Below are 72,089 nucleotides of genomic sequence, written 5' to 3'. Positions count from 1 at the left end.
TTCGCGTCGGCGTGCGCAGCGGCAACGGCGCGCGAGGATGGGCTTCTTCCTGTGGAGGCTGGCGGATGGGCTTCTTCCGCCGCTTGGAAGGAAGACGCAGCGCGCGCTAGGGAAATGGGCTAGCGGATGTGGCTCGCGGCGCTGGAGCGGTTGCACGATGGACTACAGCAGCGGCGGCGGCGAACAGCGGCAGTTTGGGCGGCGGCGTGCGAAGGAGAGTCGCGGTCTGGCGTGCGGCGATGGGGTCTCGCGCGACGTGAGCAGATCTGGTGGTGGGGTCGCCAAGCTCGATGCGGGCGGCAAGTGAGTACGGGCGGCGGACAGAGCAAAACAGAGGAGAAGAAAGAAAGAAAAGAAAAGGAAAGAAAGAAAGAAAGAAGAAAGAAAGAAAGAAAGAAAAGAAAGAAAAAAGAAAAGGAATTTTTTTTTTCTCTTTTTTTTTCTATTTTGGAAAAGAAATTGCTACGGCTTTAGGGGAAAGATTTTTCTTCTTCTTGTTTTTTGTTATTTATTTTATTTTATTTTTTATTTTATTTTTTTTTTATTATTTTTTTTAATTTTTATTTTTTTTATTATTTTTTTTATTCGAATAAATGAAATAATAACAATTTTTCTACATTTTTTCATTTTATTTCTTTCTCTTTATTTGAATCCTTACCTTTCCCGCGAACGTGACGCGGGCACGTCATGAGGCCAAGAGAGCTCCCAGAAGTTCAGAAATTCCTGATCGTGAGCGTCCTGCACATCACCACGCGGGCACGTCATGAAGGCAGGAGAGCTCCCAGAAGTTCAGAAATTCCTGATCGTGAGCGTCCTGCACATCACCACGCGGGCACGTCATGAGGGCAGGAGAGCTCCCAGAAGTTTCAGAATTTCCTGATCGTGAGCGTCCTGCACATCACCACGCGGGCACGCCATGACTGAAGGTCACCTACAAATCAGCAAAAACGAAAACTAACACCCAAAATCAGTCAAATTCAGGGAAAGCAGATTTAAACAATGACACGAAACCAACAAACAATTTAAAAGAAACAATTGGGTTGCCTCCCAGTGAGCGCCTTTCTTTAATGTCTTTGGCTAGACATTGTCCAAAAATTTGCTCAAACTAAGCAAGTCGGATCCTCCAAGTGCATCACCTCCACCCGTTCAGTTGGAACCCCTTCATAATACGGCTTGAAACGATGACCATTCACTACAAATTTCTTCTCAGCTTTCAAACTTTGGATCTCGACTGCACCATAATGGAAGACATTAGTCACAACAAAAGGGCCAATCCAACGAGAACGTAGTTTACCTGGAAATAACTGCAATTTGGAGTGGTACAGCAGAACTTTTTGCCCACACTCGAATGTCTTCCTTGAGATCTGTTGGTCATGAAAAATTTTATTTTTCTCCTTATAAATTACCGCATTCTCATAAGCTTCATTGCGGATCTCCTCCAACTCCTGTAATTGTAACTTCCTTTGGACTCCGCCCTCCTCAATATCCATATTGCATTGCTTAACCGCCCAAAATGCTCTATGCTCGAACTCTACTGGAAGATGACACGGCTTACCAAATACCAACCTATAGGGAGACATCCCTATAGGTGTCTTGTATGCCGTCCGATAGGCCCAGAGTGCATCTTCCAACCGTTGACTCCAATCTTTTCTATCGGGGCGCACCATTTTCTCCAAGATGGACTTTATCTCCCGATTCGACACCTCCGCTTGCCCATTGGTCTGGGGGTGATATGACGTTGAGACCCTGTGGAGTACACCATACTTGCGAAACAACGCCACTATGGTTTTGTTGCAAAAGTGCGTTCCCCTATCACTGACAATAGCTCTTGGCATTCCAAATCGCACGAAAATATTAGATCTGATAAAATCTGCAACCACTTTCGAGTCATTAGTTCGAGTGGCCTTAGCTTCCACCCATTTAGACACATAATCAACTGCCAGCAAAATATACAGAAAACCATATGAAGTAGGAAAAGGCCCCATGAAATCTATACCCCATACATCAAAAATTTCTACAAAAATCATCGGGACTTGGGGCATATGATCTCTACGGGCTATATTACCTACCCTTTGACAGCGATCACATGACTTACAAAACACATAGGCATCCTTAAACAATGAAGGCCAATAAAATCCACTTTCTAAAACCTTATGAGCAGTTCTCTTGGGTCCAAAATGACCTCCACAGGCAAAAGTATGACAAAAAGCTAAAATTGATTGAAATTCCACTTCACTTACACATCTCCGCATCACCTGATCTGCACATCTCTTCCATAAGTACGGGTCATCCCAGATAAAATACTTAGCGTCGCTCTTCAATTTATCCCTCTTCGATTTTTGCCAACCTGCAGGAAAATTACCAGTTACCAAATAATTGACTAAATCAGCATACCAAGGCAACTGAGAATTTAAAGAAAATAAGTGCTCTTCAGGGAATGCATCCCTCAATGGTTCATTATCCTCTCCAACGGGTATACGACTCAGATGGTCAGCTACCAAATTCTCTGAGCCTCTTTTATCCCTTATTTCCAGGTCAAATTCCTGTAGTAGCAATATCCACCTGATGAGCCTCGGCTTTGCATCTTTCTTGGTCATCAGGTACCTTAATGCTGCATGATCAGAAAATACAATCACTTTAGCACCTAACAGATATGACCTAAATTTTTCCAAAGTAAAAATAACTGCAAGAAGCTCCTTCTCAGTGGTGGAATAATTCAACTGGGCTCCATTCAAGGCCCGGGATGCGTAATAGATGACATGAGCCGCCTTTCCTACTCTTTGCCCCAGTACAGCCCCAACAGCATGATCACTGGCATCGCACATAATCTCAAATGGTAGACTCCAGTCAGGGGGTTGGATGATTGGGGGTGAAGTCAGCAATTCCTTCAGCTTGTTAAAGGCTCTCTCACAATTATCATCAAACTCGAAAGCTACATCTTTTTGTAGGAGTTGGAACAACGGGGCTCCAATTTTTGAAAAATCCTTGATGAACCTTCGATAAAAACCTGCATGTCCAAGAAAAGAGCGCACCTCCCGCACACTTGCGGGGTAAGGTAATGCAGAAATAATGTCTATTTTAGCCTTGTCTACTTCTATGCCCTTAGACGATACAATATGACCCAAAACTATCCCGTGCTCAACCATAAAATGACATTTTTCCCAATTAAGCACAAGATTAGTCTCTATACACCTTATCAGGATCAATTTCAGGTTATCTAGACACGTATCAAAGCTATCACCATACACACTGAAATCATCCATGAAAACTTCTATTATTTTCTCAACATACTCAGAAAAGATGCTTACCATACATCTTTGGAAAGTCGCAGGTGCATTGCACAACCCAAATGGCATTCGTCTGTAGGCAAAGGTCCCGAACGGGCACGTGAAGGTTGTCTTCTCTTGATCCTCCGGGGCAATTGCTATCTGAAAGTATCCTGAAAATCCATCCAAAAAGCAATAATAAGCCCTACAAGCTAAACGTTCAACCATTTGGTCAATGAAAGGGAGAGGGAAATGGTCCTTTTTGGTGACGGCGTTCAGCCTACGGTAGTCTATACATTGCCTCCATCCAGTGGGTTTGCGCACTGGCACGAGCTCACCCGTTTGGTTGGCTTCCACCGTCACTCCTGCCTTCTTTGGGACTACCTGGACCGGACTCACCCAAGCGCTATCAGATATTGCAAAGATGATCCCCACATCTAGCAATTTTAGGATCTCTTTCTTTACAACTTCCATCATGAGGGGATTGAGCCTTCTTTGAGCCTGCCTAACAGGTTTGGCATCGTCTTCTAGCCTAATCCGGTGCATACAAATGGTCGGGCTGATCCCCTTAATGTCTGCGATTGTCCACCCTATTGCCTCTTTATGCTCTCTAAGGACCCGAATCAATTTCTCCTCCTGGATTTTTGACAGTGCCGATGAGATAATCACCGGGAGTGTCTCATTATCACCTAGATATGCATATTTCAGGTGCTCTGGTAGAGGTTTCAACTCCATTACAGGTGCCTGCACCACAGATGGCAATACCCTCTGGTGAGGCTCGGGAGTAAAAATAGGTAAAACTTCATACCTTTTCGTGGTGGTCTGCAACGAGTGTAATGCCCCTATTGTGCATTTTAAATCCTCACTCCACTCCACCTGAGGAGTTATCTCCAACTCGAGATGCTTGGTTAAAGCCACCTCCAGCTCATCCCTGCCATCAGTTTCAAACACTTCCTGCACTACAGGGTCAATAGCACTCACAGAAAAAACTGAGCTAAAGTTGGAGTTCGAGGGGTACTTCATAGTATCAAAAATATTAAAATGCACAATTTCCCCATCAAACTCCATGGACAGAATACCCTTATTAACATCAATTTTCGTCTGTGCTGTGCTCATAAAAGGTCTACCCAATAACAGAGGTGAGGGATCAGGGGAGTAATCATCATCCATATCAAGTACATAAAAATCAGCTGGAAACACCAAATCATTAACTTTTACCAACACATCTTCAACCAACCCATCAGGATATGCATTAGTTCGGTCAGCTAATTGAATGATTATTCCAGTTTCTTTTAATGGACCTAATTTTAGAGAAGCATAGATAGACTTAGACATGACATTTATTGATGCTCCCAGATCCAACATGGCCCTTCTGATCACAGTATTACCTATCTTACAAGGAATAGTAAACATACCTGGGTCCCCGCACTTTGGTGGAAACTTTCTCTGCAGGACCGCTGACACATTCTCCCCAACAATGACCCGTTCATCTCCCCTCAATCGCCTTCGGTTGACACACAAGTCCCTTAGGAACTTGGCATATTTTGGTACTTGTTTGATGGCGTCTAAGAGGGGGATATTTATCTCAACCTTGCGAAAAACCTCCAAAATCTCCTTTTCCTTATCCTGCTTCTTTGATTTTTCCAACCTGTTAGGAAAAGGAGGCGGGTTAGTTTTAACTGTAATTATTGGGTCAGGAAGTACCTTTGGATCTGCACCATTGCTGTCCTCCCTTTCGAGCTCATTTTCGATCTTCTCTTCATCCTTGTCCTTAGGAATCCCAGGTTCAGGCCCCTGAATTTCTTTCCCACTCCTTAGGATCATTGCGCTCACGTTCTTCGGATTCAACTCCGGTTGAGATGGCAGCTTCCCTTGGTTCTGGGACTCCCAACGGTTCATTCTGGTGGCCAATTGACCTATCTGATTCCTTATGTCCTGCATTTCGGAGTCCGTCTTTTGCTGATTTTGCATAATAGCTGCCTCCGTCCTTTGCTGATTCTGCGCCATGGTTGTCATCATTTGTTTCAGCATCTCATCCGTAGATGAACCAGGTTGAGGGGGCGGAGGTGGTCGGGGTTGGTATTGCTGCTGGTACCCCGGTGGCTTATTCGGCACAAAGTTAGACTGCCTGTTCGGCGTGAAGTTGGATTGCCTATTCCCTCCATAACTGAGGTTGGGATGATCTCTCCACCCGGGATTGTAGGTGCTTGAGTAAGGGTCGTACTGCTTCCTTGGCGCGGGCGCGTGGTCAGCCATGTTCACCTGTTCCCCAGTTTCTTTCTGAATCATTGGGCACATGTCTGCAGAGTGACCCATACCAGTGCAAATCCCGCATACCCTGGCTTGTGATGCATTTCTCACAGCCTGTTGCCTAACAAACGCAGTCAACTCATTTAGCTGCTGCTGCACAGAGGGTGTCTCTATCTCATTCACCCTACGTATTGGGACATCCTCTCTTATACTGAATTGCTGTGAATTCTCTGCCATCCCCTCTATTAGCTCCCGTGCTTCCTGAGGGGTTTTGTTCACCAGTGCCCCTCCACTTGCAGCATCTATGATGCTCCTGTCTCTAAAAATGAGCCCCTCATAGAAATATTGTATGATCAACTGCTCACTTATTTGGTGATGGGGGCACCTGCGCAACAAGCTCTTATACCGTTCCCAATACTCGTAAAGTGACTCTCCGGGATGCTGCTTGATCCCACAAATTTCTTTCCTTAGGCTTGCAGCCCTGGACGCCGGAAAATATTTATCCAGAAATTTTTTCATCAATTGGCCCCACGTGGTGATGCTACCTGGTGACAGGTAGTACAGCCAGTCCTTTGCAGAATCTTTCAAGGAGAAGGGGAATGCTCTCATTTTTATCTGCTCTTCTGTGATTCCCGGGGGTTTCATACTGTTGCAAACGACATCAAACTCCTGCAGATGCTTATACGGCTCTTCACCTGGTAAACCATGAAAAGAGGGTAAATGCTGAATCAGACCAGATTTTAGTTCAAATGGAATGTTGTCATTTAAAGCGGGGAAAGTAATGCACAAAGGCTGCTGAGTTAAATCAGGAGCAGCCAACTCCCTTAATGTTTGTGCATTAGCCATGCTGAACTCCTCCTGGTCAGCGTCACTCGAAGTGTTACCAAACGAATCTGTTGGTTCAACTTCTGACTCGGGTCTTTGAGATGTAGCACTAGAGTGCTCTTCTCTGAGCTGTCTGGTTTCCTTTCTCGTTCTACGCGCGGTCTTCTCTACCTCAAGATCAAAAACCAAATCACCTGTGCGACAAGATCGAGGCATACACTAGAAGAAAACCAGAAAATTAGGACAAAATTGAATTTAGAAAGAAACAAATAATAACGCCAGTCCCCGGCAACGGCGCCAAAAATTGACAGGTCGTCAGCCTGTGCAATAATAGTAATAAATATAAAACCTAACTACCACTAAAAGCAGTCAATAATTAATCCTAGGTACTGGAGCAGGGACTCTAGGTGTGCAATGGGTTACTTGATTCACCCTGTTCCCGAAAAGTTTGCTTAATCCGATATACCAGTATTAATTAATTGACAAAAATTACTGAATAGTAGACAGTGGCAAGTAGGGTCGTCTCCTCAGGGACTGGAGATATTTGTCTCTTTTTAAAGTCCAATTGATAAGGGGGGGGATTTTACCGGAATGAAACTAAAAATAATTAGACAATTTAATTAAAAATGAATAAATCACTAGCACAAATATAGCAGGAATTTAGTCAGGAATAAATAAATTCTAGCCAAGGATGCAACTACTCAGGCACAGTCCACTTATCCGATCATTGATGCAGGAGAGGTTCACTTAATTTATTAATAGGCTAGTTATAGTCTGATGACCAATTTTTCCTTAAATTATTGATAACCAAGGTACGACCGTTGATTACCCCTAATCAGCAAATACTCCTAGGTACGACCATAGGAATTAATTTTCCAATTGCATTAATATTAGAAAAACCTAGCCCTAACCAATAACACGCTACGAGGGTTATTTAAATTAGATTGCACGTTCCCCTAATGTGCAAACACACCAGTTGCCACTAATATTAATCAATCAAACAATTACGGATTTAATTGACTAAATTGGCACGAGATTAATAAATCACATTGAACATCGGGCCCTTGACATCCAATTAATAAAATAATCCCATGAAAATACAAGCAGGCAATGTGCAAATATGAATAAATTAAGGAACGCGTGAAAACTAATTAGATCTCACAGATTTTCGGGACTGCGCCGTCGAGTTGACCCTTGACTAGATGGAAGATTTAGCCACGCCACATAATTAAATCACCACATGAATTAATAAATTGCGAAGACATTGTTTTGTACTAAAAAGTAAGGAATGAAGGATGTTTTCCCCGTTGGGGAATATTGTCAAACACCTGGCGTGTGTCAGAGGCCAGTCCTAGGAAAAGAAAGGAAAACTAAAAACTGAACTAAAGCAAAAGAACTAAAAGCTGGCCCCCTCATCTTCGTACGTTAGCTCCCTATTTAAAGCCAAAGGAAAGATATCCAGTGGTCCCCACCAATTGGCCAAAAGCTGCCCCATTTCTTCTTAGTTCCCTTAGGCTTTTTACGTTGCTTTGTTTCTTCTTTTAGAACCAAAGGACCAAAGCCCTTTTCCTTTCCTCCGTGGTCCCCACCGAAGTCAAAGGCCCAAGCCTTCTAGTTCTCTAAGTCTCCGGGTGTAATCCTCTTGGTCAACAAGAATAAAGGCATGGGAGTCCAGTTCTTTTCAGCACTGTGGCCCTGGCCTGTGACTCGCTTGAAGACTCAATTTTCTCCAGAACATCCCTCATGTTTGGTAATTTTTTGTTCTACCCCTGAAATAAAGGCCACAAACCAAATATAAGTAGATATGTGCAATTAACACAATATTTATCAGGGATGAAAGGGGAAATTAATAATAAAATTACTAACAAATTATACCCTATCACAACATAAAAAAGAGAAAAAACTAAAAATTATAACATAAAAAACAAACCCTTCTTTTTTAAAAAAAATTTAAATTTTTTTGAGAAAATGGCATTAAAACAATATAAAACAGGGAAAAATTGGGAACAGATTAAACAGAACTCAACCAAGTCAACCGACAGATTCTAGCATATCAAGATTCTTGGGATTTGTGTTAATTGGGAAGATCAAGTACTCCACACAAATGAAGGCTTCCTGTTAATCATCATCTCTGGTAGATGATCACATTAATCCCAGCTTTGAAAAGTATTAGTCATGGTCGATACGCGTAAATTGCAAGTTGGTGGAAGCTTACGGACCATTTCTCTATTAAGTTCTGACAACGAGGTTTAGCTCATTTTCCGCAGAAATATACCAAGAAAATTAGTTCCAATTGTGTGGGCTATACACAAGATTCTATAACAGCTCAAACATTATTGTTCCCATTCCGCAGAAACTTTTATCATTCAATCATCAGTTTGTAGCCAATCCCAACAAAGACCATGTGGGGACTTCGCTCATCGACATTTGCAACCATTTTTCTCCTACTCTCAGTTGCCGTGACCTTTTCAGTAAGCCATGTTTCAGCTTCCAAAAAATTTCAAAATGAGACTGATCGCCTGGCTCTGCTTGAATTCAAGAATCAGATATATGATGACCCGTTTGGAGTCCTGAATTCCTGGAACCATTCACAACACCATTGTCAGTGGGAAGGAGTCACCTGCAGTACTCGACATCAAAGGGTGACGGCCTTGACTCTAAGGGATAAGCAGTTGTCTGGAACCATATCTCCTCATGTCGGAAATCTCAGCTTCATGAGGTTCATGGAACTTGGGGAGAATCAATTCCATGGTGGGATTCCCCAAGAATTCGGTCCCCTCTTCAGGCTGAGAGCCTTGAACCTGTCAAGTAACGCAATCAGTGGAAAAATCCCAGCAAACCTGAGCTACTGCTCAGAGTTGATAACACTTAGCCTAAGGGAGAATAAGCTAGAAGGCAAGATTCCTATTGATCAGCTGAGCAATTTGAAGAAGCTTGAAAAGTTAAATCTTTTATCAAACAATTTGACGGGACAGATTCCCTCTTCCATTGGGAACTTATCATCATTGATCCGAATCGGTCTCGACTTGAACAATCTGGAGGGAAATTTGCCCATGGAGATGGGGCTCTTAAGGTTGGTTCTGTTAGCAGCTGCTGAAAATAAACTATCTGGTATAATCCCTGCCTCCATCTTTAATAGTTCAGCCATTACTGTCATTTCAGTGACCGGCAATTCCTTTCATGGCAATCTCCCAACCAACATAGGTCTCACCCTACCAAATCTACAAATGTTGTATGTTGGGGGGAACAACATGTACGGAAACTTTCCATCTTCAATCACTAATGCTTCTGGGCTTGAGGTACTCGATCTTGCTAGAAATAATTTTAAAGGCCAAATCCCAACTAATTTAGGAGATCTTACAAATCTTCAATTATTAAATCTTGCTCTTAATTTCTTTGGGAATAATTCTACCGGAGACTTGGACTTTATTGCATCAGTGACCAACTGCAGTAATCTCAGAAATCTTTCCTTGAGTGGCAATAAATTTGGAGGTAATATACGTAGAGTCATGGCCAATCTCTCAAATCAACTCACAGAACTACTCCTGGGGGGAAATCAACTGTCAGGAACCATTCCAGAAGGGTTTGGAAATTTTGTCAACCTATATCTCCTTGGCCTTGAATTAAACTCTCTTTCAGGGGTCATTCCAAGAGATTTTGACAAATTACAAAATTTGCAATTTCTAAGTCTAGACCAAAATGAGTTGTCAGGACAGATAGTCTCTACCCTATGCAATGCCACAGGTCTATACCGTCTGGACTTATCATTTAACCAGTTTGAAGGGGGCAATATATTTGACAATGTTCTTATGAACTGTCAAAATTTGCAATATCTGGATATGTCTCAAAACAACTTCACTGGAATTATATCACCTCATTTTTTGCAGACGCACTCATCACTGATGTACATGAAAATAGGTGAAAATTCGTTTAGTGGTTCTCTGCCTCCAGAAGTTGGAAAGCTTATACATTTGGTGGATTTCAATGTTTCCCACAACCAACTTGCTGGAGGTATACCCATATCACTTGCTGACTGTTCAAATCTGCAGAATCTTTATATGCAATCCAAGTTTTTCCAAGGAACAATTCCACCAAATTTGGCTTCTTTGAAGAGCATCCAGCAAGTAGACCTTTCAAGTAATAACTTGACTGGTCCAATACCCAGAGAACTTGAGAAGCTTCAGTTTTTGAGCTACTTAAATCTTTCCTACAACGACATTGAGGGCGAGATACCAAACACTGGAATTTTCAGTAATGCAAGTCAAATATCATTGACTGGCAACAACAAACTCTGTGGAGGCATTCCAGAATTGGAGTTCCCACCTTGCCCAGTGATTAAGGGGAAAAACAGAGGAAAGCTGAAGGTTGTCATATTGCTGTCCATTGTTTTACCAGCAACGCTTCTGGTTCTCGGTGCATTGTTGTTGTATTTCTTCGTTTGTCAAAAAGGAGAAAGAAGAATGGTGGCAGGATTCTCTACCATGGCTACAAGAGTTGATAAGCTCTTACAAATTTCTTACCATGAACTTCTTCGTGCAACTTCTGGATTTTCTCCAGAAAACTTAATTGGTTCAGGAAATTTTGGATCTGTCTACGAAGGAAGGCTAGAAAAACATGGCAATATGCTTGTAGCAGTCAAAGTTCTTGATCTTCAAAAGAACGGAGCTTCGAAAAGTTTTAAGGCCGAGTGCAAAGCATTGAGAAATATTCGCCATGGAAACCTCGTTTCTATCGTGAGTTATTGCTCCAGTATTGATTCCAAGGGTGATGAATTCAAAGCTCTAGTCTATGAGTTGATGGAAAATGGAAATCTGGACCTGTGGCTGCATCCTTCAGAGACAACTGATCAGGCAACAAGCTCAAGAAGTCTTAATCTTCTTCAGAAGCTAAATATTGCAATTGATGTGGCTTCTGCATTGCAGTGTCTTCAGAACCACTGCGAAGCTGAGATTGTTCACTGTGATCTAAAACCAAGTAACATTCTTCTTGACAATGATCTTGTTGCTCATGTGGGTGATTTTGGATTGGCAAGGCTTCTCCCGAAACCCGTCAACAGATCTTCCGAGCAAGAAGGCAGCAGTACTATTGCTATAAAAGGAACAATCGGCTACGCAGCCCCAGGTAACACAAATTTTTATGGTCAAGAATTTACTTAATTGTGCGCAGAAATATAGAACTTTGGGACATTTAATTCTTTTTAATTTTTTTTATTATAATTACGATGAGATCTCTAATCACTGATGCATAGGAGCTAATTTCTCTAATCACTGATGCATAGTAGCTAATTTTAGTTAAGTCACTTTGTGTTATAAAAGAAGGTCCATTATGCCCCAATCTAACATTTGATTAATTTTAATCACTTAGTTTTTTTTATAGTTTTTATTTTACTACCCAATAATAACATGTCTAGAAACAAAATCTCAGAGTATGGAATGGGTCTTGCGGCATCCACTCAGGGGGATGTCTACAGCTACGGCATTCTTTTGCTAGAGATGATTACAGGAAGGAGGCCAACAGATGATATATTCGTGGGCGACCTTGATCTACATAACTATGTTAATGGGGCTTTGCATGAACGAGTTCCTGAGATCGTGGACCCGTTGCTTCTTCTTGAAGGAGTGACTCCTGGAGGGAAAACTATTAATGTTGGAAGAGAGATTGATTGCATTATTTCCCTATTGAAAATTGGACTCAAGTGCTCTGCACGATTACCAAATGACAGGATGCATATGAATGAAGTTGTCAGAAAATTACATCTCATTAAAGATGTTTTCCTTGGTGTCAGGGTGTATCAAGAAAATTTTGAAGCTTAATATCTACAGGTATACTCAAGAATTTAATACAACCCACAAGTTGAAGTCCATTGGCGGCAGTCAATTGGCTCAATTCTGCTTGAGTGGCTCAATTCTGCTTGAACATCTTAATGCTTCCATATTATGCTTGGATAGTATGCAATACATTATACTTACAATGCGTAGTCTTGCTCCCACTTTCTTTGAATTTTGATTTTGCTACTATATGAAATTTCAGTTACTATCAGAACAACATAAGGGGATAAAAGGTGAGGATCAATTGTACAATAAATTCATATGTTCCCTTATTACCATATCCATGTATTGCTCAATTAAGTCATCTTGCCTCTTAAAGCTGTGGATCTTTCCATGGTGCGGTTCATACTTTTATGCCATATCTTGATGATTTTGAACGTAAAATGTTAGTCGGGTTGAAAGAACAGTTAAAGAAGGAAGTGAAGGGGAAGGAGAAATGAAAAGAAAAGATAAAATGTTAAATAATTGGAGGAATTGTCAAGAAAAAAAAAATCAGAAGGGAAAAGGATTTTTGAGTGAACAATTTATCCATGAGCAAGTCGCGTCCTCTGGCTCTGGCAGCCCAACTTAGGGTCAAAATTCGCGAGAAGCACAAATTGGGTAAGGTGTCAATTGGGAAATGGGAACATTCTACCATCGTGGTAAAAAAAGACTCCATTAGCGGGGAGAAAAGGAAATCAAAAAAGTGTATAGGGGGCAAACAGCAATGTTTTGACAAAACTTTCCTTTTTTTTTTTTTAGAGACTGTTTTGACAAAATTAGTTTATGAAGCAATGTGAAATACCAACTTATATGAAGGTAGACTTTGTTGCTTTGATAATATCATTAAGTATTAATCTTTTTTACACTGTTAACTATTAATATATGTATTTACGAATTTAGATGTATGTCACATTTATTTCAGTTTGAATTTAAATATCAAACTTTGCAAGTATCTAAAACCTGCTAGCCTATATACCAACAATGATTTGTTCGTTAAACAATCCCATTTTTAGCTTGTCAGTTTGAATTAAAATATGGGTTAATTACATATACCTCCCTTTAGGTTTGGACAAATTACCAACTGAATCCTGAGGTTTGACGAAATAACAATCCACCCTTGCAATAAACAGATGTTTATCAAAAACCTCCCTAACGTCCTAAGGTGTTAGAGAATCCGCTGATGTCAGCACAAAGCTATTGTGTTAACCCAAATTTATCCTTCTGGTGCCCATTTATCAAGACAAACTCTTAACTTCTTTATTTTCGAAGTAATAAAAGAATGTTTTCTTTTTCCATTTCTCTATGGTATACTAACAGAATTGCTGCACCTGAAAGGGAGAGGAAAAAAAAAAAAGACTTTATTGTAATGCTGTATTTTGAAACCGCAATTGTTAAAAGAAAATGGGCAAATTAACAAAAAAATTGTCAAAAAGAAGGAACGAAAAGAAAAAATGGCAAGGAAAAAAGAAAGGAGTAAAACAAAATCTAGAAAAAAGAATCCTCTGAAAAAATTTGCCAATACAAAGCTCCGTCTTCCTAACCCGGCCTGCAAAATGGCCTTTGAACGCATATTCTACTCAAACAAAGCATCTAGCTATTTGGAGATTGCCTGGTGATGGGTTTGTGACTGTGAGGTTTCCAGGAAAATAGATGGGGAGATAAGATCCTATCCCATGCCTCTATTGTTCTGTTGCAATAGTGGTGTACAGGATGACAAGTTTTGCTTCGAATCAAGGTCCAAATTCTAGTTTAGAGTCATTTTTTTATGTTATACGCTCTATGACAATTCTAGTTTAGGAATGTGTGGTTTGAAAGGAAAATGGGCTTTCAATTTTCAGGGATTTTTCGAAGTGAGTTTTGAGGTTTTTGGTATTTGGCTCTTGATTAGAGAATTGTTGACGTCTCCTTCTATATCTATAGGCTGGTTTGTTTTTCGTGGGCATTATTTCTTGTGAAGTTCATGAATTCTGGTTTGGGTGCGAGTGGAGAAGAAGGCCACGACTGGTTACTCTTATTTGGTAACTTTTCAATCAATTTTTGCGAAACTTGAGGTTCAAATCATGATCCACTCTAAAAATTGAACACATCCTATAACTTTGGCAAGATTTCGCTATTCAGTGGTGATAGCCTGGGGTGGAGGTGGCCAGGAACTGCCGCTTCCATGGCAGCTACTTTAAAATATTTTAAAATTTAGTGAGGAAGAAGATTAATATAAAATTAAAAAGCATTAAATGGATTTCTTAAAAGTAGAAAACAGTAATTAGGTATTGTCAAATTCTTTCCTCATGGAATTGAAAAAAAAAAAAAAAATTAGTCCAGTTGATACCAGTTGGACATTTGGTCTTTACACTAGTTCCATCCAAAATATTTAACAGACGTTACTTAAAAGGGGGTATCTGTTATTTGGCCAAACCTCAAGGTTTGTTTGGTAGTTTGGCCAAAACTCAGGGAGGTAAATGTAATTAACCCTTAAAATATCAAACTTTGCAAGTATTTAAAACCTTCTATCCTATATACTAACAATGATTTGTTCGTTAAACAATCCCATTTTCAGTTTGTTTGAAATGACATTTGCTATTTAAGCTCTTAGTTGTGTTAATTCCACTTTGCACTCTTTACTCCAACTATCATTTGTGTCCTTAAACTACGCTTTGCTCTCTAAATTATAAATTCTGTCCAACTTAAATACAATTCTTCTCGAAAATGCTCAAAATTAACAGAATAATTCCCATGTTCCGTTAACTTATCATTTTAACTAAAAGGGTTAATCACATTTTATCCCCTCAAAAAATACCTCATTTCTCAGTTTACCCCCTAACCTTTAATTTTACTCACTTAACCCCCTTTAGGACAAAATTTGCCCTTGCATTATTTTGACTGTTCATTTAAAAGAAATAAAAAGAGATAAAAGAAAGGAAGGAAAACAAGGTAAATGAAAAGTTAAAATAATGCAAGGGCAATTTTATCCTAAAGGGGGTTAAGTGAGCACAATTAAAGGTTAGGGGATAAACTGAGAAATAGAGTATTCTTTAAGGGGATAAAATGTAATTAACCCTAACTAAAATTAACCTGATGTATTGGTACATAAATGTCAATTCAGAAACCCTTAAAACCTCTTAAAAATCAAACAAATTTTCTTTTTCTTCCTTCATTCTTACATTTTTTTTCATTTCCTTTTCTATTACCAGACAGAAGGTACCACCATCGCCAACAGCATACAATCAAAGGTTTAGCCAAGTCCAACACCATAATCGATAACATGCATATCTCTCCATCATTGAAAATGAATATCCACATAGTCATCCGCTGCAAAACAAATCCAAAGGAAATTAAAGACCATCCATGCTCCCAAAAATGCTTCGATCTCACACTCAACATTACCCACAATTAATACAACCCTACCTTCAAATCTAGCGGCACCTCTGCTTCCAATTTCCACTTTCAATTTACAGCAAAAAATCCAAATTTTCTGGAAACCCACAAAACCATGTTCAGACTGTAGACAATCCTTTCATCACCCCATATTTAAACCCCTATATCCAAAAAAAAATCCCAACTAAAAGAATTATTCTCAACCAAAACAACAATGATGCTACTAATGTTGAAGAACAAGAGACATTTGCGGTCAATGTCAAAATTGATTAAAAAAGGGTGTGATATGAAAACAATCAATTTTTCGTAACTGCATCTGACTTTTAGAATTCCTCGACTAATTTTTTTTGGTTTAACCAATTTCATGGATAACCTAGGTTTGAAAATTCTAGCACAGTTAGATTGGTTTCATGGTTGTTATTTGAGATCCTCAGTACTCTTGAACCTTAGTGACAGCAACTTTTCAGCTCTGTAAATCAGTAAAAGGTATTCTCAATTTATTCTCAATTTATAAGATGAATAAGAATAAGTAGACGAAGGTACAACAAAAGAATCGTCATTGGATTGAGAGGGTTTTTTTTTGTTTTTTTGGGTCTCATGAATTTACATTTTTGTCCCCAAAAAATTTTGTTTCATTTCAGTTACACTCATAAGTTAATGGAATGTGATAATTATTATTCTAGTACAGTATCAGTTTTCTTTCGCGTTCCATCTAAGAATTGCATTGAAGTGGGACGAAATTTATAATTTAGGGAGTAGAGCGTTTCATTTCTAAAATTGAAGTATAAAGGGTGCAAAATGAAATTAACCCTTCTTGCTCCCCTTCGTTCTTGCTTTCCTGCATCCCCAGCTTAACTCATCTTGCTTTCCATAATAATCCCAGCATCCAACTCTCCCCCTCATATTTCTTCAACTATCTATTAACCGATCTCAACTCCGCTCCGGCGGTCCTTTTTGGACGGAAACCTAGACGTTTACCGAAGCTGTATGTATGCATCAATACCGGTTAATCTCTCCATAGATTATCCATGGAAGACAAAGAAACAGAGTTCCTCTGTAAACTCACAGCAAACCATCTCTTTTTAGCCCAATTCGGGTGCCTATGAATGAGATAGCAAGAAAATTAGATCTACTCAAAGATCTGGCATTTAATTCAAATCAGATCTCGGGGTCGGATCCTGTTCTGAGAAGTAAGGAAATTTTTCCAAGGACCGAACTCACTTTTGAGAACTGAGAAGTTTCTTTTGATTTGATCCGACTTTGGAGTTTGGACTTACGGTCAGATCCTTGTTAACGGTTAAAATTCATTAAAATTTTACCACCAAATGATGCCTCAACTCTAGACAATGTTTCCGATCACTTGCGCTTCTTATGTAAATACCGATTCACATGAAGCAAAACTTTGAAAATTTATTCGATCATTGACTATAAGATACAATTCTTGAATCATAACAATTCTAGCTGTGCAAGATCATGTAAATGGATTGATTTACTGCAGAAAATCATTCTTCACATTTTAAAATATTTTAAAACTACGCTCTGCTTTTCTAATCGGTCTGTTATATTAGTGTATATCATAGACAAACAAAATTGTCTTATCTGAAAGATATTTATCCTTTGCCATAGATATTAATAGTGAAGAAGTATAGCTTAAAGAAAAGTAGTTACTGTAATTTATGAATTTTTTTTTGAGAACAGTAATTTCTGATTTGAAACCTTTTCTATCTGTTTCCATCTCCCTAGTGTTTATACCAAGAGACTAAAGTCTTCTGGTCCTTGCATAGAAATGCAAGCTCAAATTATAGACTTAAAAAGTAAGTCAACAGCAACTGTTTGGTCCTTCCTAACAAGTAGTTGAGTGAAGTGGACAAGTCATTTAGCAGACTCGCTGTCGTAGACATGAAAGAATAATAAATTGTGGGCCACGAATATAGAAATTGTGAGAGCATTCAGATTGGTTGATATTGACGAAGTAAATGAGGGTTAGAAAAACTTTGAGAAAAGTCTAATTGAATATTTTCTGTATGCCAAAAAATTGTGGATAGAGAAATTTGTTTTGTCACTTGAGATTCTTAACTAAAGTAGAAAGAAAGGTGAAAGACCAAAACAAAGCAAAATGGACAATAATGTCATCCCAAAGTATTTGTTAGAGTGTATTTTATTTCAACAAAATCCAGTGCCTTGTTGAAATAATGCTCAGGGCACGCAAGGAACAAAAAAAATAAAGTAAAATGAAACAATAAAAATATCAACTCTGTGGCAATAGAGTCCACCTACCAAAAAGTCACTTCAAATTACGATATTTTTAAACGATAAATACAAATATGAAAATTTTTAAAATTAAGAAAGTGGGTATATTATCCATTAGTTTGTTTCTATTCGAAACCTTTTCTTTCTTTGTTCATCTTCGTGGTATTTACACCAACAGACTCAAGTCTTCTAATCCTTGCAGAAAAGACATGCAATGTACTAAAATACAAGCTTAAAATTATAGACATAAAAAGTCAGTCAACAGCAACTATTTGATCCTTTCTAACAAGTTTTTTGAGTGAAGTGGAGCCTATTTTTTGAGTAACTTGTTTTTTAGACATTATTTGTTTTGAGTGGAACAAAATATTAGAATTGACTAATGATTTTAGGGACAAGTAGACAAATTAACAAAAAGATGATATTAGAGGGTGAAGTTCAAAATAACTATACCTTAAGGGGATTTACTGCAATTAACTCTTAAGGGTATCAATATTTTTTTGACATTTTTGTTACGCAATGTTAGAATTGACCAACAATTTACTAATAAAATGAGAAACAAATAACGTTAGAGCGTAAAGTGCAAAACTGGTTAAATCTTGAGGGAAGTTTTTGACCCTTTATTATATGATCGAAAATTTCGGATGTTAGTCAAGAATATCATTCTTCACATTTTAAAATATTTTAAAACTACGCTCTGTTGTTCTAATCAGTCCGTTATATTAGTGTATATTATAGACAAACAAACTTTATCTTATCCCGAAAGATATTTATTATTTGCAATAGATATTAATAGTGAACAAGTAATTTATGATTTGAAACCTTTTCTATCTTTGTCCATCTCCCTAGTATTTATACGAGGAGACTAAAGTCTACCGGTCCTTGCAGAGTAGACATGATGCAGGGTACTAAAATGCAAGCTTAAAATTATAGACTTAAAGAGTAAGTCAACTGCAATTGTTTGGTCCTTCCTAACAAGTCGTTGAGTGAAGTGGACAAGTCATAGACATGAAAGAATAAATTGTGGGCCACGAATATAGAAATTGCGAGAGCATTCAGATTGGTTAATATTGACGAAGTAAATAAGGGGTTAGAAAAACTTTGAGAAAAGTCTAAGAGGGTCACTCTAATTGAATATTTTCTGTATGTTCAAAAATTGTCGATAGAGAAATTTCTTTGTTGCTTCTCCCATACATACACATTGAGATTCTTACCTCCTGTAGAAAGAAAGGCGAAAGACCAAAACAAAGCAAAACGGACAATAATTTATTACGGAGGGGGGGGGGGGGGGGGGCTGGTTCTCACGCTACGCGTGATGCTGCCCAGGTTGTTTAACTCGTGAAATGTACAAGGATTGGTGGAAAGTCGCTCAAAGTATAGTTTGCTTTACACTTTATTTTCTAACATCATTTTTTTTACCGATTTGTTTGTTTATTACTAAAATCATTAGTGAACTCTAATATTTGATAGCACTTAGGACAATTAATATCTAAAAAATCTATATTCCTAGTATAATAATAAAAAATAATATTTTATAGATATGGTCCTAGTTAAATTTTATTCTACAATTGCACTTTTTTTTTAAGACTAAGGAAAATATCTCGCTAATATGACTTAATAACGGGAAAAAACAAAAATGTTATTAAAAATTAAAATATGAAAATATTTTTAAAAGTCTAAAAATGACTGGAATATTACCAATTTCTCTTTGAAAATATGCATGCAGCTAAGTTTTTCTTTTAGCAGCTAGATTTTTTTATATGGTGTTTTACATTTTTTTATTAGTAAAACTAAGAAAAGTGATCAAAATTTTTAGAGTTGTTCTTTTAATATACCTTGCTTAGATGCAATTAAAATTTACGATAAATTATATATAATCGCCCTATGATTTCATCTATTGCCACATGACCCTCTAATATTTCAAAATATCCATTTCACCCCTATAATTTTATATAAAGTGGAAACTTGACGGAAAATAGCCTATGTAATGTTGTTAACTAAAATACCAGTAGTGCTCTCATTAAATGCTAAATCAATCGATCGCTTAACTACCTTGTATAAAAGCATATGAAACCATGTGGATAAATACAAAAATCATAGGGGATAAAGTGAATATCTATACAAAATATAAGGGTGTTATATGGAGATTAAGATTTTATCACACGCACTTTTAGAGCGCGTTTGGTATAAATGCCAGAACTGATTGTATATTCTATCCATTTTTCAATTTACATAAAATCATGGGAAAGTTATGTGACTATTTTGAAACCTTATGGGGGTCACCTGGCATTGTGTAAAATTACAAGAGGGTTATAAGTAATTTACCCTAAAATTTATTTGGATTGCTAAATTTTTCTAAAAGTTTTTCTTTTTTTTTTTTTTTTTGCATTTGAACTCCTTTTTCTAATCACTTTAATTTTCAACCACCTTTTTATCTCACAAATTTCAAATTGCAAAAATGATTTTATTCTAAAAAATTTTCCAAATAATCTCCAATCCAAGCAAACCCATCTATAGATCGTTAATAATGTTTTTATAATTTAGTTTTGTACTAATATGTTTTTCCTTATCATGTGAGACGAACGAGATTTTTTTTTTTCTAAAATATATGTAATTACGGGGATAAAATTTAACAAGATCTATATCCATAAATATATAATAATTTTTATTATTATATTAGGGATATTAATTTTTTTTAGACATTATTTGTTTTGAGTGGTACAAAATATTAGAATTGACTAATGATTTAGGGACAAGTAGACAAATTAAGAGAAAAGTAGTCAGTTAACGGATTCTGGAAATTATATGGATGCAAAATGGTTAACCAAAAAAATATCGACCTGAGTGCATGAATTACGATGAATATATCTAATCTGAACAGCTGAGTGACTTTTAACTCATGAGCACTTTGTCGTTAATAGGAGAATAGAAGTTCCCGTGGCAAAGGATCTTCTGTACCTGAAAATGATTCATCAACAGTACAAATGAAGGCTTCCTGTTAATCATCATCTCTGGTAGATGATCACATTAATCCCAGCTTTCACGGTTTGAAAAGTATTAGTCATGGTCGATATGCGTAAATTGTAAGTTTGTGGAAGCTTACTGAACATTTCAAAACATTGTTCCCATTCGGCAGAAACTTTTATCATTCAATCATCAATTTGTTGCAAATTATTCCATCTTCGCATCCAACAGCTCATGGAAGTTCCCAATACCATGTGGGGATTTTGCTCATCATCAACATTAGCGAACATATTTCTCCTTCTCTTAGTTGCCATGATCTTTTCAGTAAGCCATGTTTCAGCTTCTAAACAATTTAAAAATGAAACTGATCGTCTTGCTCTGCTTGAATTCAAGAAGCAGATATACAATGACCCGCTGGGAGTGCTGAACTCCTGGAACCATTCACAGCACCATTGCCAGTGGGAAGGAGTCACATGTGGTACTCGACATCAGAGGGTGATAGCCTTGACTCTACGGCATAAGCAGTTGTCTGGAACCATATCTCCTCATGTCGGAAATCTAAGCTTCATGAGGTTCATCCAACTTGGGGAGAATCAATTCCATGGTGAGATTCCCCAAGAATTCGGTCGCCTCTTCAGGCTGAGAGTCCTGAACCTCTCAAGTAACGCGATCGGTGGAAAAATCCCAGCAAACCTGAGCTACTGCTCAGAGTTGGTAACTATTAGCCTAATCGAGAACAAGCTAGAAGGGAAAATTCCGATTGATCAGCTGAGCAACCTGAAGAAGCTTGAAAGTCTTGTTCTTTTTATAAACAATCTGACAGGAGAGATTCCCTCCTCCATTGGTAACTTATCATCGCTGTCTCAACTCGCTTTCGACTTTAACAATCTGGAGGGAAATCTGCCCATGGAGATGGGGCTCTTAAAAAGGTTTGCTGGATTAGGAGCAGCAGAAAATAATCTATCTGGTATAATCCCTGCCTCCATCTTTAATAGTTCAGCCATTACTGTTATTTCAGTGGCCGGCAATTCCTTTCATGGCAATCTCCCAACCAACATCGGTCTCACCCTACCAAATCTACAAGTGTTGTATGTCGGGGTGAACAATTTCTCTGGAAACTTTCCCACTTCAATCACCAATGCTTCTGGGCTTGAGGAACTTGATCTTTCCAGCAATAAGTTCGCAGGCCAAGTTCCAGCTAATTTAGGAGATCTGACAAATCTTCAATTTTTAAATCTTGAAGTAAACCTCTTCGGCGGTAATTCAACTGGAGACTTAGATTTTATTGCATCATTGACCAACTGCAGTGATCTAAGCGCTTTTTCATTGAGTTACAATAATTTTGGAGGTAATATACCTAAAGTCATGGGCAATCTATCAAATCAACTCACTAAATTGTACCTGGGAACAAATCAACTGTCAGGAACCATTCCACAAGGATTTGGAAACTTTGTCAACCTAATTCGACTTGGCCTTGAAGAAAACTATCTTTCAGGGGTCATTCCAAGAGATTTTGGCAAATTACAAAATTTGCAAATTCTAAGTCTAAGCCTAAATGAGTTGTCAGGACAGATGCTCTCTACTCTATGCAACGCCACCGGTCTATCCGAGCTGTATTTGTCGACCAACCAGTTTGAAGGGGGCAATATATTTGACAATGTTCTTATGAACTGTCAAAATTTGCAAATTCTGGATATATCTCAAAACAACTTCACTGGATTTATATCACCACATTTTCCGGAGGCGCACTCATCACTGATTGCTATGGGATTAAGTGAAAATTCTTTTACCGGTTCTCTGCCTCCTGAAGTTGGAAAGCTTGTACATTTGGTGAATTTCTCGGTTTCCCACAACCAACTTGCTGGAGCTATACCCATCTCACTTGCTGACTGTTCAGATCTGGAGAATCTTTATATGGATGCCAATTTTTTCCAAGGAACAATTCCACCAAATTTGGCTTCTTTGAAGAGCATCCAGCAATTAGACCTTTCAAGTAATAACTTGACTGGTCCAATACCCAAAGAACTTGAGAAGCTTCAATTTTTGAGGTACTTAAACCTTTCTTATAACGACATCGAGGGTGAGATACCGAACACTGGAGTCTTCAGTATTGCAAGTCAAATATCATTGACTGGCAACAACAAACTCTGTGGAGGCATTCCAGAATTGGAGTTCCCACCTTGCCCAGTGATCAAGGGGAAAAACAGAGGAAAGCTGAAGGTTGTCATATTGCTGTCCATTGTTTTATCAGCAACGCTTCTGGTTCTCGGTGCATTGTTGTTATATTTCTTGGTACATCGAAAAAGAGAAAGAAGAATGGTGACAGGATTCTCTAGCATGCCTACAAGAGTCAATAAGCTCTTGCGAATTTCTTACCATGAACTTCTTCGTGCAACTTCTGGATTTTCTCCAGAAAACTTAATTGGTTCAGGAAATTTTGGAGCTGTCTACAAAGGAAGGCTAGAAAAACATGGCAACAAGCTTGTAGCAGTTAAAGTTCTTGATCTTCAAAAGAACGGAGCTTCGAAAAGTTTTAAGGCGGAGTGCAAAGCATTGAGAAATATTCGCCATAGAAACCTCGTTTCTGTCGTGAGTTATTGCTCCAGTATTGATTCCAAAGGTGATGAATTCAAAGCTCTAGTCTATGAGTTCATGGAAAATGGAAATCTGGACTTGTGGCTGCATCCTTCAGAGACAACTGATCAGGCAACAAGCTCAAGAAGTCTTAATCTTTCTCAGAAGCTGAACATTGCAATTGATGTGGCTTCTGCATTGCAGTATCTTCAGAACCACTGCGAAGCTAAGATTGTTCACTGTGATCTAAAACCAAGTAACATTCTTCTTGACAATGATCTTGTTGCTCATGTGGGTGATTTTGGATTGGCAAGGCTTCTCCCGAAACCCATCAACAGATCTTCCGAGCAAGAAGGCAGCAGTACTATTGCTATAAAAGGAACAATCGGCTACGCAGCCCCAGGTAACACAAATTTTTATGGTCAAGAATTTACTTAATTGTGCGCAGAAATATAGAACTTTGGGTCATTTAATTCTTTTTAATTTTTTTATTATAATTACTATGAGAGCGCTAATTTTAATTAAAGTCATCTTGTTCTAAAAGGAGGTCCATTATGCCCCAATCTAACATTTGATTAATTTTAATCACTTATTTCTTTTATATAGTTTTTCTTTTACTACCCAATAATAATATGTCTCGAAACAAAATCTCAGAGTATGGAATGGGTCTTGCGGCATCAACTCAGGGGGATGTCTACAGCTACGGTATTCTTTTGTTAGAGATGATTACAGGAAGAAGGCCAACAGATGATACATTCGTGGGTGATCTTGATCTACATAACTATGTTAATGGGGCTTTGCATGAACGAGTTTCTGAGATAGTGGACCCGTTGCTTTTTCTTGAAGGAGATGAAAACAGAAATATGACTCCTGAAGGGAAAAATAGCAATGGTGGGAAAGAGATGGAGTGCATTATTTCCCTGCTGAAAATTGGACTTATGTGCTCTGCAAGATTACCAAATGATAGGATGCATATGAATGAAGTTGTCAGAAAATTACATCTCATTAAGGATGTTTTCCTTGGTGTTAGGGTGCATCAAGAAAATCTTGAAGCTTAATATCTACAGGTATACACAAGAATTTAACACAGCCCCCAAGTTGAAGTCCATTTTTTCTATATTAGGTAAAGAATTTTATTCTTGACCTAGGCTTGCAAGCTAGCTCGTTCTATCAGTCAAAATCTATTCCAATCCAAACCCAAAAAAAAAAAAAAAGGCAAAATCTATTTGTTGTGCTTACAAGCATGGAAAAAGATGGCTTCTCATACTAATGCATGAATTCTTGATTTGCAGCTGGTTACAGGTCCGAATCTCCAAGCTGAAGTTGTTAATGGGGTGAGCTAATGAAGAAGACACCTTTGGCTTTTTATTTGAAAATAAAAATAAATGGATGATTCAAACATATTCCTATAGTCTTTCTTTATAAGAATTAGATGTTCTTGGTTCAATTCTGCTTGAACATCTTAATGCTTCCATATTGTGCTTGGATCTTGTGCTTGCATAAAATAGAATACATTATACTGACAATGCATAGTCTTGCTCCCATTTTCTTTGAATTTTGATTTTGCTACTATATGAAATTTCAGTTACCATGAGAACAACATAAGGGGATAAAAGGTGAGGATCAATTGTACTTATCACTTTAACAGAATGCTCAAAATTTTAACATACTTCATGGAATGCTCAAAATTAACAGAATAATTCCGTTAACTAAAATTAACCAGATGTATTGGGACATAAATGTCAATTCAGAAACCCTTAAAAACCATTAAAAATCAAACAAATTTTCTTTTTCTTCCTTCGTTCTTACATTTTTGGAGATTAAAAATTGAGTTGGAAAGGTGAGAGAGTTAGATTACCGGGTGGGCTGGTGAGGAGTAGAACAAGGAGAAGGGACCATTAAATTAAGACGAACAAGAATGAGTAGACGAAGGTACAACAAAAGAATCGTCCTTGGATTGAGAGGATTTTTTTTTTTTTGGTTTTTTGGGTCTCATGAATTTACATTTTTGTCCCCAAATAATTTTGTTTCATTTCAGTTACGCTCATAAGTGAACGGAATGTGATAATTATTATTCTAGTAGTATCAGTTTTCTTTCGCGTTCCGTCTAAGAATTGCATTGAAGTGAGACGAAATTTATAATTTAGGGAGTAGAGTGTTTCATTTTTAAAATTGAAGTTTAAATGGCGCAAAATGAAATTAACCCTTCTTGCTTTCCCGCACCCCCCGCTTAACTCAGCTTTGCTAGTATAATAATCCCCAGCATCCAACTCTCCCTCTCATATTTCTTCAACCATATATTAACCGATCTCAACTCCGCTCCGGCGGTCCTTTTTGGACGGAAACCTAGACGTTTACCGAAGCTGTATGTATGCATCAATACCTGTTAATCTCTCCATAGATTATCCATGGAAGAAAAAGAAACAGAGTTCCTCTGTAAACTCACAGCAAACCATCTCTTTTTAGCCCAATTCGAGCCACTTCGGGCGACTTTACGTAGTCTCAGAGTCCAAAGCCCGGAGCTTGCCGGATCAATTTGGCAAACAATTGTAGCCAAAGGTGGCCGCTTCGACTCAGTGCTCTGGTCTCACCAAAATTTTGCAAACAATTTTGGAAAATGCAGAGGTTTTTGATGTGTTGTGAGGGAATATTGAGAAACAGCTGGGTATGATTCAGAAGGATGATTCAGGGATGGCAATTACATTGAGGACGGAAGGGAAACGAATGGAGGTGGAGGATAGGGTGTTTAGGTTGGTGCAAACAGATGGGGTGGTTTCTCATTTATTTGGATTTTGGTGTGGAGGACATGGACTACCGGTATGTGCAGTTGTGATTTTACCAATATGGTTGATGTTGTGTTTTTAAATAATGCTGTAATCTTTATTTTCCTTTAATGTTTCATCGAGATTAATTGGAGTTTATGCTGGTGATTTTTGGTTGAATATGATTTTGATTGAAATTCAGAAGTAGAAAGTGGAATTTTGTTGGCTCTTTCATCTGTATCCTGACCTTGTCCAATGAACCAGAATTGGCATGCATGGAAAAAACTCACTCACCAAAAAGGCTTATGTTTGCCTTCATTGCAGGGTTATTACCATCATCATCATCATCATGGGGGAAAAGGGTCATAACCTTTTTTAAAAATACATCAAAATTCTGAAAAAAAAACCTGTCTAGTAGTGATACATTACTTGGAAAATTTTCTGCTTTGAGTTTACTGCAGAATGCGGAGTTGTTTGCTAAATGAGAATGAGCTTATGATTTAGCAGATAATTAATGCATGTTTCAAGATTTAAAACAGTAGGATTTTGACTACAAACTGACCCTCTATTTATTGAAGAACACCAAATTGTCTCTCATGTTTTGGAAAAAAAAAAAAAACTTTCTTGTCTGTCACACATTCTAAAATGAAGCAAATTAGCTTCAGGATGACAATCTGATACAGATTTTAGGGATAACATTGGAACATTACTTTAATTTTTTTCTAAATCTAGAAGACACCAAAAACTAAAAATTTGTCTCTCATATGCGCATGACATTAAGTCAACATAAATAGAGAAAAAACTAAAAATTATAACATCAAAAACAAACCCTTCTTTTTAAAAAAAAAAAATTAAAAATTTTTGAGAAAATGGCATTAAAACAACATAAAAAAAGGGAAAATTTGGGAACAGATTAAACAGAACTCACCTAAGCCAACCGACAGATTCTAGCATATCAACATTCTTGTGATTTGTGTTAATTGGGAAGATCATGTACTCCACACAAATGAAGGCTTCCCGCTAATCATCATCTCTGGTAGATGATCACATTAATCCCAGCTTTCATGGCTTGAAAAGTAGTAGTCCAAGAAAATTAAGTTCCATTAGTTCCAATTGTGTGGGCTATATACAAGATTCTATAACAGCCCAAAACATTGTTCCCATTCCGCAGAAACTTTTATCTTTCTATGATCAATTTGTTGCAAATTAATCCATTTTTGCCTTCTCCGCTCTTCGAAATTCCAAATACCATGTGGGCATTTCTCTCATCAACATTAGCGAACATTTTTCTCCTACTCTTAGCTGCCATGAACTTTCAAAATGAACCTTGCTTCAGCTGCAAAACAATTTCAGAATGAAACCGATAGCCTTGCTCTGCTTGAATTGAAGAAGCAGATACATGATGACCCGTTTGGAGTCCTGAACTCCTGGAACCATTCACAACACCATTGTCAGTGGGAAGGACTCACATGTGGTACTCGACATCAAAGGGTCATAGCACTTAGGATTATTATTATTATTATTACACAGGCTCGACACTTGTAACTGGGCTTGAGGTACTTGATCTTTCCAAGAATAAAGTTGCAGGCCAAGTTCCAGCTAATTTAGGAGATCTGACAAATCTTCAATTATTAAATCTTGGTGTTAATTTCTTCGGCAATAATTCTTCCCGAGACTTGGACTTTATTGCTGACAAATCTTCAATTATTAAATCTTGGTGTTAATTTCTTCGGCAATAATTCTACCCGAGACTTGGACTTTATTGCATCATTGACCAACTGCAGTGATCTAAGAATTCTTTCCTTGAATGGCAATAAATTTGGAGGTAATATACCTAGAGTCATGGCCAATCTCTCAAATCAACTCACAAAACTATTCCTGGCCTGGGGGGAAATCAACTGTCAGGAACCATTCCAGAAGGGTTTGGAAATTTTGTCAACCTATATCTCCTTGGCCTTGAAGAAAACTCTCTTTCTGGGGTCATTCCAAGAGATTTTGGCAAATTACAAAATTTGCAACATCTGCGTTTTGACACCAATCAATTTTCAGGACAGATAGTCTCCACCCTATGTAATGCCACCACTCTATACTATCTGGACTTATCATTTAACCAGTTTGAAGGAGGCAATATACTTGACAATGTTCTTATGAACTGTCAATATTTGCAATATCTGGATACCCATATCACTTGCTGACTGTTCAGATCTGGAGAATCTTTCTATGCAATCCAATTTTTTCCAAGGAACAATTCCACCAAATTTGGCTTCTTTGAAGAGCATCCAGCAATTAGACCTTTCAAGTAATAAGTTAACTGGTCCAATACCAAAAGAACTTGAGAAGCTTCGCTATTTGAGATTCTTAAACCTTTCCTATAACGACATCGAGGGTGAGATACCAAACACGGGGATTTTCAGCAATGCAAGTCAAATATCATTGATTGGCAACAACAAACTCTGTGGAGGCATTCCAGAATTGGAGTTCCCACCTTGTCCAGTGATTAAGGGGAAAAACAGAGGAAAGCTGAAGGTTATCATATTGCTGTCCATTGTTTTACCGGCAACGCTTCTGGTTCTTGGTACAGTGTTGTTATATTTCTTGGTATATCGAAAAAGAGAAAGAAGACTGGTGGCCGGATTCTCTAGCATGCCTACAAGATTCAATAAGCTCTTACGAATTTCTTACATGAACTTCATCGGGCAACTTCAGGATTTTCTCCAGAAAACCTAATTGGTTCAGGAAATTTTGGATCTGTCTACAAAGGAAGGCTAGAAAAACATGGCAATATGCTTGTAGCAGTCAAAGTTCTTGATCTTCAAAAGAATGGGGCTTCCAAAAGTTTTAAGGCCGAGTGCAACACATTGAGAAACATTCGCCATAGAAACCTTGTCTCTATCGTGAGTTATTGCTCCAGCATTGATTCCAAGGGTGATGAATTCAAAGCTTTAGTCTACGAGTTCATGGAAAATGGAAATCTGGACTTGTGGCTGCATCCTGCGGAGACAACTGATCAGGCAACAAACTCAAGAAGTCTCAATCTTTCTCAGAAGCTGAACATTGCAATTGATGTAGCTTCAGCATTGCAGTATCTTCACAACCACTGCGAAGCTGAGATTGTTCACTGTGATCTAAAACCAAGTAACATTCTTCTTGAAAATGATCTTGTTGCACATGTGGGTGATTTTGGATTGGCAAGGCTTCTCCCAAAACCCATCAACAGATCTTCCTTGCAAGGAACCAGCAGTATAATAGCTATAAAAGGAACAATCGGCCGCGCAGCCCCAGGTAATATAAATTTTACTCAATTGTGCGCAGACTAATTAAACTCTCAAATTCAAACCCAAAATCTCTCACTTCCACCCAATCCACTCCTCCCCAAATTAGCTGTACTGGTACATTCCGTTTTGTAAGATTCCTCTTCATAAATTTAAGAAAAAAAATTTTGAAACTCTTTCATCCAAGTTCTATGATTTGTTTGATATCATTTTTCTATGGGATAACACTGAAAATATACACAGAGCTTTTATGTTAAAGCATAATTTGAAATAACATACCACAATTTTCAGTCACCTACTTTAATATGCAAATTGAGACTAATATTAAATAATAACAAGAAAAAATATACATAATTACATATCATTGAAACAAATGGCAAAGAAAAGGTGGCATGTCCATAAGGAGAAGAAAATTTTTTTAAAAAAGCAAGCAAAAAACAAAAAGAAGATGAGAAATAGCAAATAAATTTGTGCACTTAAAGTAAAAAAATTGCAAATGATTTTTGTCATATTCTTGGATGATATATTATGTATTGGAGTTACTTATTGATAAAACAATTTTAAGGGGACAATGAGCAATTGAGCCGAGGCTTGTAGTGATTCACCTTCTAACAATTTCAATTAAGTCTCATTTATGAACCAGTACTTTGTAGCTATGCTTAATCTACCCCAATCTAAACAATTGATTCAGTTTATCATCCTTAGATAATTTTCTCTATTTTCTTAAGTTTTTCTTGTACAAAGTAACATAATATATCTAAAAACAAAAATTCAGAGTACGGAATGGGTCTTGCTGCATCAACTCTAGGAGATGTCTATAGCTGTGGTATTCTTTTGCTAGAGATAATCACTAGGAGGAGGCCAACAGATGATATGTTTATGGATGAACTAGATCTACATAACTATGTTAATAGGGCTCTGTCTGAACAAGTTTGTGAGATCGTGGATCCCTTGATTCTTTCTAAAGCAGGAGATGGAAACAGAAGAATGACTCCTGGAAGGGAAAATATCAATTGTGTAAGAGAGATGGAGGGCGTTATTTCCCTGTGAAAACTAGGCCTCAAATGCTCACAAAGATTGCCAAATGATCGGATGCACATGAATGAAGTTGTCCGCAAATTACATCTCATTAAGGATGTTTTTCTTGGTGTCAGGGTACATCAAGAAAATCTTGGAGTTTAATAGCTACAGATGTACGTGAGAATTTAGTAGTCACAAATTGTGGTTCAATTTTTCTATTAGATAAACGATTTTTTTTTTCTTGACCAGTCTTGCAAGCTAACTGATCAGTTCTACTATTCAGAATCTATTTTAGCCAAAAAAAAAAAAAAAAAGTTATGTGTTGTGCTCACTAGCGCGGAAAATGATGAGTTTGTTTGGATAAGAGTTTATTTGGATGATTTATTTGAGATAATTACTATAGCATTTTTTGTAACGTGATATATATGAAATAAAAAGATGATTGGAAGGATAAAAAAGTGGTTGGAATTTGTGAAGTAAATTATTTTACTTCAAATCTTCTTAATCCAAACACACCCGATGTCTTCTTGCAGGTACTAATGCATAAAATCTGGATTTGCAGCTGTTTGTTGGTTTGAATCTCCGAGCTGAAGTTGCCAGTTGTGTGAGCAGATAAAGAAGACACCTTTGGCTTTCTTTCTAGGAACTGGATGTTTTGAAAGATGGTCAATTGGCTCAATTCTGCTTGAACATCTTTTTACTCCTGTATTCTACAATAAATCTTATGTTTCCATAATATTGATTTTGCAATGTTGAATGTTGATTTTGCAATCATATGAAATCTTAGTCACAATGTGGACGACATAAAGGGGGTAGAAGCCAGGAATCAATTGCACAATAAAGCCATATGTTCCCTTGCTAGCACAGCCATACATTGCCCGATCAAGTTAAGGTGGTCATAAGAAAAATCATTTAGTATTAAATTACATGATAATGATATGCATCATCACCTGCATAATCAGTCAGTATGTACTAATCTTTTTTATTTTTATTCCTATTTTGTTGGGGGTGCTCAAAAAGGTTATGCAATAATAGTAAATACCTTATTTTGCCCATTTTATTCAATTTCATTGATACGCACGACAGATCTTTTGTGCTACTTTCTGTTTCACTTTTTATCATATTATTTTTTCTCCTTCATAACATCACATTTTAATTCTTTTTTATTTCCTTAAAATCTAATAACTATTAATTAAATAATACAAAATTTAACACATTTCTATATGTAAATGGCTTTACCGGACGAAGACAATAGATGAAAATATCTCTGGGTAAGATACCGTATTAAATCTGGGACCTTTTAATCAGTGAGATAAAGGCAGACATTAGACGAATGGGAAAGATGAGGCATCTAAGCTAGGCTAAATGATCAAATCGAATTGGGTAAAAAAAAAAAATAATCAAGTGAACAAAATAAGAAATTTTTTCAAAACGTTCAACGGGTATTAGTATAGTTTGCCCAATTTAGTAAGTCTGCTAACTGGGCCGTTGGCAAAGAGCCCAAACGCCCAAGGGGTCCCTGTGTTATTTACGATGGTTTTCTTGGTCTCAGGACATATCAAAAAAAATAAAAAATAAAAAATAAAAATTCTTGAATCTTGATGGCCACAGCTACATATAAGAATTTAATACGGTTCACAAGTTGGTAGTTCATTTCTTCTATATTTTAGAAAAGCAATTTCATTCTTGATAGTGTCTTATAAGCTAACTCATTCTTTTATTCAAAATCTATTTTAGCTAAAAGAAAAAAGAAAACGAAACAAAAGTTATGTGTTGTGCTCACTAGCATGGAAAAGGACGTCTTCTTGCAGGTACTAATGCATAAAATCTTGATTTGCAGCTGTTTGTTTGTTGGTCTGAATCTCCGAGCTGAAGTTGGTAGTTGGTGAGTTGATCATGAAGACGCCTTTTGCTTTTTATTTGGAAAAATGAATGGATGACTCCAACGTATTTCTATAGTCTTTCTTTATAGCTATATTTTCAAACTCGGACCGGATATCGACTTGGTCGAGCTCAGGGGTCAGGAGTTAATGGGTTTGATCGAGGTTGAATCAGATGATGTCATAAATAAAAATTATTTAAAAATTAAAATATTATATATAAAATACTTAAGAGCATGTTAATATTAATGAAGTATATTCATATATATTTGATGTTTCAAATATATTTAACAAGAAAATATAAAGAAATTAGAATGATCAAGTAGCAATTTATATTATTCAATGAACATTAACGAGTTTGGAATGAGTTTAGAATTAAAATTATGGATTTGATTGAAAAATAACACCAACTTTAGGGCAACATTTATAAAATATGAAATATTTGAGCTATATTAATAATTCTTAACAAACTAGGGGTCAAAACATAATATTGAAAATGTTTTGACCTTTAAAAAAACTATGACACAAATCGGTCGGTTTTTTCATCAAATCCGGTCAAACTCAATTTTGACCGAGTCTTTATCCCTCCGGTTTTTTGGTATAGCTCGGATTGGATACATGGCTAGCGACGGGTCCGGTATGAGTTTAAAAATATAGCTTTATAGGAACCGGATGTTTTGAAAGACAGTCAATTTGCTTCATTCTGTTTGACCATCATTATGCTTCCGTATTATGTTTGGATCTTATGCTTCCATAATGTGTACATTATACAATAAATTGTACTTTATTACAAAGGCATACTCTTTCCTCTATTAATCATGCCTTATTTTGAATGTTGATTTTGCTGCCATATAAAATCTTAGGTCCTGTTTGATAATCCAGTTCAGTACTTAAATTTGATAGATTCAAATTTTAACATATTCAGACTAGTTGATAACAAAAAATTGAATATTTGAATTAATTGAGTGACACTAAATTTTCTAGATAAAATTTGCTCCCAAAATTAAGTGATAAACTATTCACTTATCATTGAATGTGATATACACTCAAATGTATTAAATTTAATACTTAAAAATTTAATAATTTAATGGAATCAAATTTCAAATTTCAGATTTTAGTTTTATCAAACGCACTTTTACTTGTGACGATGACGGCACCAAGGGATAGAAGATGGGAATCAATTGTACGAAAATTACCCTGAAACATTAGGAGATGATGGGATGCCCATGAATGAGATACCAAGAAAATTAGATCTACTCAAAGATCTGGCATTTGCTTCAAATCAGATCTCGGGCCCGGATCCTGTTCTGAGAAGTAAGGAAAATTTTCCTACTAAATTTGACGCGGGATATGATTTGCTTCGAGCCAGATCCCAGGACCGAACTCACTCTTGAGAATAGAGAAGTTTCTTTTGATTTGATCAGACTTTGGATCCACGGTCGGATCCTTGATAACAGTTAAAATTCTTTAAACTTGTTTCGGCACCTTTTATGATTCGAGTGGCTATTTTACCACCAAATGATGCCTCGAATTTACAATGTTTCTGATCACTTGCACTTCTTATGTAAAAACCTATTCCTATGAACAAAACTTTGAAGAATTGTTCGATTTGTCATAGTGTATATTGTAGACAATCAAATTTTGTCCTATCCTAAAAGATATTTATCCTTTGTGATAGATATTAATAGTGAACAAATATAATCCAAAGAAAAGCGGTTACTGTAATTTACGATTTGAAACCTTTTCTATCTCTGTCCATCTCCCTAGTATTTATACCATGAGACTAAAGGTCTTGGAGTCCTTGCAGACCAGACATGCAATGCACTAAAATGCTAGCCTTAGACTGACCGACTGTTGTAGGCCTGAAAGAATAATAAATTGTGGCCCACCAATATTGAAATTGTGAAAGTATTCAGATTAGTTAATATTGACGACCTAAATGAGGGGTTAGAAAAACTTTGAGAAAAATTTAAGAGGCTCTCTCTAATTTCAAGAGTTTAACCTTTTTTAAGGCGTTGAGGGTCTGAAAATTTCTTTGCTGCTTTTCCCAAACACAATGAGTAGAAAGGGAGGCGAAAGACCAAAACAAAGCAAAACGAGTAATCTCAACAAAGCAAAACGAGTAATCTCATCTCAAAGTATTTGTCAGAGTGTAATTTACTTCAAACAAATCTAGTGCAGGGACAGTAAAATAAAATCTAGTGCAGGGAACAAGTAGTCACGGTCAGGGTATGTAGGGAACAACAAAATAAAATAAAATAAAATAAAATAGCAAAAATACCAACCCTCTCTAAATAGAGTTCACCTACAAAAATCAATTCTAGATTACGACATTTTTAAGTGATAGATACAAATATGAAAATCTCTAAAATCAAGAAATTGGATTATTTATTAGTTTGTTTCTATCGACTAAGTCGTTGTCGTTTGGTATAGGATTTTTCCTCTAAATTATCATGAGTGTTAGATAATTTAGAGTGTTAACAATCCTAGACTACCAGCCTCTCGATTAAATCAATTTATTTTAGTGAGGGGTTAAATCCACACTCCTTCCATACTAAATGTGCACCTTATACATGTGTTAGACACTTATGTCCTTAGCTTTTAAGCATCAAGTCAAAACTTTTTATAATAATATCTTTTCTAAAGGAATATTAACATCCTAATCTTTATTGCAAGTTTTATATAGCCATTCCGATTTTTTTTTTTCAACATTTACTTTTCTCTAAAGTTTCTTTATAATTTTCCTATTTTCTATTATGACTTTCTACCTTTTTTTTTTTTTTTTATCGCTTACACATAACCAAATGTAACCAAATAGAGATGTTTAAGTCACTAATGCTTCTTATGTAAACACCTATTCACATGAAGCAAAAAACTTTGAAGAGTTGTTTGATCACTAACTATAGGATACAATCCCCAATTCTAACTGTACAGAATGACGTAGAGGATCGATTTACTACAAAAAACCATTTTTTATATTTTAGAATACTCTAAAACTACGCTCCATTGTTCTAACCCTACACTGATTTGTCATATGTGTATAATGTGGATAAACAAACTTTTTCTTATCCTAAAAGATATTTATCTTTTGTATTAGACATTAATAGTGGACAAATATAGCTTAAAGAAAAGAGATTACAATTCACTATTTGAATCCTTTTCTTTCTTCGTTCATCTACACCGGCAGTGATAGAGCAGTTATTGGGCATATTTTGCAGTGTTATTTTGGCCTAATTTTGGCTATTTACGGTGCTAAGTACTGAGGTTTAACTCATATCTCACATTCGTATGAATTATAGGTGATCGGCATTAAAAATGATCTCGCGGGGTAGATTTCCAGAAGACTTGTCGTCCCAGGGCGTGACCACGCCTTGGAAGGTGGACGGAACCGGAAGACGGACCGTGGTCCATGTGGACCAGGCGCATGGGATCAAAACTCCAAAAGGGAAATGGCTTTTGCAGAATGAATTGCACCAGACGTTTCCTTCTTGGACGGCGGCTATAAAAAGAAAAGGACAAAGCAAGATGGAGCATCATCGACTTTTAGGCTTAGTTTTCTTTTTCTACTTTCTGGGTCAGACGCTTTGTCTTTGGTTTTTTCTTTCTTTTTACTTTTGTTTCGCCTGCGGCTGGCGGCGAGACATTGAATATTTCTGCGGATTTCATCTGGGCTCTGTACAACGGAGACCCTTTTTACTTTTTGCTTTTGACTCTTCTAAATTCCGTGAGATTCCTCTTGTGCTTTTCCAATTCTTCGGCAATCAATTGAATGTATTCAATTAAATTACGCGGGATTGACACGATGAGGAGCGGCTAATTTCCCCCTCTACCCAAAGGTTGACGCGACGGCGCGGTCCATAATATCTGTGAGATCTAACCGAATCTTCATTATTTCCTCCAATTAATTGCTATTCCTGCGTTTCCTGAATTAATTGTTCATGGGTATTTTATTAATTGAATATCAACGGCAGGGTATTTGATTTAATTTAATAGCCTACTGCCACGTTAATTAAATAGAATCCGTAATTGTTCATTTAATTGACACCTCGTGGCAACCACCATAATTGGTTTTATGTTGGGGAAACGCAAGATCTAATTTAAATAAACCCTCTTAGCGTGTTTATTGGTTAGGGTTGGGTTCTTCTAACTTGAATGCAATTGGGTAATTAAATTCCTACGGTCGTACCTAGGGTTGTTATCTGGTTAGGGAAGCAGTCAATGGTCGTACCTTGACTGTCGAAAAGGTAAGGAAGAACTGGTTGTCAGAGCTTATTGATAGCTATAACCAACCTAGTGATGAATGGGTGAAATATCTTTGCATCGATGATCATTTAATTGGACCGTGCCTGAGCAGTTGATCCTTTGGGTAGAATTTTTATCAATTGCTATTTTTATTGAATTGTGCTTTGTGAGTTAGTTTTGAATTTTGTTTGTTTTATTTTATTTTATTTTTATTTGCCTCGTATTGAAAATTCCCCAATTTTGTTCTACTAATTTGGAAAGAAATAATTTCCTACCCGCTCCCTGTGGAATCGACCCTACTTGCCATTGTATGCAAAATTAATATTTTTATAGACAAATCCGGTATATCGGATCAAGCAAACTCTTCGGGAACAGGGTGAATCAATTAACCCATTGCACACCTAGGGTCCCTGCTCCAGTATTTGGATTTGTTTTATAAATATTTAATTGAGGTGGTAATTAGGACTTTTTAGTAATTATTATTGCACAGGTTCGGCACCTGTCAATTTTTGGCGCCGTTGTCGGGGAGCTGGCGTTTGGATTATTTGTTTCTTTTCAAATTCAGTTTTTATTTTTATTTTTATTGTATTCTGTTCTTCTTGGTATTTTTGCTAGTTTATGCCCCGTTCTTCTCGCACAGGTGAATTAGTATACGACCCTGAGGTTGAGAAGGCAGCGCGTAGGCGGAGGCAAGAGACCAAGAGGCAAAAAGGAGGGCACTTATTTACTGCAAACGAGTCAGTAGAAGACGAAATAAGCATGGCCAACACCCAAACATTAAGGGAGCTGGCTGCCCCGGAGCTGACTCACCAGCCGTTATGCATCACATTCCCTGCCTTGGCTGAGAATACTGCTTTCGAACTGAAGTCGGGGTTGATTCAACTCTTACCTTCTTTCCATGGTATCTCTGGCGAAGAACCCCACAAGCACGTAAAGGAGTTCGAGGTGGTTTGCTCTAGTATGAAACCTCCTGGGGTCACTGAAAAGCAAATTAGACTGAGAGCCTTTCCGTTCTCTCTCAAGGATGCAGCTAAAGATTGGTTGTACTACCTACCAGCAGGTAGCATTACCACATGGGCACAGTTGAAAAAGAAGTTTTTGGAAAAATTCTTCCCTGCATCCCGGGCTGCGAGTTTGAGGAAGGAGATCTGCGGCATTAAACAATATCCCGGTGAGTCCTTGTATGAATACTGGGAAAGGTTTAACAAGTTGTGCACTAGATGCCCGCAGCATCAAATTAGTGAGCAACTGTTAATCCAATACTTCTATGAAGGGCTCCAACCAACAGATAGGAGTATCATTGATGCTGCGAGTGGGGGAGCACTTGCAAACAAGACACCGAGGGAGGCGTGGGAGCTCATCAAAACCATGGCAGAGAACTCCCAGCAATTTGGCTTACGTGAGAGCAACCCTCCCCGTAGAGTCAATGAGGTGGAGACGTCATCCCTCCAGCAGCATATATCGGAGCTAACATCCGTTGTTCGACAATTAGTGGTGGGAAATGTGCCCCAAGTAAAGGCCTGTGGAATCTGCACAAATATGGGCCACCATACTGACTCATGCCCTATATTGCAAGAGGATGGGGCTGAGCAAGTGAACATGGCTGGAGGCGTGCCCGCGCCTCGTAGGCAATACGATCCGTATTCCAACACGTACAATCCGGGTTGGAGAGATCACCTCAATCTCAGCTATGGTAGTAGGCCACAAAATGCATTCTCCAATCGGCCTCCAGGATTTCAGCAACCTTGGCAACATAAGTCTCAACCCTCGTCCTCAAGCTCAGGGAGTTCTTTGGAAGAAATTGTCAAGAGTTTGGCCAACACTACCACTCAACTCGTCACGACCACCACTCAGTTCCAACAGGACACCAAAGCAGGCATGAAGGACATGGAGATTCGAATGAGTCAAATGGCAACTGCCATTAACCGCCTGGAGTCCCACGTCTATGGGAAATTGCCATCACAACCCGAGGCAAATCCCAGGAATGTAAGTGCCATGACATTAAGGAGTGGCAAAGAGGTGGATGGACCTAAAGTGGTAAATTCGAAAAGCAAAAGTGAGAAGGAGATAGAAAAGGAGATTGAAGAGGAAGGGCGCATTCGCGAAGAGCCTAAGGTAACATCTATTCCTTCGATCCCTATTAAATCTAATATAGCTCCTTTTCCTTGCAGGTTGGAAAAGACAAAGAGGGCAGAAAAGGAAAAAGAAATCCTGGATGTGTTCCGCAAAGTTCAAGTAAACATCCCCCTATTGGACGCGATCAAACAGGTACCCAAGTACGCAAAGTTCTTGAAAGACTTGTGCGTTAACAAAAGAAAGCTAAGGGGTGATGAAAGAGTGATGGTACGAGAGAATGTATCAGCTGTACTTCAAAGGAAACTCCCACCCAAATGCAGAGATCCAGGTATGTTTTCTATCCCCTGTAAGATTGGTCATTCTAGTATCAAAAATGCCATGATAGATTTAGGAGCTTCTATTAATGTGATGCCTAAGTCAATCTATGATTCCCTAAATTTAGGACCTTTAAAAGAAACGGGGATAATAATTCAATTGGTTGATCGTACATGTGCTTATCCGGATGGGATAGTTGAGGATGTTTTAGTGCAAATAGATGGATTAATTTTTCCTGCTGATTTTTATGTGCTTTACATGGATGATAGAAGTGCCCCAAATCCATCACCCATTATATTAGGAAGACCATTTTTGAGTACTGCCCAGACTAAAATTGATGTTAGTAAGGGTACTCTCACGATGGAATTTGATGGAGAAATAGTCCACTTTAATATTTTTGATACAATGAAACATCCTGTTAACTCTTATTCTGTGTTTGCTATGTATACCACTAATCCCTCTGTGCAAGAATTTTCTAAGTTTGCTTATAGGGGTAAATCCAAGGTTGCTGCGAACAAGTCCTATAGGATGAAAGCAATTCATGAGGTAAAAATGGAGAGAAAATTTAGGAAAAAAGTTGCACTCAATGGCCATGTGGATCCTGGAGGAGGGCCACCAATTACAAGGAAAATTCAATTACATCCAAACTAAAGAGTGGTGCTATGTCTAGCCAAACACATTAAAGAAAGGCGCTGCTTGGGAGGCAACCCAAGGCTTCTTTTGTTTTAGTTTTCTTATATTTTTGAAGTTTTTGTTAAGTGTTAGTGTCATTTAGTGGGTTGCTTTTGTGGCAGGGAGCTGGTAGCTAGACATGTCCACTCTAGTTGGTCATGCCTAAGGAATGAAGTTTTGGAATTGATGGTCAGAAGACTATAGCTTCCAAGGCGTGCCCACGCCTTCTAGCCTTTGCGCCAACGAAAGTCAAATATTGACCAGGACCCTCTCTAATCTCACTTTCTACTTTCTCTTTTCTTGTCTTGTATGGTCCTGTTAATTTCCATTGTTTCAGCTTCCCCTTTTTTCAATTTTCTTTGTTTTGTCTTAGTCCAAGATTTCCCCCTTGTCCATCGCCGCTAGAAACTCTCTCTCTCCTCCTCGCGCCATTCATCGCACGTCGCTGCCCGTTCCACTGTCACTATCTCTCTTATCAGACAGCTTTCTTTGCTCACATTGGATTAAAACCACCTCACCCTCCTCCGCCTTAGTGTCTTACTGCATCCTCTCGGTGGTCAGAGAAGTTTCTCTTCTTTCTTCCTAGTACTTTCTTTGTCTCTTCTACATTGAGGGCAATGTAGGTCTTAGGTGTGGGGGGGAGTGGTTTTCACTAGTCCTTTTCGCTTTGTCTCATCAGTTCTGTGCTTTTTTGCTTCGATGAAAAAAAAAATTTTTGAAAAAGAAGGAAAAAATAGTAATGAAAATCATGTCTATGCTTGTCAATGTTGGGGCATGTGCTGTGATGAATGACACAATCAACGTAAGTGGTTATGTGGTTAAGTATGCTAGCTATGCATTTTGTTTCCCTTGGCAATGTTGTTGAATGATGAATATGCTGGAATTGACCCATTCTTGTAACTTTTGGGGAGCTTTTGAGCCTTGCTTGAGCATATTATTCATGTTTGCTCTATTTTGTTTGATTGAGTGGGTATCACACATGGTATTGGCATTCTAGAACTTGCTAGTTTATGCATGTCGAGGCCACATTTTTGTTGAATTGGATGCATTTGAAATGATAAGGGCATTTAGGATTTAACCCTCTTTAACTGTCTAAAAAAATCAAGCCCTCTTCTTGTCTCCCAATAGTGAACCAATTTGAGCTTTTGTCCTTCGTTTCTGGTTGTTATCCGTGGTTGTTGACCCGTGACCTCTTTAAACTTTCTTGTTTACCCCTGTGTTGTCAAGGGATGCCTGAACTCCATCATTTGTGCAAAGCAAACAAATTGGGGTTGCAAGTGCTGTTAGATTAGGAGCTATATAGTGCTATCCTTGGGTAAATGAGGGGAAATTGAAAAAAAAAAAAAAAAAAAAAAAAAGGCCACTGACCAGAGGGTTCTGACTTACAGGGCGTGCCCACGCCTTACAGGACTCTCCCTTTCAAAAAAAAAAAAAAAAAACCTGAAGAAGCCCTCGTGACCAGAGGACTATGAGCTACAAGGCGTGCCCACGCCTTGCAAGCAGTTTCCAAAAAAAAAAACAAAAAAAAAAAAAATTTGTACGGGGAGTACAGCAAATGGAAACTACCTTATTAGTTAAACTCCTTCGATAAAGCACTGTGGTTACTGGGGAGTTTCGGACATTCTCTTGACACTTTACCCCCTATCTATACCTTCTTAACCCGCCTTTCACCTGAACCCCATCACAACCCTATTAAAGTCCCTTTGATTTATGTGTTTGGTTCACTTTTAAGTGGTGGAGATGTGATGAATGTGCAAGCCTATGGTAATGGCACTCCGTGATATTGATTTGAGCGTTCCTAGTATTCATATATATTCTTTGAATTACAACAGGTCCGGTGTGCTCTACTTTTGGTGATATTGTCAGGGACACTAGATGCTTGTGTTAGTATAGACTACTGCATGACCTCCGCTCTCTTGGTTGTACTTCTGAGCTTGGAAATGCTTGAGGACAAGCATTGTCTAGGTGTGGGGGGATTTGATAGAGCAGTTATTGGGCATATTTTGCAGTGTTATTTTGGCCTAATTTTGGCTATTTACGGTGCTAAGTACTGAGGTTTAACTCATATCTCACATTCGTATGAATTATAGGTGATCGGCATTAAAAATGATCTCGCGGGGTAGATTTCCAGAAGACTTGTCGTCCCAGGGCGTGACCACGCCTTGGAAGGTGGACGGAACCGAAAGACGGACCGTGGTCCATGTGGACCAGGCGCATGGGATCAAAACTCCAAAAGGGAAATGGCTTTTGCAGAATGAATTGCACCAGACGTTTCCTTCTTGGACTCTTCTTGGACGGCGGCTATAAAAAGAAAAGGACAAAGCAAGATGGAGCATCATCGACTTTTAGGCTTAGTTTTCTTTTTCTACTTTCTGGGTCAGACGCTTTGTCTTTGGTTTTTTCTTTCTTTTTACTTTTGTTTCGCCTGCGGCTGGCGGCGAGACATTGAATATTTCTGCGGATTTCATCTGGGCTCTGTACAACGGAGACCCTTTTTACTTTTTGCTTTTGACTCTTCTAAATTCCGTGAGATTCCTCTTGTGCTTTTCCAATTCTTCGGCAATCAATTGAATGTATTCAATTAAATTACGCGGGATTGACACGATGAGGAGCGGCTAATTTCCCCCTCTACCCAAAGGTTGACGCGACGGCGCGGTCCATAATATCTGTGAGATCTAACCGAATCTTCATTATTTCCTCCAATTAATTGCTATTCCTGCGTTTCCTGAATTAATTGTTCATGGGTATTTTATTAATTGAATATCAACGGCAGGGTATTTGATTTAATTTAATAGCCTACTGCCACGTTAATTAAATAGAATCCGTAATTGTTCATTTAATTGACACCTCGTGGCAACCACCATAATTGGTTTTATGTTGGGGAAACGCAAGATCTAATTTAAATAAACCCTCTTAGCGTGTTTATTGGTTAGGGTTGGGTTCTTCTAACTTGAATGCAATTGGGTAATTAAATTCCTACGGTCGTACCTAGGGTTGTTATCTGGTTAGGGAAGCAGTCAATGGTCGTACCTTGACTGTCGAAAAGGTAAGGAAGAACTGGTTGTCAGAGCTTATTGATAGCTATAACCAACCTAGTGATGAATGGGTGAAATATCTTTGCATCGATGATCATTTAATTGGACCGTGCCTGAGCAGTTGATCCTTTGGGTAGAATTTTTATCAATTGCTATTTTTATTGAATTGTGCTTTGTGAGTTAGTTTTGAATTTTGTTTGTTTTATTTTATTTTATTTTTATTTGCCTCGTATTGAAAATTCCCCAATTTTGTTCTACTAATTTGGAAAGAAATAATTTCCTACCCGCTCCTTGTGAAATCGACCCTACTTGCCATTGTATGCAAAATTAATATTTTTATAGACAAATCCGGTATATCGGATCAAGCAAACTCTTCGGGAATAGGGTGAATCAAGTAACCCATTGCACACCTAGGATCCCTGCTCCAGTACTTGGATTTGTTTTATAAATATTTAATTGAGGTGGTAATTAGGACTTTTTAGTAATTATTATTGTACAGGTTCGACACCTGTCAGGCAGACTCGAGTCTTCTAATCCTTGCAGAAAAGATATGTAGTGTACTAAAATACAAGCTCAAAATTATAGACTTAAAAAGTAAGTCAATAGCAACTGTTTGATCCTTTCTAACAAGTTTTTGAGTGAAGTCACTATCAATAATTTGGTCCTTCCCACTTATCGTAGACAAAAGTCATTCAGTAGACGGACGGCCATAGACCTGAAAGAGTAATCAATTGTGGCCACCAACATAGCAATTGTAAGTATTCGGATTGGTAAATATTGACGACTCAATTGAAAAGAGCCTTAAAAGAGTCTCTCTAATTATGAGAGTTTAATTGAAAAGACCCTCTTTTAGATTATGAGGGTCTGAAAATTGAATAATCTCATTTTGTTGAAAAGCGTAAGGAGAGAAATTTGTTTGTTGCTTCTTCCATGCCCATTAAATGAAATTCTTAACTGTCATGATTGCAGACTGAAGTGGAAAGTGGGGGCAAAGACCAAAACAAGGCTAAACGGACAAATTAATGTCATCCCAAAGTATTGTCTTGAGTGTAATTTATATCAACAAAAACCAGTGCCTTGCTAGTCATGATCAGGGTATGCAAGGAACAAAAAAACAGTAAAGTCGAATAAAATGAAAAAATTTCTACTCCCTCTTTTCATATCATGAGTCTTGGATAATTTAGAGTGTTAACTAGTCCAGACTATTATTCTATCCATTAACTCAATCCATTTTATTGCATTTCAAATAATATGCTATATGAATTAATATCAACAATGGTAAAGGCTACAAAAATGAAACATCGTTTGAGTTATGGTGATAGATAAACTGAGATAACAATCTCCACTATAAGAATAACTAGTTGACAAGGCGTGATGCTGCCCTGGTTTTACTTGTGAAATGTAGGAGGACTGGCGGAAGTTGGTTAATGATATGGTTAAATGCATCAGCCATAGAAAATATTCAATATCTTAAGAACTTGAATGAATATCCCCCTAAGGTATAACCACTTTTGCACTCTGTCCCTAACATTATATTTTCTCTTTTTATCTTCTAAACCATTAGTCAACTCTAATATTATGTAATGATGATGTCAAAAAGATATTTATACCCCTAAGAATTAACTGTGATAAATTGCTTTAAAGCATAACTTGTTTTAGACTTGATCTCCTAACATCATTTTTTATCAATTTGTTTGTTTGTTACTAAAGTCATTAGTGAACTTTAATATTTGATAACACATAGGACAATTAATATCTAAAAAATCAATATTCCTAACATAATAATAAAAAATTAGTTATATATATATATGGTCATAGTTAAATTTCATTCAATAATTTCACTTTTTTTAAGATTAAGGAGAATATCTTGCTAATTTGATTTAATAATGGGAAAGACAAAGAAAAATTGTTATTAAAAATTAAAATGTGAAAATATTTTTAAAATCCAAAATGAATGGGATATTGTCAGTTTCTCTTTGGAAATATGCATACATCTAACCGTTTCTATTAGTAGCTAGATTTGGAGTTCAATGTCCTTTTGACATTTTTGTTATGCAGTGTTAGAGTTGACTAATTGTTTAGGGGGGTAAAGTGAAAAAAAATAATGTTATAAAGAAAAGTGTAAAACTTGTTAAATCTTAAGGGGAGTTATTGTGATTAACTCCTTATTATATGATCGACAATATCAGATGTTAGTAAAAAATAATGATTAAAAAAAATTATTTCTCTCATTTCCCCAACAGACCATATTGATCTAGGTTTGTCAGGTGATATAAACAAGGTGCAAAAATGCCTTGATTCGATCTTTCAAGTTGGACTGGGATGTTCCAAAAAAATCATCCAAAGATCGCATTGACATGCAAGAAATCACAAGAGAATTACATCCCATCAGAGATGCCTTTCAAAGATGTTGACTAGATACCAGCAGTCAGTGGAGCTTTTGAAGTACTTCCAGAGTCAAATTAATACTGATAAATTGCAATAAAAACTTGGATAATATATATGCGTTAGTGCAGTTTGAAATGCATAAAATGCATCAATGTTTTGATCATTGCGGAACTTTGATAGATGAAGATTTTCCTTTTCTGTCTATTTTTCTGGTGCAAAAGCAGCCGATCGTCTAGTGAAACAACAGCAGCTCTGGAATAAGCTCAATTCACTAAAGCAGTCGATTGGAAACAAAGGAAAGTCTAAAAATTAAGGATAAAATACATATAACCCCCTGTGGTTTCATCTATTGGCCTTCATAACGTTTCAAAATATCCACTTCACCCCTATAATTTTATGTAAAGTGAAAACTTGATAGAAAATAGCTTGTGTAAGTTGTTAGTTGAAATACCAATAGTATCATTACTTAACTGTTAAATCAATTAACAGCTTAACTACCTTGTGTAAAAGTATAGGGAGATTATGCGTTTAAATACATAAATCACAACAGGGTAAAGTGAATATTTATAAACCATAAGGGAGTTACATGAATATTAAGATTTTATCACACACGTTTTTTAAGCATGTTTAATATAAATGCTATAACTAATTGTACATTCTATCCATTTTTTCACTATACATAAAACCACAGAGGGGTTATGTGGCTATTTTAAAACCTTAGAATAATAAGTAATTTATCCAAAAATTAATCATCTGTAAAATTGAAAAAGATTTCCGAGAAAATCACTTCTTAAATTATTTTATATCTATAAAGAAGAACTCCAGTGAGATTTTTGTTGGTCATGAAGATTTACATCAGGGAATTCAAATCTCACACTACACATATGAGCTGTTATTTAATTGGGATAATTTCAAAAACCTCCCCCGAGGTTTGTAGGAATATCAATTGGTTTGTTATGAAAAGTAAAGGTCCACAATAAAACGGTAATTTTGAAATAAAATTTTTTATCTTTCCCAAAATGATGATATCTTTGAAATGGGTTGACAAAGTTACAAAAAAGTTTAAAATAAGGGAGGTTGGTGAGATACTTTTAAAATTCAGGGATACCAAATGATTTTATCCTTTACTAGCGGGTTAGTTTTGTCGCCGGAAGATGATCAATGTATAGTTCTTGACCGTTAGTCGCATTTGGTGGGAAGACAGGAAAGTTGAGTCAACAAGAATTGGTCCCTCGTAACGCTTGGACCAGTCAAACTCGAAGCTCACCAATGGTGCAAAGGTTTTCCCAGTCAGCAAGTCACCATTGTCCGGATAATAATGATGCTATTTCACAATTAGGGATGGCAACGGGGCGGATTGGGGCGGGGGAGGGGCGTTGCCGATTAATTTTCCCCGACCCCTGCCTCCCGCCCCGTCCCGCTTTCCCCGCGGAGGCACCCGCGGAATTAATAAAATTTTATTATAGTTAAATTTTTAGTACTAAAATATCAACACATCATCAAGTTATTATTCATTGTAATTTTACAATTGAAACTCATTAAAAAAATCAAACAAAAGTTATTTGAATACAATCCAACATGTTGAAAATAAATACAACTAAAATAGTTAAGTTTTCACTTTTGGTACAAATACAATCACTAATTCATTATTGTGTTTGTGTTTTTTTTTGAGAAAAAAGTGTAATTAGAAATTTAGTATAAATGTATTAGTCAATTTAGTATAACTAATTAATAAATTCTATTAGTAGACATGTCTAATTATTTGTATAATTGATAATATCAATTATATTACATACACTAATATACATTATATAATACATCTAACTAATAATATCATTATCATAAGTTTATAACTAATTAAATTAAATATTATATATAATTATTATTTTTTTTGCGGGTGGCGGGGGCGGGGGTATATCCCCTGCCCCGTTTCTAAACCAGGGGAAAAACCCTCGCCCCCCGCCCCGTTTCTAAATTGGGGGAAAAAATTTCCCCCCCGCCCCAACCCCCGCCCCGAGAGCCCCCCACGGGGGCGGGTGCCCGCGCCATCCCTATTCACAATGCCTACAACCTTAAATTAGTATTCCCAATCAGTAGGTTTCCAGTGTTCTACAAAAACAAAAGTGCGAAAATAATAGGGTTAATTGCATTCGGCCCCCTAACAATTTGTTCCCAAAACCACTTGGCGTCAGGGTACATCAGGAAAATCCTGAAGTTTAATAGCTACGGGTAGAGTTGACAAAAAAGTCCAAAACCCAATAACCCGCCCAACTCACCCATTAATTTTAAAGAATGGGTTGGGTCAATTGGGTTATGGGTTTTATTGGGTTGGATAAGAAAAACCCAACTTATTCATTGGGCGGGTTGGATTTTTTATTTGGGTATCCAATACCCAACTTATTTAAAAGTAATTCAAAATAATAAATACAAGATTTAATACAAATATGCCCAACTATTCACATTTGGACATGTGTTAATAATTCATTAATTAATTTGTATTCAAAATTCTCATATATATATATATATATATATATATATATATATATATATATATATATGTATTTTCAATCAATTTTTTTAATTTTTATTTTAAAAAAAGAAATTTGAAATAAAAACTCAAGCTTATTTTACTTTTATATGTCTAGCATATAAATTATATGTCATTCGACATGTGGAGCAATATTCAGCTATTGTGTGTGAAAGAAGTGATCGATCTACAGGACATTTTCGTAGACAATCCCTTCAAACGTCTGCTTATTGCATATGGTTTTCGTAGATCATATTTGACGCATTCCCTAACATTCATTCTATTTGAGTTGAATGACGTAATCAGATATTCACCTTCGAATACTAATTATTATTACTTTTATATCAATTAATTTTGAATAAATTCTAGTAATTTGTTTGAGTATTGCATCTTTGGCGTATTCCCGTTCCACGCCTTTATTTCAAGTATATGTCTCTTACTTACATTTTCAAGTATAATATAATATAGCATTCAATAATTTAAATACATAGAATATTACAATTTACAATAAAATAGATATGAATAGTAAAAGTGTTAATAAGTTGTGACAAAAATAAGTTTCAATCAATTAGTAGTATTAAAAAAATACAAAGTAAACAATTTTTTAAGCTAATCTATTTAAATGTATAATTTATTATCTAAAATTCACAATACAAGCAATATAAAATATTATTCAATTTATGATGTGTTTCCAAGGAACTTAAGAAGTGAGTGTGTGTTTGTGTGTGCAAAAATACATTATGTATGTGAAAATGTGTTTATATGTGTGACAAAAATCTATTTTGTGTATTAAAATGTATGTAAAAAAGTTTATGTATTAAAATGTATTAATTAATTTGTTGGGTCATATTTGGATCATGGGTTTGAGATAACCCAATATGACCCAATCCAAAATCAACCCAATCTAAAATTGGGCGGGTTGGGTATAACCCATTTAAGTGAAAACCCAATATTAACCCGCTCAAAACCCGTCCAACCCGCCTAATTGGCTATGGGTATACATGAGAATTGAATAGAGTCACAAATTGAGGTTCAATTTTTCTATTTTATAACTTTTGAAACTGTAGGGCTTTATGTGAAGAATCGCTAAAACACAGGGGAGTGAAGTGTATTTTGCCCAAAAAAATTCCCTCATTTCCCCAATAAACCATATTGCTTAGAAACCATTGTCCTGATCTAGCATCTAGCAACCAAATGAGGAATATTAACAAGAAGCAGAAGTGTGGTGTCCAGGAATATTAACCAGAAAAGTAGTCAGTTATAGATGCAAAATGGTAAACCACAAAAATGTCGACTTGAGTGCATGAAATATGATGAAATTATCTAATCTAAACAGCTGAGCAGCTTTAACTCATGATCACTTTGTCGTTAACAATGGAGTGCGCCATCTACATTTGCCTCTTTCAACTTCAGTCATAATCAAAATGAAATAGTCAGATTCCAAAAGTCCCTGAAAAGATCTCTCCCTGAGTTTTCATACACTTCGGACTTCTCAGAGCTTCTTAACATTATTTCATCCTCCCCTGTCAAACTCAACATTGAGCTATTTTCCTTCTTTCAACAGTAATGGAGCTTCAAAGTTCCATTTCTTGGGGATTTTGGTCATCGATCTCAATGGACATTCTGATCCTGCTTGTAGTTCTCGCTGCCATCAACAATTCTGCAGTAAATCATGCCTTGGCCACCAATCGACTTCAAAATGAAACTGATAGACTCGCTCTGCTGGAGTTCAAGAGTCAGATATCTGATGATCCACATGCTGTCTTGAACTCGTGGAACCAAACACGACACCATTGCCGATGGCCGGGGATCACATGTGATAGTCGACTGATAGGGTGTTAATTGTTAGTAATTTTATTGTTAATTTCCCCTTTATCCTTGCCAAATATTGTTTTAATTATTAATATTTACTTATATTTGGTATTGGGACTTAATTTCAGGAACAAAGCAGAAAATTACCAAAAAGGAGGGACTTTTATGGGAAAATGGAGACTTCTAAGGACCTTGGACTCTTGAATTGGTGGGGACCACAAGCTAGTGCAAGGCATTTAGTCATTTGGGCTTTTCAAAGAAAGCAACGTAGAGAGACTTGGAACAACAAGTACTTTGGAGGATTTGTCCACATGTGCGGGGACCACGGATAAGGAGCATGAGTCATTTGGACTCTAGGAAAAGAAACGTACAAGACTTTGAATTTGGTGTGGGGACCACTAGAGATAGCATTAGACTTCCTTTTGGCTTTAAAAAGGGAGAAACGTACGAGAGGTGGAGGAATCAATAGTTTTAGTTTAGACTTTTAGCATAGTTTTAGTTTTCTTTTCTTAGCTCTTTCGCATGGTTGTTCTCCATTAATGGAGAACTAACCTCTTAATTCAAGTCAAGGGGACAACTGAAGATTTGGTTCACCAATTACTGTGAGATCTAATTTATTTTAATTGCTTCCTTAATTTATTGGTATTTATATGTTTCCTGCTTTTAATTGCTATAGCTCGTGTGAGTGATTGAATAGATGCGCAATATTTAATTATTCACATAGGCTATTTTGCTAAATAGGGATAATTGAATCCGTAATTGTTCGTTATCTTTATCTCAGTAGCAACTGGCGTAATTGGGTTTATGTCAGGGGAGCATACGATCTAATTTAAACAAACCCTCGTAGCGTGTTTGTTAGTTAGGATTGGGCCTTTCTAATTATTAATGCAATCTAGAAATTAAATCCTACGGTCGTACCTAGGGTTGTTTTTGGGTTAGAGAAATAGTTAACGGTCGTACCTTAACTATCGAGAAATTAAGGAAAGGTTGGTTGTTTATCGCGTGCATGACAACTATAACTGGTCTATTAATAAATGTGGAATTATGTGTGAATCAATGATCAGTGCCTGAACCATTTCTGAAGTGTACCCTTGGCTAGAGTGTCTCCAATTATTTCTTTTAATTAATTATTTTCTGCAGTTAATTTATTTAGTTAGCATTCAATCCAAAACCCCCCATACTTTGGACTCTAGAAGAAACGAATTATCCCCAGTCCCTGTGGATTCGACCCTGCTCACCGCTATATACAAAATCTGTATTTTTCTTGAGTAGGTAATTATTATTGTACAGGTTCGGCACCTGTCATCGACATCAGAGGGTCACAGCCATAACTCTAACAGGCTGGGGTTTGTCTGGAACCATATCTCCTCATATAGGAAATCTCAGCTTCATGAAATCCATCCATCTGGAGGAAAATCAGTTCCATGGTGAAATTCCACAAGAGGTTGGTCATCTGTTCCGTCTAAGGTTTCTTAACCTATCATATAACCTCCTGAGCGGAGAGATCCCTGTTAGTCTATGCAACTGCTCAAATATGTTAAGCCTTACGCTTACGAGCAACAAACTTGAAGGCAAAGTTCCAATTGAGCTAAGCAAATTGAAGAAGCTTGAAAATCTTTATCTTTCTAAGAACAATTTGACAGGAGAGATTCCTTCCTCCCTCGGAAATCTTTCGTCATTGACAACTCTCTTTCTTGCATATAACAATTTGGAGCGTAATCTGCCCAAGGAGATAGGCTTCCTTAAAAACTTGCATTCATTAGGAGTGGGAGTAAACCAATTATCTGGTAGGATCCCTGCATCTGTTTATAACATATCATCTCTCCATGTCTTTTCAATACCAGTTAATTCTTTTCATGACAACCTTCCAACCGACGTAGGTCTCACCCTACCAAATCTGCAAGTCCTACAAATTGGGACGAACGACTTCAATGGCAATATTCCACTTTCCATCACCAATGCTTCTAGGCTTGAGCAACTTGACCTTGATAACAATAAGCTTGAAGGGCAAGTTCCCAGTAATTTAGGAGATCTATCAAACCTTCAATTAATAGAACTTTCTGGAAATTGGTTAGGAAGAAATTCTACAGGAGACTTGAATTTCATTGGATCATTGACAAACAATAGTAATCTATATACGATTTTCTTAGATGAAAACAATTTTGGTGGTGAGTTACCTAAGTCCGTGGCAAACCTCACACATGGACTCACTGAATTAGGCATTGAAGGAAATCAATTATGGGGAACTATCCCAGAAGGACTTGGAAATCTTGTCAATCTAATTGTCTTTGACATGTCATGGAATTCTCTTTCAGGAGTCATACCAAGTGACATTGGTAAATTTCAAAACTTGCAATATTTGGGTCTAGAACGAAACAGGTTGTCAGGAGAAATTTTGTCAAACTTATGTAATACTAGCTCTCTGTACCATCTGGGCTTAGCAGACAATCTTTTTGAAGGCAGCGATGTATTTAGCAGTATTCTCATGAACTGTGGAAATCTGCAATATCTGGACGTATCTATAAATAATCTTAGTGGTGTTATATCACCAGAGTTTTTTGAGATGCACACCTTGCTATTATATCTGGGTTTGAGACAGAACACATTCAGTGGTTCTATACCTCTGGAAGTAGGAAAGCTGATGCACATGGTAAATTTCACTGTCGCCTACAACAGATTTTCTGGAGAAATACCCCCATCGCTTGCTGATTGTTTGGATTTAGAGACTCTTGAAATGCAGGCCAACTTTTTCGAAGGGACGATTCCCTCAAAATTGGCTTCTCTGAAAGCCATCCAAGTATTAGACCTTTCATTTAACAACTTGACTGGACAAATACCAAGAGACCTTGAGAAACTTCAGCCGTTGAGGTATCTGAACCTTTCTTATAATGACCTTTATGGGAAGATACCAACAACCGGAATATTTGGGAATGCAAGCCTAATAGTTTTGATGGGAAACAACGAACTTTGTGGAGGCATTACTGAATTGCATTTCCCGCCTTGTCCATTGATCATGGGAAAGAAAAAGGAAAAGCATAAGATCATTGTTCTATTATCCACAGTTTTACCAGTAACATTCTTGGCTCTTGGTATAATATTGTTGTTCTATTTGGGGGTATACCAAAAAAGATATCGAAGAGAAGCCAGCTCATCTTTTGTGCTCCCAACAGTCGATAAGCTGTTAAGAGTTTCTTACCATGAACTCCATCGTGCTACTTTGGGATTTTCTCCAGAAAACTTGATCGGATCAGGAAGTTTTGGGATTGTTTACAAAGGCAGGCTAGATCAACACGGAGATAGGCTTGTTGCAGTTAAAGTTCTTGACCTTCAGAAGAATGGGGCTTCTAAGAGCTTCAAGGCTGAGTGCAAAGCACTAAGAAACATCCGCCATCGAAATTTAGTCTCCATCTTAAGTTATTGCTCCAGCGTTGATTCCAAAGGTCATGAATTCAAGGCTCTAGTTTACGAGTTCATGGAAAATGGAAATCTTGACTTGTGGTTGCATCCAGAAACAACTGATCAAGCAACAACATCCAGCTGCCTTAATCTTTTTCGGAGGCTGAATATTGCAATTGATGTTGCTTCAGCGGTGCATTATCTTCACAACCAATGTGAAACAACAATTGTTCATTGTGATTTGAAGCCAAGCAACATTCTTCTTGACAATGACTTCGCTGCTCACGTGGGTGATTTTGGATTAGCAAGGCTTCTTCCTGAAACCATCAGTACTTCTTCTGACCAGGGAACCAGCAGTGCTGTTGCAATTAAAGGATCAATCGGATATGCAGCTCCAGGTAATTTATATCCAATTCCAATCTATTACGATATGGTCAAGATTTGTAGATACAAAGAACCTAAACCAAATTGAATCATTGGTTCTTAAACAATACTAGATTCTCTGTGAAACAAAATTCAAGCTAATTTAATTAGAAATTTTAATAATAAAATTATATTTTTATGGTTGAATTAATTACCCCTGACCAAAGCCAGTTGTTTGTGCAAGGCATTTACATTTTGCTTCTACTTAGTTACGATTTCTCACACTTGATTCATTAATCCTATTTCGAAGAGTTGCCTTGAGTTCCTTTTCATCAGAGTAACATATTGAAAGAAAATTTCAGAGTACGGGATGGGTCTCCCTGCATCAACTCAAGGCGATGTGTATAGCTATGGGATATTTCTGCTGGAGATGATCACAAGAAGGAGGCCAACAGATGATATATTAACTGATGGCCTAAATCTTCATAACTATGTTAATGTGGCTCTGCCTGAACAAGTTTGCAAGATTGTGGACCCGTTACTTCTTTCAAAAGGAGGAGATCAGTACAGAGAAATGACTCCAGGAGAGGAAAAGATTAATGGCAGAAGAGAGATGGAGTGTATGATTTCCCTGTTGACAATTGGACTCGAGTGCTCTGCAAGATTACCAAACGAGCGGATGCACATGAATGAAGCTCTGAGAAAATTACATCTCATTAGGGACGTGTTTCTTGGTATCAGGGTACATCAAGAAAATCTTGAGGCTTGACAGGTACATTTTAATTTCACACTCTGAATTCACTCCCTAGCATGGGAGTGGGTATCTTCTTGGTGCTAACTGCTAAGATGTGGCATTCTTTGGATTTGCAGCTGTATGCAGATCTGAAGCTCCAAAGTGAAACTGCTAGCTTGTGCACTCATGAAGAGATACATGCTGATGAATTTTTGCTTTGAAAATAAATGTATCCTTCAACCATTTTATTTTCTTGTTTTGTGGTTAGAGTCATGCTGATTTAAAAGTTGAAGTCAACCGGCTCAACTCTGCTTGAGCATTTGAAGACTGGATTAAAGAAGTTTTTTAGCTACCAATATTAAAGTTTCTTCTTAACCCAAAATGACATGCTGAAACTTACTAAGAAAATAATCATTTTCTTTTAAAAAGCATGCTAAACATTTTTAAAGTGCTCGTTTGCCTGTGATATTGTTAAATATGCTGTATTGGAAAACATTACTTTCTCTTTATTTTTCATTTCACAAACGATTACTTAATTCTATATTTATTTTATTGGAAAAAGCCCAAAGAAAGCATTTAACTAATGAGTAGTAAATTAAAATGACTTTCAAGGAAACTAAATGATGAGAGTAAAAAGCATTTGAAGGCCCTGCCAATGGAATCCGGTGCTCCAGGCCCCTACATACAAATCCGCCGCTGACTAGTCATCGCAAAAATTGTGGTTGACATCTCGTAAAACACACAAAGAAGTGTAAGTTGAGAGAAGACATTAGTATTGTTGTTTAGGTCAAGAGAGAGGAATACATTTTCTCCGACCTCAGCTCAGATAAAATATTTGTGCTCAGTTTTGTATGTTTGTGTAGACTTAGAGCAGAGCAACTGACTCCCCTAGGCAGATTGACTGAAAAATGCACATTTGATTTCTATATATTCTCTGTCCAGGCCATTTTCCAAATTGATAGACGTAAAGGTTACTAAATTGTAAGTTGGTGGAAGCTCACTGACCATTTCTGAATTAAGTTCTGATGACGACGTTTAGCTCATTTTTCTCCAAAAATAAATACCAAGACAATTAAGGGTCCGTTTGGGTCGTGTTAAATTATTAAAAAGTATAGAATTTTTAATAAAAAATACTTATTAACTGCTTAGTTACTTTTAAATATATTATTTGGGGATATAGTTCAATGAGTACTTATTGTATTGGATAACGTGTAATTTGAAAATATTTAAAAATATTTATCTCTTTATTTGATTCATAATATAGGATAAAATGATTTAATTTGATGTTTTATTTTTTTTAAATCACAAAGGTTACTTTAAAAGTATCCAATTTGAGCTTTTGCTAAAAGTGTTTTTATCACCAAAAGCTCTACTCCTAATTTTATTGAAATGACATTCACCAAACACTTTAAAAATACTTTTAACACCTAAAAGTATTTTTTTTTTTTTTTTTTGCCAAAAGCACCGCAACCCCGAACAACAGTGCCTAAGTCCATTTGTTCCAGTTGTGTGGACTATATAAAGCAGAACTACAAGAATCTGTAACAGCTCAAACATTGTTCCCATTCCACAGAAACTTTTATCATTCAATCATCAGTTTGTTGCAAATTATTCCATCTTCGCATCCAACAGCTCATTGAAGTCCCCAATACCATGTGGGGATTTCGCTCATCATCAACATTAGCAAACATGTTTCTCCTTCTCTTAGTTGCCATGAACCTTTCAGTAAGCCATGTTTCAGCTTCTAAACAATTTCAAAATGAGACTGATCACCTTGCTCTGCTTGAATTCAAGAATCAGATATACGACGACCCGTTTGGAGTCCTGAATTCCTGGAACCATTCACAACACCATTGTCGGTGGGAAGGAGTCACATGTAGTTCTCGACATCAAAGGGTCATGGCCTTGACTCTAAGGCATAAGCACTTGTTTGGAACTGTATCTCCCCATGTCGGAAATCTAAGCTTCATGAGGTTCATCCATCTTGAGGAGAATCAATTCCATGGTGAGGTTCCCCAAGAATTCGGTCGCCTCTTCCGGTTAAGAGTCTTGAACCTGTCAAATAACGCACTCGGAGGAAAAATCCCAGCAAACCTGGGCTACTGCTCAGAGTTGATAACTATTAACCTAGCGGGGAACAATCTGGAAGGGAAAATTCCGATGGATGAGCTGAGCAATTTGAAGAAGCTTGAAAATTTTAATATTTATTCAAACAATTTGACAGGAGAGATTCCCTCCTCCATTGGGAACTTATCATCATCATTGATCGGACTCAGCCTGGGCTTCAACAATCTGGAGGGAAATTTGCCCAAGGAGATGGGGCTCTTAAAAAAGGTTGCTGTGTTAATAGTAGGAGGAAATAAACTATCTGGTATAATCCCTGCCTCCATCTTTAATAGTTCAGCCATTACTGTCATTTCAGTGGGCGGCAATTCCTTTCATGGCAATCTCCCAACCAACATAGGTCTCACCCTACCAAAACTGAAACGATTATATGTGGGGGGAAACAAGTTCTTTGGAAACTTTCCGACTTCAATCACCAATGCTTCTGGGCTTGAGCTAATTGCGATTCCTAGTAATGAGTTTAAAGGCCAAATTCCAACTAATTTAGGAGATCTGACAAATCTTCGATTTTTAAATCTTGAAAGAAACCTCTTCGGCAGTAATTCAACTGGAGACTTAGATTTTATTGCATCATTGACCAACTGCAGTGATCTAAGCGTTTTTTCGTTGAGTGGCAATAATTTTGGAGGTAATATACCTAAAGTCATGGCCAATCTCTCACATCAACTCACTGAATTGTACATGGGGGGGAATCAACTGTCAGGAACTATTCCAGAAGGGTTTGGACATCTTGTCAATTTATATATCCTTACCCTTGAAGCAAACTCTCTTTTTGGGCTCATTCCAAGAGATTTTGGCAAATTACAAAATTTGCAACTTCTGAGTCTAGCGCAAAATGAGTTGTCAGGACAGATAGTCCCCACCCTATGCAATGCCACTGTTCTATACCGTCTAGAGTTATCAACTAACCAGTTTGAAGGGGGTAATATATTTGACAACGTTCTTATGAACTGTCAAAATTTGCAATATCTGGATATATCTCAAAACAAATTTACTGGAATTATATCACCACAGTTTTTGCAGACGCACTCATCACTGATGTACATGAAAATGGGTGAAAATTCGTTTAGCGGTTCTCTGCCTTCTGAAATTGGAAAGCTTATACATTTGGTGGATTTCAATGTTTCCCACAACCAACTTGCTGGAGATATACCCATATCACTTGCTGATTGTTCAAATCTAGCGAATCTTTCCATGCAAGCCAATTTTTTCCAAGGAACAATTCCACCAAATTTGGCTGCTTTGAAGAGCATCCAGCAAATAGACCTTTCGAGTAATAACTTGACTGGTCCAATACCCAGAGAACTTGAGAAGCTTCAGTTTTTGAGGTACTTAAACCTTTCCTATAACGACATCGAGGGAGAGGTACCAAACACAGGGATTTTCAGCAATGCAAGTCAAATATCATTGATTGGCAACAACAAACTCTGTGGAGGCATTCCAGAATTGGAGTTCCCACCTTGCAGAGTTATCAGATGGAAAAACAGAGGAAAGATGAAGGTTATCATATTGCTGTCCATTGTTTTACTGGCAACGCTTCTGGTCCTTGGTACAGCATTGTTATATCTCTTGGTATATCGAAAAAGAGAAAGAAGACTGGTGGCCGGATTCTCTAGCATGCCTACAAGAGTCAATAAGCTCTTGCGAATTTCTTACCATGAACTTCAACGTGCAACTTCAGGATTTTCTCCAGAAAACTTAATTGGTTCAGGACATTTTGGAGCTGTCTACAAAGGCACACTAGAAAAACATGGTAATAAGCTTGTAGCAGCTAAAGTTCTTGATCTTCAAAAGAACGGAGCTAAAAAAAGTTTTAAGGCTGAGTGTAAAACATTGAGAAATATTCGCCATAGAAACCTCGTTTCTATCGTGAGTTATTGCTCCAGTATTGATTCCAAGGGTGATGAATTCAAAGCTCTAGTCTATGAGTTCATGGAATATGGAAATCTGGACTTGTGGCTGCATCCTGCAGAGACAACTGATCAAGCAACAAGCTCAAGAAGTCTTAATCTTTCTCAGAAGCTGAACATTGCAATTGATGTGGCTTCAGCATTGCAGTATCTTCACAACCACTGTGAAGCAGAGATTGTTCATTGTGATCTAAAACCAAGTAACATTCTTCTTGACAATGATCTTGTTGCCCATGTGGGTGATTTTGGATTGGCAAGGCTTCTCCCAAATCCCAACAACAGATCTTCCCAGCAGGGAACCAGCAGTGCTATTGCTATAAAAGGAACAATCGGTTACGCAGCTCCAGGTAATTGTGCACAGACTACTGTTTGGCACTTAAAGTTGGCACTTTCACGGGTTATAATTGACATTAGTTTTAAGGAGATACTTGACCCAAATGTGTAGTGATTCATTTTAACAATTTCAATCAAGTCTTATTTACAAACTAGTACTTAAACATAGCAGCCATATTTAATTTACTTCCTTAGATTCTCCTTTACAACATAACAATAATATATCTAGAAACAAAAATTCAGAGTATGGAATGGGTCATGCGGCATCAACTCCAGGGGATGTCTACAGCTACGGCATTCTTTTGCTAGAGATGATCACAAAGAGGAGGCCAACAGATGATATATTGATAGGTTGCAATTTATTCATTTATTTTATTATTAATTCCTCCTATTACCTGACTTGATGTGGATTTAATTGCTGGATTCTACTCATTTTTAGTATTTGACGTTTATTTCAGGGAGTAGAATATAAATATGATAACAGGTGCCAAATTGAAAAAAAAAAAAAAGAATTCAGATGAGAAAGCTTGTCCCAGGACACTTTTGGAAGAGAAGATGTCATGCCCATTTTGGTAATTTTTGCAAGGGAATGACAGACAGAGGGCTTCGCTTCCTGTGGAGGTCCCGCCGCAATTAAAAGAAGGAAAGGCAGCAAGCCGGGGATCTGGCTTGTTCTTGATTTTCCGTCTGGAGCTTAGCAGCCATTTTTGACTTTTCCATTGTAATTCACTTTTTGGCTGGAGGAGCCTACGGATGTTAGGAAGAAAAGGCATTTGTTAGCCTTGGGCTTTGACTTTTCCTTTTCCTCTCTTTTGAATCCTGCGCATGGCAGGAACATTGGAGAATTGCTTCTTTTGACTTTTCTTCTTTAGCTTGAGACGAAGTGAAAACCACGAACTTTTGTAGCTTTTCTGTTCATTCGATATATTGAGACGAATTGGATTTTGCCAAATTTCAACGGACATGACCGCTGGTTTCTCTGCAATTTTGTGTGGGCTTAGTTCATCCATTATGAACTAATTTTTCTACTCTAGTCAAGGAGCAACGGATGCTTTGGGTCACCTAAAATTGTGAGATCATTTTAATTTAATCTTTTCCTTTTATTTATCGGTATTCGCATATCCCTTGATTGCTAAGCTTATGGTTATTTAATTAATTGGTTGTCTTGGATCCGGATAATTAATTGATTGGGTAATCTACTGTCAATTGGGGTATTAAATCCGTAATTGTTTAATCACCTCAAAACAGTGACAACTGGCATGATTAGATTTGTGTTAGGGGAATACGTGGGCTAATCTAAAATAACCCTGGTAGTGCGTTATTTGGTTAGAATAGGGCTCCTCTAATACGTAAGGCAGTTGGGGAATTAAATTCTACGGGCGTACCTAGGATTATTTCTCAATTAGAGCAGTGATTAACGGGCGTACCTTGATCACCGACACAGTAAGGAGGGGTTGACTGCCATCGCTTGTTTGGTAGTTATAATCTATTTATTGGTAAATAATTGGGATTGCCTTTGCATCAATGATCAATTAGGTGAACCATTGCTGAAGTTACTTCTTGGCTAGATCTTTAATTAACATTATCTTGATTTTAGTGAAGTGCCATTTGACTTTTACTTGCCTACTTTATTTTATTTTTGAACGTGTCCTTGTTTTAATTGATTTAGCCCTTTAATTATTGTTATCCTGAGTTCAGTAAATTGTGGTTTAGTTTCTAGTTAGTTGTTTATTTTTATTTTCTCATTTGAATTTATTTAATTATCGTCGTTCCTACAAAATCACCCCCTGTGTTACTTTGGATTTCTTAAGAAACAAATATACCCAGTCTCTGTGGATACGACCCTACTTGCCCTGTCTACAAATTCCTAATCATTTGTAAAAAGGAATAGCCATTCCATTCGGGTATATCGGATCAAGCAAACTCTTCGGGAACAGGGTGAATCAAGTAACCCATTGCACACCTAGAGTCCCTGCTCCAGTACTTGGAATTGGGTTTTGGTCATTTTAACTGGCAATTAGGTTTAATTGTATTATTGCACAGGCTTCGACAACCTGTCATATATTCATGGATGACCTAGATATACATAACTATGTTAACAGGGCTTTGCATGAACAAGTCTCCAAGATCGTGGACCCGTCGCTTCTTTCTGAAGGAAGAGATGAAAACAATAGAATTACTCATGGAGAGGAAACTATTAATGGTGGAAGAGAGATTAATTGCATTATTTCCCTATTAAAAATCGGACTGAAGTGCTCTGCAAAATTGCCAAATGATCGGATGCACATTAATGAAGTTGTCAGAAAATTACATCTCATTAAGGATGTCTTACTTGGTGTAAGGGTACATCAAGAAAATCTTCAAGTTTGATAGCCACAGGTATACTCGAGAATTTAATACAGCCCACAAGTTGAAGTTCATTATTTTTTTTCTATCTTAGATAAGTTCTTTTATTTTGGACGAAGTCTTGTAAGCTAACTGGTTTCTATCATTCAGAATCCATTGTAGACCCAAAAAAAAAAAAAAATATCCGGAAACAAGAGAAAAGTTATACAATATGTGTTGTGCCCACTAGCATGGAAAAGGATGTCTGCTCGTACTAATGCTTGAAATCTTGATTTGCAGCTGCTTGCTGGTCTAAATCACCAAGATGAAGTTGCTAGTTCGATGAACTGATAAAGAAGACATCTAAGGCTTTTTCTTTGAAAAAATGAATGGATGATTCAAATACATTCCTAGTCTTTCTTTACAAAAATTGTATGTTTTGAAAGGTAGTCAATTGGCTCAATTCTGCTTGAACATCTTTATGCTTCCATAATATGCTTCGATCTTATGCTTCCACAATATACATTATACAATAGGAGTATTCAGTCCATGCTTACTATTGGCCTGTAGAAACTTTCAGTCAACGCTTAATTTACAAATCTATTCCTCTTCTGCGAGAAAAAATGGATCTCCATAATTCCATTTCTTGTTGATACTAAAATCAATCTCCATAAGTATATGAAATTCCAGAACTGTCTGAAACTTGATTTCATCTCAGATTAGTGAGGAGTAATTTTCTATAGTTGTCACTTTAACGAAGCTAGTTAACGAAGCTAGTGATAGAGCTTCATTCGTTTGACCAATTCTTTGTGCAAGTGGAAAACAAATATGCCAATTTTGAAACTAAAAAACCAAGTCAACCTTTCAAGGATTTTAATAAATTGTGATTGGCAGACTCAGCCAATTCTTGGTCCAATCTTTAATTCAAGTCAGCATATGAACCTTTGATAAGTCATAATTTGTGCTAAACTTATAATTATTTTTCCCTTTGATTTTAGTCAAATATTATCTTAATTGATATATTCTATTTATATTTGGTATTTGGGATTAATTGCAGGAAGTGGTGAAGAAAAAGTACTGAAAATCGTCATTCCAGCAGACTCCCAGTTTGGCGTGCCCACGCCTAAGTATGATGTCCAAAGCCGGATTTGCGGGATTGTTGGCCACGTGCAAACTTCCAAATATTTGGAGATTCCTTCGCGGGTGACAATTCTGGAACAATGCTGACTTAGCCAATTTGCACGTGAAGAGTCATTTGGCAACAAGACTTCAATTGGATTTCAATTGATTGGGTTCCTTCTTTGACTAAAAGTGCTGACCCACAAAAGCAGGAAGACTACTGGGTTTCTTTTGGAGACAGCCGCACGAGGACTCTTTAAATACAATCCCTTCGCTGGCTTCCGGGGAGCTCTCTCTCTCGGCAGAAACAAGTTCTAGCTTAGGAAATTTTTCTCTTTTTCGCTTCTTTTTCTCTTTCGCACCACGGAATACAATTTCTGGTGCAATTCTCGTTAGCTTTTCGTTCATGGCAATGGGATTTTCCCTAGACCCAATCGTGATGCCTGAGATCATGATTTGTAGCTAAATTTCTTCTTCTAGTCAAGGAACAACGGACGACTTGGTTCAATTATTACTGTGAGATCTAATTTATTTTAATTGCTCCCTCATTTATTGATATTTATATGTTCCCTGCTTTTAATTGCTATAACTCGTGTGAATGATTGATTAGTGCGCAATAATTAATTCTTCATATAGGTTATTTTGCTAGTTAGGGGTGATTGAATCCGTAATTGTTCGTTATCCCTATCTCAGTAGCAACTGGCGTAATTGGGTTTATGTCAGGGGAACATACGATCTAGCTTAAACAAACCCTCGTAGCGTGTTTGTTAGTTAGGATTGAGTCTTTCTAATTATTAATGCAAACCAGAAATTAAATCCTACGGTCGTACTTAGGGTTGTTTTTGGGTTAGGAAGTAGTTAACGGTCGTACCTTGACTATCGATAAATTAAGGAAGGGTTGGTTGTTTATCGCGTGTATGACAACTATAACTGATCTATTAATAAATGTTGGAACTATTTTTGCATCAATGATCAGTGCATGAACCATTTCTGAAGTGTACCCTTGGCTAGAACTCTCCTAATTATTTCTTTTCATTAATTATTTTCTGCAGTTAAATTGTTTAGTTAGCATTTAATCCTAAAACCCCCTATACTTTGAACTCTAGAAGAAACGAATTATCCCCAGTCCCTGTGGATTCGACCCTACTCACCGCTATATACAAAATCTGTATTTTTCTCGAGTATGTATTTATTATTGCATAGGCTCGACACCTGTCAACCTTGTTCGAGATAAATGGGAAGTGCAAAGATTAAGACAATATCGTACTTACACTCCAAAGCACCAATATTCACCATGCTTTTATAAAAGTAATGAAAATGATAATGATGATTATGATGATATTGTGCAAAAATTACATCCCATTATGGATGTGTTTCTTGGTATCAAGGTACATCAAGAAAAATCTTGAGGCTTGACAGGTACATTAGCATATAGCACCAGAAGGGTACAAGACAAGCTTAATTTGACAGTCTTAATTCACTCCCTAGCATGGAAATGGATATCTTCTTGGTGGGAAGGGATGACGCCTGGTTTTCTTTGGATTTGCAGCTGTATGCAGATCTGAAGCTCCGACGTGAAATTGCTAGCTGGTGCACTCATGAAGAGATACATAATTATGGATTTTTACTTGAAAAATAAATGTATGCTTTAAACATTTTATTTTCTTGTTTTGTCGTGTTAGTCATGCTGATTTAAAAGTTGAAGTCAACCGGCTCAACTCTGCTTGAGCATTTGAAGATTGGGTTAAAGAAGTTTTTTAGCCACCAATATCTGGGAATATAATTCATCTTATTCCCCTGTTCCCCGTGCCTTTATTGCCCTCTTCCCTCATGTTTGAACATACAGGTAACTATATTTTTATTGAGCTATTTTTTAATATTCATTTGTAGTGATTATTATGTGTAATTAGTTCCAATAATTGCATTCATTTGAAATAAATACACTTAAAAGTTTTACTAAACTTTTTTTCCCATTGAAACAGATTTTATATCTAGCATGAATTCGCTTTATCATAGGTACAACCACTTTGTTACCATACAGTGGCATTTTGCTGTAATTTTTGTGGTGGCACAAACGGTGATTTATCTAACTCTTTTCTATTTTGCTCCAAAAAAAGAGAAAAAAAAAAAAAACTACAGTCTGCTGGGATTTATCGAAGCCAACTCTTTTTTTTTTTTTTTGGTGGCCAAAACGCCAACTCTTTATTCAGTTTGCAAAGGATCGTTATCTCGATTTTAAGCATTTGTTCTTTTTGTTTAATTTTAATAATAAACATGTGCATTTAGTATTGAGACGTCTACATTTAGCCCATCCATCTGTTGAACTAAAATAATGGTAATTATTCAAAATAAAAAAAAAAGACATAGATTTATATACAGTTGAGAGGACGATAAGCCACTTTACATCCAAATCATTAGATTTGTTAGCATAAAGGCTCCTACTTTATTACCCAATTTATTTGTTTTCGTGGCTTTAGGGTTCGTTTCGTTCACAGACCGGATGAAATGGAAAGACTCATCCTTGGATTATTAATCCTGGGTTGAGTCATTCTCAAATTAATAATCCAAGTTATTCAGTGTTTGGTTGGTTCTAGGTTGAATATAATATATTGAAAAATAACTCTATCCTGTGTTTGATTGGATATTGGATGAGATAGGATTACTATTTTAATAATCACATTACCCCTTAATTTGTAGGATCATTTTAGTAAAATAATTTAATAATTTATAGCTTTTATTAAAATAAAATAATTTGAAACTTTAGAATTATAAAATAAATCAAGAGTTTTGATATATAAAAATTTGCATTCGCTCAAACTCAGCCGATTCGTACCTTTAAAAATAGGTTTAACCTAGTTTTTGAATTTAAATTTGAAATTTCATAAAAGAGCGGGGTGAAATTTTGGCTAAACAAGGGTTAAATTGAATAAAATCCAACCCATTTAAAAGTTTTAAATCAGCCAAACTCAAGCCAATATAGAAAATTTTTCTTTGGGCCGAGGTGGAGCTTATTGAAACCCTCATTTGCAAAGCTCAATTGATAAGGTTATGTATTTCTATAGAATTTGGTTGAGAAAATAAGGTTTGTAAGGGCAATGTAGTCCACCGTTAATATAGTCCTTTTATTATGAAATAGGGGCAAATTAGTCAAAAAAATTAGATTAATTAATAAAGATGAATTTGTCAAAAATTTTAAATAATGAATAGGGAAAATTAGTAAATCTTTTTAATATAATTAGTAGGGGCAAATTAATCCATTTATTATCACGTAATTATGTGAGAATATGGTTATATAATATTCAGTATGAATTTGTATCATTGCAAGAGCAAATTAGTTCAAAAATTGTTATGTTGGTGGTAGAGGCAAATTAGTCAAAAATTATAAATTAATTTGTAGGGGCAAATTAGTCTATTCATATTATAGTATCATGTGAGGGTAAGGTTATATAATTATGAGAGTGTAAATTTATATTATTTGTAAGGATAAGTTAGTCTAACATTTCATCATCCTATCTCTTAGTCATTCCAAGATGACTAATATCACCTCTCCCATAGGATTATTTTATCACATATATAGGGGATTAATTCGGTTAATTGGAATGTGTCATTTTATGTGTAAACTGCAACCAAACACGGGATGGCATAGAATGATTAATCCAATCATATATCATCCCATGAACCGAATGGACCTTTAGAATTGGTTATCATTCCAAAAAAGAGGCCCTAGCTTGAAAATCTGTTGACCTAACCCCAAGCGTTAGCGGCCGAATCTAATTATTTATGATTTTAAGTTCCGTCCTAATTAGGACAAAATGAATGTCTCAATTTTAATTTGAACTCTTAGATTCCTATTTATATTCTAGTTTGACATGTCTTAACTTTATGGTGTGGGATTGAGCTATCACTTAGCTCTCCTATGGTTTTGAGAGTTGATTAAAAATATTGGTTTCCTCACATTTTTCCTTTGTGGCAAAGTTGATTAAAATATTAGAATTATTCCAATGTCAAGATGGAAATTATTTATTAACCACATGATGAGGGTTATACATAGATTAGAAAATCGTAAGAGGGTTATCTGAAAATATGCTAAATTATAGGGGTTAAAGTGTAATGCATACTACATTTGTATATATTTTTGCCATTCCAGTGATTTTAGCTTTGAAACGAGGATAATCTTGACATTTCAGTTAATCCATTATAGGCATTTCTCAATTTTACAGGAACTTTTATACCAAAAACAATGGTAGATCCAATTACGTCCTAGGGTCTTTGTTTGAGGTGAGATTCTATACTTTGAACGTTATCTCCTATCGCTTGACACTTTGGTTTAATCACGAAGGGATTAGGTGGAAAGGCTCTGATACACAAGATGATAAAGTATAATTAACTTACCTAAGAATAAATAAGAAAGAAACTTAATCATGCATAAAACACTGAAGCAAATAAGAAAGAAACTTAGTCATGCATAAAACTTTGAACCAAATTTGACCTGTTGGACGATTTTTCCATTCTATTAATTTTCCTCTTTAGCTTTTGGAAATAATGTTTCTCATAGAAAAAGTTTTCTGAGATACGAACATGCTAATGCAAACCTTTACACTGGTCACAGCGCAGAGCCAGAAATAATTTCTAGTGGAAACAAAATTAATATTAAATTTCTTCTTCTTTTTTTTTTTCTGAAAGCCATAACAATAGCATTTGTATAACAAGTAAATGTAATACATGCATATCATGATTAATATAACCCAAAATGACATGCTAAAACTTACTAATAAAATAATCATTTTCTTTTAAAAAGCATGCTAAACATTTTTAAACTGCTCGTTTGCCAGTGATATTGTTAAGTATGCTGTATTGGAAAATATTACTTTCTCTTTATTTTTCATTGCACAAACGATTTCTTAATTCTATATTTATTTTATTGGAAAAAGTCCAAAGAAAGTATTTAATTAATGAGTAGTAAATTAAAATGACTTTCAAGGAAACCAAATGATTAGAGTAAAAAGCATTTGATTTTGAATTGTTTAATATTCCAATTCCACCAAATTGCAAACCTAGTAATTTGATTTTGGAGCAGTGCATTCACTTTTGAGGAAAATTTATTGGGGGGCAAAGCGAAAAAATTACTAAAATTGAAGGCTATACTAATGGAATTCGGTGCTCCATGCAAATCCGCCGCTGACTAGTCATCGCAAAAATTGTGGTTGACATCTCGTAAAACACACAAAGAAGTGTAAGTTGAGACAAGACATTAGGTTGGTTGTCAATTAGAAGATGAGGAAAAAGGAATAAAAATATAACTAAGTAAGACGAAGAGAATACTTTTATTGTTTAGGTAAAGAAAAAAGAATACATTTTCTCCAACCTCAGATAAATTATTTGTGCTCAGTTTTGTATGTTTGTGTAGACTTAGAGCAGAGCAACTGACTCCCCTAGGCAGATTGACTGAAAAATGCATACCAGAATTTAGACGTTGATACGTAAAGGACCAATAATCATCTTGCGTGTTTGTTTTATTAGGTTACGAAATTGTAAGTTGGTGGAAGCTCGCTGACCATTTCTCACAACGAAGTTTAGCTAATTTTACTCGAAAATATACCAAGAAAATATTTCGTTCCAGTTGTTTGGGCTAATATAAGCACAACTACAAGAATCTATAACAGCTCAAACATTATTGTTCCCATTCCGCAGAAACTTTTATCATTCAATCATCAATTTGTTGCAAATTAATCCATCTTCGCATCCAACAGCTCATGGAAGTTCCCAATACCATGTGGGGATTTCGCTCATCATCAACATTAGCGAGCATTTTTCTCCTAGCCACTGGGAAGGAGTCACATGCAGTGCCCGACATCAGAGGGTCATAGCCTTGATTCTAAGGCATAAGCAGTTGTCTGGAACCATATCTCCTCATGTCAGAAATCTAAGCTTCATGAGGTTCATCCTACTTGCGGAGAATCAATTCCATGGTGAGATTCCCCAAGAATTCGGTCGCCTCTTCAGGCTAAGAGCCTTGAACCTCTCAAGTAACGCAATCAGTGGAAAAATCCCAGCAAAATTGAACTACTGCGCAGAGATGATAGCTGTTGACCTAACCAGTAACAAGCTAGAAGGGAAGATTCCAATTGATCAGCTGAGCTATTTGAAGAAGCTTGAATTTTTATCTTCACGCAAACAATTTGACAGGAGAGATTCCCTCCTCCATTGGGAACTTATCATCGCTGACTACACTCAGTCTTGCCTTTAACAATCTGGAGGGAAATTTGCCCATGGAAATGGGGCTCTTAAAAAGGTTATCTATATTTTCAGCTGCAGAAAATAAACTATCTGGTATAATCCCTGCCTCCATCTTTAATAGTTCAGCCATTACTGTCATTTCAGTGGCCGGCAATTCCTTTCATGGCAATCTCCCAACCAACATAGGTCTCACCCTACCAAATCTGGAAGCATTAGGTGTTGGGGGAAACAACTTCTATGGAAACTTTCCATCTTCAATCACTAATGCTTCTGGGCTTGAGATACTTGATCTTCCCTATAATAAGTTCGCAGGCCAAATTCCAACTAATTTAGGAGATCTGACACAACTTAAATTATTAAATCTTAGTGATAATCTCTTCGGCAATAATTCTACAGGAGACTTGGATTTTATTGCATCACTGACCAACTGCAGTAATCTAAGAATTCTTTCCTTGAGTGCCAATAAACTTGGAGGTAATGTACCTAAAATCATGGCCAATCTCTCAAATCAACTCACTGAATTGTTCGTGGGAGCAAACCAACTGTCGGGTTAACGAAGCTAAGGTGAAATTTAATTAGTCAAATAAATGATCTTCTAATAAATAATGGAAAACTTTGGGAATTTATCTTCTAATTGTTTCCGATCTGCTTTGCAAGTAATTTTCGTGGCTTGAAAAACTACCGGTACCAGGAATTGGATCACGGTCGATATGCTTAAATCTGACCATTTCTTTATTAAGCTCTAATCTTTAACTGCTCAACCGTGTTCCCAATCCACAGAAACTTTTATCATTCAATCATCAGTTTGTAGCCGATCCCAACAAGGACCATGTGGGGATTTCGCTCATCATCAACATTAGCGAACATATTTCTCCTTCTCTTAGTTGCCATGATCTTTTCAGTAAGCCATGTTTCAGCTTCTAAACAATTTCAAAATGAAACTGATCGTCTTGCTCTGCTTGAATTCAAGAAGCAGATATACAATGACCCGCTTGGAGTGCTGAACTCCTGGAACCATTCACAGCACCATTGCCAGTGGGAAGGAATCACATGTGGTGCTCGACATCAGAGGGTTATAACTATGTTAATAAAGCTCTGCCTGAACAAGTTTGTGAGATCATAGACCCCTTGATTCTTTTTAAAGAAGAAGATGGAAACAGAAGAATGACTCCTGGAAGGGAAAATATCAATGGTGGAAGAGAGATGGAGTGTGTTATTTCCCTGTTGGAACTCGGCCTCAAATGCTCACAAAGATTGCCAAATGATCGGATGCACATGAATGAAGTTGTCAGCAAATTACATCTCATTAAGGGTGTTTTTCTTGGTGTCAGGGTACCTCAGGAAAGTCTTGAAGTTTAATTGCTACAGGTATACGTGAGAATTTAATACAGTCACAACTTGAAGTTTTTCTATTTTAGACAAACGATTTTTTCTTGACCAGTCTTGCAAGCTAACTCACTTCTACTATTCAAAATCTATTTTAGCCACAAAAAAAAAAGGAGTGATGTGTTGTGCTCACTAGCGTGGAAAAAGATGTATCTGGATTTGCAGCTGTTCGTTGGTCTGAATCTCTGTGCTGAAGTAGCTAGCTGTGTGAGCAGCTAAAGAAGACACCTTTGGCTCTTTTATTTGAGAAAACAAATGGACGACTCAAATATGTTTGTATGTTCTTTCAATCAAATAAATGAACTGAATGTTTTGAAAGGTAGTCAATTGGCTCAATTCTGATTGAACATCTTTATCCTCCTGTATTATACTTGAATCTTATGTTTCCATAATAAACATTATACAATAAATTGTACTGTACTTAATTACAGGGCATGCTCTTGCTCCTATGATTGATTTACATAAGCATGCCTTTCTTTGAATGTTGATTTTGCTATCACATGAAATCTTAGCCACAATGAGAACGACATAAAGGGGCAGAGGGCAGGGGTCAATTGCACAATAAGCCCATATGTTCCCTGCTAGCATATCCATACATTGCCCAATCAAGTTATCGATGGCCATGGTGGTCATAAAAAAAAACTTCATTTAGTATTAAAAGACATGATAATCATATGCAGCATCACCTGCATAATCAGTCGGTATGTACTAACCTTTTTTATTTGTATTCCTATTTTGTTGAGGGTGTCTCAAATAGGTTATACAATAATAGTAACAGTTTGCTTTATAGGGCACCGTTAAACTATATTTCAGGTGTTAGATTTTTGGAAATATAAGATTAATTAGAAAAAGTAAATAAATACAAGGGATGATAAGCCAAATTAAATAGAGAAAGTATATAAATGCAATGGAGGATAATGATTGTTAGTATGCGTGTATATATGTGTGTGTGTATATATATATATATGATAGGTTAGGTGAATATTAAATGTCTTATCGAGTACCTTAAGCTGTCCGTTAGAAAAACCCTAATAGTAAATATCACATTTTGTCCATTTCATCCAATTTCATCTATTAATCCGATACTTAATACCCATACCTCATCAATATGTCCAAATTCTCATTTCTAGATCTAAACGGATGAAGACAGTAGATGAAAATGTCTCTGGAGAAAATACCGTATTAAATCTGGGAACTTTTAATCATTGAGATAAAGGCAGAAATTAGACGAATGGGAAAGATAAGATGATGCCTAAGCTAAGCTAAATGATCAAATGGAATTGGGGAAAAAAAATCAAGTGAACAAAAAGAAATTTTTTCAAAGGGTTCAGCCGGTATTAGTATAGTTTGCCCAATTTAATAAGTCTGCCAACTGGGCCCATGGCAAAGAGGCCAAGGGGGTTCATAATCACTCGTGTGGAAAAGTTTCAGTTTCAATGGCGGTCATTTTGTGGGTCTTGAATTATGATTCATTAATCCAGTCACTGAATGGCCCAGCGGTATTGGTTCGGATGACGATAGAATAGTTGAGAGTCCATCTTCCGTTAAATTTGATTTTAATTGTGGGCCAGACTGGGAAGACTATTGATCATCTCTCATACTCCACCATAGAGTGTCAAACGGCAGAATGACTATGGAGTTTGCGCCCTGTCAGAGACAACTTTCTTTGACTTGCTAAGAAAATCAAATTGAGACTAAATTTGATCGATTTAGATTTTGTAAGCGACAAAGTTCAATGATTTAAAAATCAGGAATGAAAACATTTATTTGACAAAATATGAGAAGTGTTTCGATCAATTTTTCCTTTTGTTAAATCATAAGGATCCAACATTTTATAGATGTACAATTACTTTGGATCAATAATATATCAATGAAAAATTCACTAGAGGTGAAATTTAATTAGTCAAATGAATGATCCACAATGCAAAACATTGGGAATTTATCTTCTAATTGTTTCCGATCTGCTTTGCAAGTAATTTTCGTGGTTTGAAAAACTACCGGTACCAGGAATTGGATCACGGTCGATATGCTTAAATCTGACCATTTCTTTATTAAGCTCTAATCTTTAACTGCTCAACCGTGTTCCCAATACACAGAAACTTTTATCATTCAATCATCAGTTTGTAGCCGATCCCAACAAGGACCATGTGGGGATTTCGCACATCGACATTAGCAAACATATTTCTCCTTCTCTTAGTTGCCATGAACCTTTCAGTAAGCCATGTTTCAGCTTCTAAACAATTTCAAAATGAGACTGATCGCCTTGCTCTGCTTGAGTTCAAGAATCAGATATATGATGACCCGTTTGGAGTGCTGAAATCCTGGAACCACTCACAACACCATTGCCAGTGGGAAGGAGTCACCTGTAGTACTCGACATCAAAGGGTCATAGCCTTGAGTGGTTATTAAATCCGGCCCGATAAGGAATCTGGCAGAGGGACGGGATAACCAGTTAAACCGGTGAGTATTAATTTAATATTTATAAATATAAAATAGTAATTTTAATATACATAAAACAAAGTACTTTTAGATACTAATGATTATACTTAGAAAGATATATAGTAAATATATAGATATTAATAGAAGATTTAATTTCACTTTATCATACTTTTAAATAAATAAATGATATAGTCAAGTATAAAACAAAATTTATATCGCTTTTTTTCAATAATATAGCATTATTTTTTATTATTATTTAAAAACAAAGTAATTTTCTAACTAATCAAATATTGTTAGTTTAAAAGTTAAAAAGATTAATTGTATAATAAAAAATAAACAAGTTTATTAAAAAAAATTTAGTTATCAAATAAAAACTAAACAAGTGGTAAAGTCTATATATATTTATGACAGGTCG

The 72,089-nt window shown here is 36.7% G+C and overlaps 4 protein-coding genes and 1 non-coding gene across 6 annotated transcripts; 4 read left to right on the top strand and 1 right to left on the bottom strand.

Moving 5' to 3' along the window:
- The first annotated feature begins 8,743 nt into the window (after nt 1-8,743).
- On the top strand, nt 8,744-12,447 carry LOC113706083 (putative receptor-like protein kinase At3g47110). Its single transcript, XM_027227973.2, has 2 exons — nt 8,744-11,462; nt 11,766-12,447. Exons 1-2 carry the CDS (start codon nt 8,744-8,746, stop codon nt 12,152-12,154), a joined length of 3,108 nt encoding a protein of 1,035 aa, XP_027083774.1. The 3' UTR covers nt 12,155-12,447.
- Nucleotides 12,448-20,682: 8,235 nt separating this feature from the next.
- LOC113706660 (receptor kinase-like protein Xa21) lies at nt 20,683-24,834 on the top strand. Of its 2 annotated transcripts, none has more exons than XR_003452072.2 (3): nt 20,683-23,711; nt 23,963-24,431; nt 24,601-24,834. XR_003452072.2 is itself a non-coding variant. In XM_027228592.2 (3 exons), the coding sequence occupies exons 1-2, from the start codon at nt 20,969-20,971 to the stop codon at nt 24,364-24,366; spliced, it is 3,147 nt and encodes a 1,048-aa protein (XP_027084393.1). In that variant the 5' UTR covers nt 20,685-20,968; the 3' UTR covers nt 24,367-24,375; nt 24,601-24,834. The 2 variants fall into 2 exon arrangements, 1 of the variants encoding a protein (XP_027084393.1); XM_027228592.2 differs by having other exon boundaries at nt 20,685-23,711; nt 23,963-24,375.
- A 12,781-nt stretch (nt 24,835-37,615) lies between these two features.
- Nucleotides 37,616-37,722, bottom strand: LOC113707504 (small nucleolar RNA R71). The gene has a single exon (XR_003452233.1). It is a non-coding gene; the product is annotated as a small nucleolar RNA R71 (small nucleolar RNA).
- Nucleotides 37,723-49,048: 11,326 nt separating this feature from the next.
- LOC113706081 (putative receptor-like protein kinase At3g47110) lies at nt 49,049-54,146 on the top strand. Its single transcript, XM_072062886.1, has 4 exons — nt 49,049-49,332; nt 50,600-53,103; nt 53,431-53,840; nt 53,939-54,146. The coding sequence occupies exons 1-3, from the start codon at nt 49,064-49,066 to the stop codon at nt 53,835-53,837; spliced, it is 3,180 nt and encodes a 1,059-aa protein (XP_071918987.1). The 5' UTR covers nt 49,049-49,063; the 3' UTR covers nt 53,838-53,840; nt 53,939-54,146.
- Nucleotides 54,147-55,454: 1,308 nt separating this feature from the next.
- Nucleotides 55,455-67,859, top strand: LOC113706080 (LRR receptor-like serine/threonine-protein kinase EFR). Its single transcript, XM_072062885.1, has 4 exons — nt 55,455-58,182; nt 58,412-58,519; nt 61,551-61,620; nt 67,304-67,859. The coding sequence occupies exons 1-4, from the start codon at nt 55,455-55,457 to the stop codon at nt 67,857-67,859; spliced, it is 3,462 nt and encodes a 1,153-aa protein (XP_071918986.1).
- Nucleotides 67,860-72,089: the final 4,230 nt, after the last annotated feature.

The sequence above is a fragment of the Coffea arabica genome, chromosome 8c (genome assembly GCF_036785885.1).
Source record: "Coffea arabica cultivar ET-39 chromosome 8c, Coffea Arabica ET-39 HiFi, whole genome shotgun sequence".
NCBI classification, from domain to species: Eukaryota; Viridiplantae; Streptophyta; class Magnoliopsida; order Gentianales; family Rubiaceae; genus Coffea; species Coffea arabica.
Note: the sequence above shows the minus strand (reverse complement) of the source record. Positions and strands in the feature narration are given on the sequence as shown.

Bases quoted from the DNA above. Each gene is read 5' to 3' on its own strand.
- LOC113706083 (XM_027227973.2), top strand. From the start codon at position 8,744: ATGTGGGGACTTCGCTCATCGACATTTGCAACCATTTTTCTCCTACTC. The intron at 11,463-11,765 runs GTAACACAAATT...ACAAAATCTCAG, and splicing joins AATCGGCTACGCAGCCCCAG to AGTATGGAATGGGTCTTGCG.
- LOC113706660 (XM_027228592.2), top strand. From the start codon at position 20,969: ATGGAAGTTCCCAATACCATGTGGGGATTTTGCTCATCATCAACATTA. The intron at 23,712-23,962 runs GTAACACAAATT...ACAAAATCTCAG, and splicing joins AATCGGCTACGCAGCCCCAG to AGTATGGAATGGGTCTTGCG.
- LOC113706081 (XM_072062886.1), top strand. From the start codon at position 49,064: ATGGAGCTTCAAAGTTCCATTTCTTGGGGATTTTGGTCATCGATCTCA. The intron at 49,333-50,599 runs GTGTTAATTGTT...ATTATTGTACAG, and splicing joins TGTGATAGTCGACTGATAGG to GTTCGGCACCTGTCATCGAC. The intron at 53,104-53,430 runs GTAATTTATATC...AGAAAATTTCAG, and splicing joins AATCGGATATGCAGCTCCAG to AGTACGGGATGGGTCTCCCT.
- LOC113706080 (XM_072062885.1), top strand. From the start codon at position 55,455: ATGTGGGGATTTCGCTCATCATCAACATTAGCAAACATGTTTCTCCTT. The intron at 58,520-61,550 runs GTTGCAATTTAT...GATTAATTGCAG, and splicing joins AACAGATGATATATTGATAG to GAAGTGGTGAAGAAAAAGTA. The intron at 61,621-67,303 runs GTATGATGTCCA...CCCATTCCGCAG, and splicing joins TTTGGCGTGCCCACGCCTAA to AAACTTTTATCATTCAATCA.